The 61,701-nt window shown below is 38.3% G+C and overlaps 2 protein-coding genes across 2 annotated transcripts; one reads left to right on the forward strand and one right to left on the reverse strand.

The window, feature by feature from the left end:
• Window positions 1-27,815: 27,815 nt before the first annotated feature.
• Window positions 27,816-32,913, reverse strand: ddx39aa (DEAD (Asp-Glu-Ala-Asp) box polypeptide 39Aa). Its single transcript, XM_079462448.1, has 10 exons — window positions 32,796-32,913; window positions 31,527-31,739; window positions 31,294-31,421; window positions 30,554-30,830; window positions 30,115-30,233; window positions 29,851-29,982; window positions 29,642-29,751; window positions 29,304-29,448; window positions 28,834-28,981; window positions 27,816-28,700 (listed from the first exon to the last, which is right to left on the reverse strand). Exons 2-10 carry the CDS (start codon window positions 31,732-31,734, stop codon window positions 28,684-28,686), a joined length of 1,284 nt encoding a protein of 427 aa, XP_079318574.1. The 5' UTR covers window positions 31,735-31,739; window positions 32,796-32,913; the 3' UTR covers window positions 27,816-28,683.
• A 649-nt stretch (window positions 32,914-33,562) lies between these two features.
• Window positions 33,563-60,643, forward strand: evi5l (ecotropic viral integration site 5 like). Its single transcript, XM_079462450.1, has 20 exons — window positions 33,563-34,011; window positions 44,005-44,356; window positions 45,999-46,188; window positions 46,471-46,695; window positions 46,772-46,846; window positions 46,965-47,090; window positions 47,277-47,420; window positions 47,618-47,707; window positions 47,914-48,011; window positions 48,099-48,159; window positions 49,842-49,895; window positions 50,351-50,383; window positions 50,905-51,045; window positions 52,773-52,889; window positions 52,994-53,134; window positions 55,394-55,555; window positions 55,850-55,996; window positions 56,330-56,425; window positions 56,511-56,606; window positions 59,702-60,643. Exons 2-20 carry the CDS (start codon window positions 44,115-44,117, stop codon window positions 60,002-60,004), a joined length of 2,541 nt encoding a protein of 846 aa, XP_079318576.1. The 5' UTR covers window positions 33,563-34,011; window positions 44,005-44,114; the 3' UTR covers window positions 60,005-60,643.
• Window positions 60,644-61,701: the final 1,058 nt, after the last annotated feature.

Consider the following 61,701-nt stretch of genomic DNA (forward strand, 5'->3'; position numbering starts at 1 on the left):
CAGATAAGTTGTTTTATTAAAGAATTTTTGGTTAAGAGCTGTCTGCATCTGGGTTCTGTCCATGTGAATCATGACATTTTCTATGCATCATCAGGGATGGCTCTGTGGAAGCAACAACTCAGCTTATATTTAAAAACCAGACTGTGGTTCCTAGTGAAGCAGAAATTGAGGAAGCATTCACAGAATGTCTTGACACATCTATTGTCTTCTTAAATGTAATGCGATCCAGTATTCTTGCTTGTGAGTATAATATTCTGTCTTTATATAACTGTCTTTTATAACTGTATAAAAATATGCATTTTCTCTTGGAACTAACTGTTTAAACGAGTGCTCAAAAATATTAATGCTTAAATGTTTAACATATTGATAACAAGAACTATACAAATGCTATCTTCTAACTTGAAATCATATCCAAATATTAGATTTTCAACTTGTCACCACAACAACAACATACCTTCAAACCTCAGCACCTGATCAAACAACAACTGCTCTGGGAATAACTGCTGCTTCTGAGCTATCAACTGTAACTCAATTAATCAGAACAACTGGATTATTTAGTACTACAAAAGATGAGATAATGGGGTCAACAAGCAAAAACCCTCCTACAGAAATAAAAACTAAGAGTCCAATGACAATAAATCCACAAAGCAGTGTTGTAGTGCCAAAAACCTCAACAATTGCTCAGACAAGGACTGGTGAGCCATCAATATCTACAGCTAAAGAGACAACAATTTTTTATGAAACTGTAACAGATACTACAACTACAGCAACTACATTAAAGGAGTCCACTCTTTTCACTGAACCGGTAACAACTTCTGGGCCTGAAACAACCATATCACCAAAGTCTACAATACAATCAACAAGCAAGAGGAATCCTGCACAAACCTCGGAAAATCCAACAACAACACAAGAAAGTGGTACACATACACTGACCTCAGAAAAAATACTAACAACTGGTGAACCAGCAACACTCACATCTAAATTCAGAGAGACAACAATTTCAAATGAAACTGTAACAGATACTACACCTGCGACAACTACACCAAGTGAATCAACAAGCATAAGGAATCCTGCACATACATCTGAAAATCCAACAACAACCCAAGAAAGCAGTAAACATATATTGACCTCAGAAAAAATACTAACAACTGGTGAACCAGCAACACTGACATCTAAATTCAGAGAGACAACAATTTCAAATGAAACTGTAACAGATACTACACCTGCGACAACTACACCAAGTGAATCAACAACCATAAGGAATCCTGCACATACATCTGAAAATCCAACAACAACCCAAGAAAGTAATACACATATACTGACCTCAGAAAAAATACTAACAACTGGTGAACCAGCAACACTGACATCTAAATTCAGAGAGACAACAATTTCAAATGAATCTGTAACTGATACTACACCAGCGACAACTACACCAAGTGAATCAACAAGCATAAGGAATCCTGCACATACATCTGAAAATCCAACAACAACCCAAGAAAGCAGTACACATATATTGACCTCAGAAAAAATACTAACAACTGGTGAACCAGCAACACTGACATCTAAATTCAGAGAGACAACAATTTCAAATGAAACTGCAACAGATACTACACCTGCGACAACTACACCAAGTGAATCAACAAGCGTAAGGAATCCTGCACATACATCTGAAAATCCAACAACAACCCAAGAAAGTAATACACATATACTGACCTCAGAAAAAATACTAACAACTGGTGAACCAGCAACACTGACATCTAAATTCAGAGAGACAACAATTTCAAATGAATCTGTAACAGATACTACAACTGCGACAACTACACCAAGTGAGTCAACAAGCATGAGGAATCCTGCACATACATCTGAAAATCCAACAACAACCCAAGAAAGCAGTACACATATATTGACCTCAGAAAAAATACTTACAACTGGTGAACCAGCAACACTGACATCTAAATTCAGAGAGACAACAATTTCAAATGAATCTGTAACAGATACTACAACTGCGACAACTACACCAAGTGAGTCAACAAGCATGAGGAATCCTGCACATACATCTGAAAATCCAACAACAACCCAAGAAAGCAGTAAACATATATTAACCTCAGAAAAAATACTAACAACTGGTGAACCAGCAACACCCACATCTAAATTCAGAGAGACAACAATTTCAAATGAATCTGTAACTGATACTACACCAGCGACAACTACACCAAGTGAATCAACAAGCATAAGGAATCCTGCACATACATCTGAAAATCCAACAACAACCCAAGAAAGTAATACACATATACTGACCTCAGAAAAAATACTAACAACTGGTGAACCAGCAACACTGACATCTAAATTCAGAGAGACAACAATTTCAAATGAATCTGTAACTGATACTACACCAGCGACAACTAGACCAAGTGAATCAACAAGCATAAGGAATCCTGCACATACATCTGAAAATCCAACAACAACCCAAGAAAGCAGTACACATATATTGACCTCAGAAAAAATACTAACAACTGGTGAACCAGCAACACTGACATCTAAATTCAGAGAGACAACAATTTCAAATGAAACTGTAACAGATACTACACCTGCGACAACTACACCAAGTGAATCAACAAGCGTAAGGAATCCTGCACATACATCTGAAAATCCAACAACAACCCAAGAAAGTAATACACATATACTGACCTCAGAAAAAATACTAACAACTGGTGAACCAGCAACACTGACATCTAAATTCAGAGAGACAACAATTTCAAATGAATCTGTAACAGATACTACAACTGCGACAACTACACCAAGTGAGTCAACAAGCATGAGGAATCCTGCACATACATCTGAAAATCCAACAACAACCCAAGAAAGCAGTACACATATATTGACCTCAGAAAAAATACTAACAACTGGTGAACCAGCAACACTGACATCTAAATTCAGAGAGACAACAATTTCAAATGAATCTGTAACAGATACTACAACTACGACAACTACACCAAGTGAGTCAACAAGCATGAGGAATCCTGCACATACATCTGAAAATCCAACAACAACCCAAGAAAGCAGTAAACATATATTAACCTCAGAAAAAATACTAACAACTGGTGAACCAGCAACACTGACATCTAAATTCAGAGAGACAACAATTTCAAATGAATCTGTAACCGATACTACACCTGCGACAACTCCACCAAGTGAGTCAACAAGCATGAGGAATCCTGCACATACATCTGAAAATCCAACAACAACCCAAGAAAGCAGTACACATATACTGACCTCAGAAAAAATACTAACAACTGGTGAACCAGCAACACTCACATCTAAATTCAGAGAGACAACAATTTCAAATGAATCTGTAACAGATACTACACCTGTGACAACTACACCACGTGAGTCAACAAGCAAGAGGAATCCTCCACATTCATCTGAAAACCCGACAATGACCCAACAAACCACTACACTTTTTCTAACCTCAGAAAACAAACCAGTGACAGGTGAGACATCTACAACCATGACATATCTTACACGTACATCTGAAAACCCATCGACAATTCAACAAACCAAAACTCTCATACCAACCTCAGAAAAAATATCAAGAACTGGTGAACCATTGACAACAATTTCACCTGAAACAGTCAAAACCCCTGGATATGTAACAACCACCAAAGCTATATCAACAAGGCCATCAACAATGAAAGGACTCTCTCCAGATGTAACAACTGAAAGGCAAATAACAATTCAACAAAGTAGTGACCTGCTGCCAACAACCTCATCAACTGTTCAGACAAGGACTGGTGAGCTATCAACATCTACAGCTAAAGAGACAACAATTTTTAATGAAACTGTAACAGATACTACAACTACAGCAACTACATTAAAGGAGTCTACAACCCAACAAACAAGCTTGACAAATCCACCAAACACATCTGAAAAACCAACAGCAACCCAACGAAAAACTACACTTACACTAACAGAAAATATATCAACAACTCATGAGTATTCAACAGCCATGTCCACAACAACTAATGATATTGAAACTACTCTACCTCTGTCAACACGGAAAACTACAATCAAAAGCCTTTCTCCACATACGACAACTGAAAGTCCAAAAACAACAAGTCAAAAAAGCAGTGTAATGTTGCCAACAACCTCAGCAACTGCTCATACAATGACTGCACCAATGCTGTCAATGATGCAATCAACAATCAAGAGCTTTTCTCTAGATATCAGGACTGAGAGTGAAGTAACAACACATCAACAAAGCAGTGACCTGTTGCCAAAAACCTCATTAACAACCACAGTCAAGGAGTCCACTCTTTTCACTGAACCGGTAACAACTTCTGGGCCTGAAACAACTTTATCACCAAAGTCTACAATACAATCAACAAGCAAGAGGAATCCTGCAAAAACATCGGAAAATCACACAACAACACAAGAAAGTGGTACACATACACTGACCTCAGAAAAAATACTAACAACTGGTGAACCAGCAACACTCACATCTAAATTCAGAGAGACAACAATTTCAAATGAATCTGTAACAGATACTACACCTGCGACAACTACACCAAGTGAGTCAACAAGCAAGAGGAATCCTGCACATACATCTGAAAATCCAACAACAACCCAAGAAAGCAGTACACATATATTGACCTCAGAAAAAATACTAACAACTGGTGAACCAGCAACACCCAAATCTAAATTCAGAGAGACAACAATTTCAAATGAATCTGTAACAGATACTACAACTGTGACAACTACACCAAGTGAGTCAACAAGCATGAGGAATCCTGCACATACATCGGAAAATGCAACAACAACCCAAGAAAGCAGTACACATATACTGACCTCAGAAAAAATACTAACAACTGGTGAACCAGCAACACTGACATCTAAATTCAGAGAGACAACAATTTCAAATGAATCTGTAACAGATACTACAACTGCGACAACTACACCAAGTGAGTCAACAAGCATGAGGAATCCTGCACATACATCTGAAAATCCAACAACAACCCAAGAAAGCAGTACACTTTTTCTAACCTCAGAAAACAAACCAGTGACAGGTGAGACATCTACAACCATGACATATCTTACACGTACATCTGAAAACCCATCGACAATTCAACAAAAAAAAACTCTCATACCAACCTCAGAAAAAATATCAAGAACTGGTGAACCATTGACAACAATTTCACCTGAAACAGTCAAAACCCCTGGATATGTAACAACCACAAAAGCTATATCAACAAGGCCATCAACAATGAAAGGACTCTCTCCAGATGTAACAACTGAAAGGCAAATAACAATTCAACAAAGTAGTGACCTGCTGCCAACAACCTCATCAACTGTTCAGACAAGGACTGGTGAGCTATCAACATCTACAGCTAAAGAGACAACAAATTTTAATGAAACTGTAACAGATACTACAACTACAGCAACTACATTAAAGGAGTCTACAACCCAACAAACAAGCATGACAAATCCACCAAACACATCTGAAAAACCAACAGCAACCCAACGAAAAACTACACTTACACTAACAGAAAATATATCAACAACTCATGAGTATTCAACAGCCATGTCCACAACAACTAATGATATTGAAACTACTCTACCTCTGTCAACACGGAAAACTACAATCAAAAGCCTTTCTCCACATACGACAACTGAAAGTCCAAAAACAACAAATCAAAAAAGCAGTATTATGTTGCCAACAACCTCAGCAACTGCTCATACAATGACTGTACCAATGCTGTCAACGATGCAATCAACAATTAAGAGCTTTTCTCTAGATATCAGGACTGAGAGTGAAGTAACAACACATCAACAAAGCAGTGACCTGTTGCCAAAAACTTCATTAACAACCACAGTCAAGGAGTCCACTCTTTTCACTGAACCGGTAACAACTTCTGGGCCTGAAACAACCATATCACCAAAGTCTACAATACAATCAACAAGCAAGAGGAATCCTGCACAAACATCTGAAAACCCAACAACAACCCAAGAAAGTAATACACATATACTGACCTCAGAAAAAATACTAACAACTGGTGAACCAGCAACACTGACATCTAAATTCAGAGAGACAACAATTTCAAATGAATCTGTAACCGATACTACACCTGCGACAACTACACCAAGTGAGTCAACAAGCATGAGGAATCCTGCACATACATCTGAAAATCCAACAACAACCCAAGAAAGCAGTACACATATACTGACCTCAGAAAAAATGCTAACAACTGGTGAACCAGCAACACCCACATCTAAATTCAGAGAGACAACAATTTCAAATGAATCTGTAACAGATACTACACCTGTGACAACTACACCACGTGAGTCAACAAGCAAGAGGAATCCTCCACATTCATCTGAAAACCCGACAATGACCCAACAAACCACTACACTTTTACTAACCTCAGAAAACAAACAAATGACAGGTGAGACATCTGCAACCATGACATATCTTACACGTACATCTGAAAACCCATCGACAATTCAACAAACCAAAACTCTTATACCAACCTCAGAAAAAATATCAAGAACTGTTGAACCATCAACTCTTACATTGACAACAATTTCACCTGAAACAGTCAAAACCCCTGGATATGTAACAACCACACAAGCTATATCAACAAGGCCATCAACAATGAAAGGACTCTCTCCAGATGTAACAACTGAAAGGCAAATAACAATTCAACAAAGTAGTGACCTGCTGCCAACAACCTCATCAACTGTTCAGACAAGGAGTGGTGAGCTATCAACATCTACAGCTAAAGATACAACAATTTTTAATGAAACTGTAACAGATACTACAACTACAGCAACTACATTAAAGGAGTCTACAACCCAACAAACAAGCATGACAAATCCACCAAACACATCTGAAAAACCATTCTCAACCCAACGAAAAACTACACTTACACTAACAGAAAATATATCAACAACTCATGAGTATTCAACAACCATGTCCACAACAACTAATGATATTGAAACTACTCTACCTCTGTCAACACGGAAAACTACAATCAAAAGCCTTTCTCCACATACGACAACTGAAAGTCCAAAAACAACGAATCAAAAAAGCAGTGTTATGTTGCCAACAACCTCAGCAACTGCTCATACAATGACTGTACCAATGCTGTCAACGATGCAATCAACAATTAAGAGCTTTTCTCTAGATATCAGGACTGAGAGTGAAGTAACAACACATCAACAAAGCAGTGACCTGTTGCCAAAAACTTCATTAACAACCACAGTCAAGGAGTCCACTCTTTTCACTGAACCTGTAACAACTTCTGGGCCTGAAACAACCTTATCACCAAAGTCTACAATACAATCAACAAGCAAGAGGAATCCTGCACAAACATCTGAAAACCCAACAACAACCCAAGAAAGTAATACACATACACTGACCTCAGAAAAAATACTAACAACTGGTGAACCAGCAACACTGACATCTAAATTCAGAGAGACAACAATTTCAAATGAATCTGTAACCGATATTACACCTGCGACAACTACACCAAGTGAGTCAACAAGCATGAGGAATACTGCACATACATCTGAAAATCCAACAACAACCCAAGAAAGCAGTACACATATACTGACCTCAGAAAAAATGCTAACAACTGGTGAACCATCAACACTCACATCTAAATTCAGAGAGACAACAATTTCAAATGAATCTGTAACAGATACTACACCTGCGACAACTACACCAAGTGAGTCAACAAGCATGAGGAATCCTGCACATACATCTGAAAATCCAACAACAACCCAAGAAAGCATTACACATATACTGACCTCAGTAAAAATACTAACAACTGGTGAACCAGCAACACTCACATCTAAATTCAGAGAGACAACAATTTCAAATGAATCTGTAACAGATACTACACCTGTGACAACTACACCAAGTGAGTCAACAAGCAAGAGGAATCCTGCACATACATCTGAAAATCCAACAACAACCCAAGAAAGCAGTACACATATATTGACCTCAGAAAAAATACTAACAACTGGTGAACCAGCAACACTGACATCTAAATTCAGAGAGACAACAATTTCAAATGAATCTGTAACCGATACTACACCTGCGACAACTACACCAAGTGAGTCAACAAGCATGAGGAATCCTGCACATACATCTGAAAATCCAACAACAACCCAAGAAAGCAGTACACATATACTGACCTCAGAAAAAATGCTAACAACTGGTGAACCATCAACACTCACATCTAAATTCAGAGAGACAACAATTTCAAATGAATCTGTAACAGATACTACACCTGCGACAACTACACCAAGTGAGTCAACAAGCATGAGGAATCCTGCACATACATCTGAAAATCCAACAACAACCCAAGAAAGCAGTACACATATACTGACCTCAGAAAAAATGCTAACAACTGGTGAACCAGCAACACTCACATCTAAATTCAGAGAGACAACAATTTCAAATGAATCTGTAACAGATACTACACCTGCGACAACTACACCAAGTGAGTCAACAAGCATGAGGAATCCTGCACATACATCTGAAAATCCAACAACAACCCAAGAAAGCAGTACACATATACTGACCTCAGAAAAAATACTAACAACTGGTGAACCAGCAACACCCACATCTAAATTCAGAGAGACAACAATTTCAAATGAATCTGTAACAGATACTACACCTGCGACAACTACACCAAGTGAGTCAACAAGCATGAGGAATCCTGCACATACATCTGAAAATCCAACAACAACCCAAGAAAGCAGTACACATATACTGACCTCAGAAAAAATGCTAACAACTGGTGAACCAGCAACACTCACATCTAAATTCAGAGAGACAACAATTTCAAATGAATCTGTAACAGATACTACACCTGCGACAACTACACCAAGTGATTCAACAAGCATGAGGAATCCTGCACATACATCTGAAAATCCAACAACAACCCAAGAAAGCAGTACACATATACTGACCTCAGAAAAAATACTAACAACTGGTGAACCAGCAACACTCACATCTAAATTCAGAGAGACAACAATTTCAAATGAATCTGTAACAGATACTACACCTGTGACAACTACACCAAGTGAGTCAACAAGCAAGAGGAATCCTGCACATACATCTGAAAATCCAACAACAACCCAAGAAAGCAGTACACATATATTGACCTCAGAAAAAATACTAACAACTGGTGAACCAGCAACACTGACATCTAAATTCAGAGAGACAACAATTTCAAATGAATCTGTAACCGATACTACACCTGCGACAACTACACCAAGTGAGTCAACAAGCATGAGGAATCCTGCACATACATCTGAAAATCCAACAACAACCCAAGAAAGCAGTACACATATACTGACCTCAGAAAAAATGCTAACAACTGGTGAACCATCAACACTCACATCTAAATTCAGAGAGACAACAATTTCAAATGAATCTGTAACAGATACTACACCTGCGACAACTACACCAAGTGAGTCAACAAGCATGAGGAATCCTGCACATACATCTGAAAATCCAACAACAACCCAAGAAAGCAGTACACATATACTGACCTCAGAAAAAATGCTAACAACTGGTGAACCAGCAACACTCACATCTAAATTCAGAGAGACAACAATTTCAAATGAATCTGTAACAGATACTACACCTGCGACAACTACACCAAGTGAGTCAACAAGCATGAGGAATCCTGCACATACATCTGAAAATCCAACAACAACCCAAGAAAGCAGTACACATATACTGACCTCAGAAAAAATACTAACAACTGGTGAACCAGCAACACCCACATCTAAATTCAGAGAGACAACAATTTCAAATGAATCTGTAACAGATACTACACCTGCGACAACTACACCAAGTGAGTCAACAAGCATGAGGAATCCTGCACATACATCTGAAAATCCAACAACAACCCAAGAAAGCAGTACACATATACTGACCTCAGAAAAAATGCTAACAACTGGTGAACCAGCAACACTCACATCTAAATTCAGAGAGACAACAATTTCAAATGAATCTGTAACAGATACTACACCTGCGACAACTACACCAAGTGAGTCAACAAGCATGAGGAATCCTGCACATACATCTGAAAATCCAACAACAACCCAAGAAAGCAGTACACATATACTGACCTCAGAAAAAATACTAACAACTGGTGAACCAGCAACACTCACATCTAAATTCAGAGAGACAACAATTTCAAATGAATCTGTAACAGATACTACACCTGCGACAACTACACCAAGTGAGTCAACAAGCATGAGGAATCCTGCACATACATCTGAAAATCCAACAACAACCCAAGAAAGCAGTACACATATACTGACCTCAGAAAAAATGCTAACAACTGGTGAACCAGCAACACTCACATCTAAATTCAGAGAGACAACAATTTCAAATGAATCTGTAACAGATACTACACCTGCGACAACTACACCAAGTGAGTCAACAAGCATGAGGAATCCTGCACATACATCTGAAAATCCAACAATGACCCAAGAAAGCAGTACACATATACTGACCTCAGAAAAAATACTAACAACTGGTGAACCAGCAACACTCACATCTAAATTCAGAGAGACAACAATTTCAAATGAATCTGTAACAGATACTACACCTGTGACAACTACACCAAGTGAGTCAACAAGCAAGAGGAATCCTGCACATACATCTGAAAATCCAACAACAACCCAAGAAAGCAGTAACCATATACTGACCTCAGAAAAAATACTAACAACTGGTAAACCAGCAACACTCACATCTAAATTCAGAGAGACAACAATTTCAAATGAAACTGTAACAGATACTACACCTGCGACAACTACACCAAGTGAGTCAACAAGCATGAGGAATCCTGCACATACATCTGAAAATCCAACAACAACCCAAGAAAGCAGTACACATATACTGACCTCAGAAAAAATGCTAACAACTGGTGAACCATCAACACTCACATCTAAATTCAGAGAGACAACAATTTCAAATGAATCTGTAACAGATACTACACCTGCGACAACTACACCAAGTGAGTCAACAAGCATGAGGAATCCTGCACATACATCTGAAAATCCAACAACAACCCAAGAAAGCAGTACACATATACTGACCTCAGAAAAAATGCTAACAACTGGTGAACCAGCAACACTCACATCTAAATTCAGAGAGACAACAATTTCAAATGAATCTGTAACAGATACTACACCTGCGACAACTACACCAAGTGAGTCAACAAGCAAGAGGAATCCTGCACATACATCTGAAAATCCAACAACAACCCAAGAAAGCAGTACACATATACTGACCTCAGAAAAAATGCTAACAACTGGTGAACCATCAACACTCACATCTAAATTCAGAGAGACAACAATTTCAAATGAATCTGTAACAGATACTACACCTGCGACAACTACACCAAGTGAGTCAACAAGCATGAGGAATCCTGCACATACATCTGAAAATCCAACAACAACCCAAGAAAGCAGTACACATATACTGACCTCAGAAAAAATGCTAACAACTGGTGAACCAGCAACACTCACATCTAAATTCAGAGAGACAACAATTTCAAATGAATCTGTAACAGATACTACACCTGCGACAACTACACCAAGTGAGTCAACAAGCATGAGGAATCCTGCACATACATCTGAAAATCCAACAACAACCCAAGAAAGCAGTACACATATACTGACCTCAGAAAAAATACTAACAACTGGTGAACCAGCAACACTCACATCTAAATTCAGAGAGACAACAATTTCAAATGAATCTGTAACAGATACTACACCTGCGACAACTACACCAAGTGAGTCAACAAGCATGAGGAATCCTGCACATACATCTGAAAATCCAACAACAACCCAAGAAAGCAGTACACATATACTGACCTCAGAAAAAATGCTAACAACTGGTGAACCAGCAACACTCACATCTAAATTCAGAGAGACAACAATTTCAAATGAATCTGTAACAGATACTACACCTGCGACAACTACACCAAGTGAGTCAACAAGCATGAGGAATCCTGCACATACATCTGAAAATCCAACAATGACCCAAGAAAGCAGTACACATATACTGACCTCAGAAAAAATACTAACAACTGGTGAACCAGCAACACTCACATCTAAATTCAGAGAGACAACAATTTCAAATGAATCTGTAACAGATACTACACCTGTGACAACTACACCAAGTGAGTCAACAAGCAAGAGGAATCCTGCACATACATCTGAAAATCCAACAACAACCCAAGAAAGCAGTAACCATATACTGACCTCAGAAAAAATACTAACAACTGGTAAACCAGCAACACTCACATCTAAATTCAGAGAGACAACAATTTCAAATGAAACTGTAACAGATACTACACCTGCGACAACTACACCAAGTGAATCAACAAGCATGAGGAATCCTGCACATACATCTGAAAATCCAACAACAACCCAAGAAAGCAGTAAACATATATTGACCTCAGAAAAAATACTAACAACTGGTGAACCAGCAACACCCACATCTAAATTCAGAGAGACAACAATTTCAAATGAATCTGTGACCGATACTACACCTGCGACAACTACACCAAGTGAGTCAACAAGCAAGAGGAATCCTGCACAAACATCTGAAAATCCAACAACAACCCAAGAAAGCAGTACACATATACTGACCTCAGAAAAAATACTAACAACTGGTGAACCAGCAACACTCACATCTAAATTCAGAGAGACAACAATTTCAAATGATTCTTTAACTGATACTACACCTGCGACAACTACACCAAGTGAGTCAACAAGCATGAGGAATCCTCCACATTCATCTGAAAACCCGACAATGACCCAACAAACCACTACACTTTTTCTAACCTCAGAAAACAAACCAGTGACAGGTGAGACATCTACAACCATGACATATCTTACACGTACATCTGAAAACCCATCGACAATTCAACAAACCAAAACTCTCATACCAACCTCAGAAAAAATATCAAGAACTGGTGAACCATTGACAACAATTTCACCTGAAACAGTCAAAACTCCTGAATATGTCACAACCACCAAAGCTATATCAACAAGGCCATCAACAATGAAAGGACTCTCTCCAGATGTAACAACTGAAAGGCAAATAACAATTCAACAAAGTAGTGACCTGCTGCCAACAACCTCATCAACTGTTCAGACAAGGACTGGTGAGCTATCAACATCTACAGCTAAAGAGACAACAATTTTTAATGAAACTGTAACAGATACTACAACTACAGCAACCACATTAAAGGAGTCTACAACCCAACAAACAAGCATGACAAATCCACCAAACACATCTGAAAAACCAACAGCAACCCAACGAAAAACTACACTTACACTAACAGAAAATATATCAACAACTCATGAGTATTCAACAGCCATGTCCACAACAACTAATGATATTGAAACTACTCTACCTCTGTCAACACGGAAAACTACAATCAAAAGCCTTTCTCCACATACGACAACTGAAAGTCCAAAAACAACAAATCAAAAAAGCAGTGTAATGTTGCCAACAACCTCAGCAACTGCTCATACAATGACTGCACCGATGCTGTCAACGGTGCAATCAACAATCAAGAGCTTTTCTCTAGATATCAGGACTGAGAGTGAAGTAACAACACATCAACAAAGCAGCGACCTGTTGCCAAAAACCTCATTAACAACCACAGTCAAGGAGTCCACTCTTTTGACTGAACCGGTAACAACTTCTGGGCCTGAAACAACCATATCACCAAAGTCTACAATACAATCAACAAGCAAGAGGAATCCTGCACAAACATCTGAAAACCCAACAACAACCCAAGAAAGTAATACACATATACTGACCTCAGAAAAAATACTAACAACTGGTGAACCAGCAACACTGACATCTAAATTCAGAGAGACAACAATTTCAAATGAATCTGTTACAGATACTACACCTGCGACAACTACACCAAGTGAGTCAACAAGCATGAGGAATCCTGCACATACATCTGAAAATCCAACAACAACCCAAGAAAGTAATACACATATACTGACCTCAGAAAAAATACTAACAACTGGTGAACCAGCAACACCCACATCTAAATTCAGAGAGACAACAATTTCAAATGAATCTGTAACAGATACTACACCTGTGACAACTACACCAAGTGAGTCAACAAGCATGAGGAATCCTGCACATACATCTGAAAATCCAACAACAACCCAAGAAAGTAATACACATATACTGACCTCAGAAAAAATACTAACAACTGGTGAACCAGCAACACCCACATCTAAATTCAGAGAGACAACAATTTCAAATGAATCTGTAACAGATACTACACCTGTGACAACTACACCAAGTGAATCAACAAGCATGAGGAATCCTGCACATACATCTGAAAATCCAACAACAACCCAAGAAAGTAATACACATATACTGACCTCAGAAAAAATACTAACAACTGGTGAACCAGCAACACCCACATCTAAATTCAGAGAGACAACAATTTCAAATGAATCTGTAACAGATACTACACCTGTGACAACTACACCACGTGAGTCAACAAGCAAGAGGAATCCTCCACATTCATCTGAAAACCCGACAATGACCCAACAAACCACTACACTTTTTCTAACCTCAGAAAACAAACCAGTGACAGGTGAGACATCTACAACCATGACATATCTTACACGTACATCTGAAAACCCATCGACAATTCAACAAACCAAAACTCTCATACCAACCTCAGAAAAAATATCAAGAACTGGATTGACAACAATTTCACCTGAAACAGTCAAAACCCCTGGATATGTAACAACCACACAAGCTATATCAACAAGGCCATCAACAATGAAAGGACTCTCTCCAGATGTAACAACTGAAAGGCAAATAACAATTCAACAAAGTAGTGACCTGCTGCCAACAACCTCATCAACTGTTCAGACAAGGAGTGGTGAGCTATCAACATCTACAGCTAAAGATACAACAATTTTTAATGAAACTGTAACAGATACTACAACTACAGCAACTACATTAAAGGAGTCTACAACCCAACAAACAAGCATGACAAATCCACCAAACACATCTGAAAAACCATTCTCAACCCAACGAAAAACTACACTTACACTAACAGAAAATATATCAACAACTCATGAGTATTCAACAACCATGTCCACAACAACTAATGATATTGAAACTACTCTACCTCTGTCAACACGGAAAACTACAATCAAAAGCCTTTCTCCACATACGACAACTGAAAGTCCAAAAACAACGAATCAAAAAAGCAGTGTTATGTTGCCAACAACCTCAGCAACTGCTCATACAATGACTGTACCAATGCTGTCAACGATGCAATCAACAATTAAGAGCTTTTCTCTAGATATCAGGACTGAGAGTGAAGTAACAACACATCAACAAAGCAGTGACCTGTTGCCAAAAACTTCATTAACAACCACAGTCAAGGAGTCCACTCTTTTCACTGAACCTGTAACAACTTCTGGGCCTGAAACAACCATATCACCAAAGTCTACAATACAATCAACAAGCAAGAGGAATCCTGCACAAACATCTGAAAACCCAACAACAACCCAAGAAAGTAATACACATACACTGACCTCAGAAAAAATACTAACAACTGGTGAACCAGCAACACTGACATCTAAATTCAGAGAGACAACAATTTCAAATGAATCTGTAACCGATATTACACCTGCGACAACTACACCAAGTGAGTCAACAAGCATGAGGAATACTGCACATACATCTGAAAATCCAACAACAACCCAAGAAAGCAGTACACATATACTGACCTCAGAAAAAATGCTAACAACTGGTGAACCATCAACACTCACATCTAAATTCAGAGAGACAACAATTTCAAATGAATCTGTAACAGATACTACACCTGCGACAACTACACCAAGTGAGTCAACAAGCATGAGGAATCCTGCACATACATCTGAAAATCCAACAACAACCCAAGAAAGCATTACACATATACTGACCTCAGAAAAAATACTAACAACTGGTGAACCAGCAACACTCACATCTAAATTCAGAGAGACAACAATTTCAAATGAATCTGTAACAGATACTACACCTGTGACAACTACACCAAGTGAGTCAACAAGCAAGAGGAATCCTGCACATACATCTGAAAATCCAACAACAACCCAAGAAAGCAGTACACATATATTGACCTCAGAAAAAATACTAACAACTGGTGAACCAGCAACACTGACATCTAAATTCAGAGAGACAACAATTTCAAATGAATCTGTAACCGATACTACACCTGCGACAACTACACCAAGTGAGTCAACAAGCATGAGGAATCCTGCACATACATCTGAAAATCCAACAACAACCCAAGAAAGCAGTACACATATACTGACCTCAGAAAAAATGCTAACAACTGGTGAACCATCAACACTCACATCTAAATTCAGAGAGACAACAATTTCAAATGAATCTGTAACAGATACTACACCTGCGACAACTACACCAAGTGAGTCAACAAGCATGAGGAATCCTGCACATACATCTGAAAATCCAACAACAACCCAAGAAAGCAGTACACATATACTGACCTCAGAAAAAATGCTAACAACTGGTGAACCAGCAACACTCACATCTAAATTCAGAGAGACAACAATTTCAAATGAATCTGTAACAGATACTACACCTGCGACAACTACACCAAGTGAGTCAACAAGCATGAGGAATCCTGCACATACATCTGAAAATCCAACAACAACCCAAGAAAGCAGTACACATATACTGACCTCAGAAAAAATACTAACAACTGGTGAACCAGCAACACTCACATCTAAATTCAGAGAGACAACAATTTCAAATGAATCTGTAACAGATACTACACCTGCGACAACTACACCAAGTGAGTCAACAAGCATGAGGAATCCTGCACATACATCTGAAAATCCAACAACAACCCAAGAAAGCAGTACACATATACTGACCTCAGAAAAAATGCTAACAACTGGTGAACCAGCAACACTCACATCTAAATTCAGAGAGACAACAATTTCAAATGAATCTGTAACAGATACTACACCTGCGACAACTACACCAAGTGAGTCAACAAGCATGAGGAATCCTGCACATACATCTGAAAATCCAACAATGACCCAAGAAAGCAGTACACATATACTGACCTCAGAAAAAATACTAACAACTGGTGAACCAGCAACACTCACATCTAAATTCAGAGACACAACAATTTCAAATGAATCTGTAACAGATACTACACCTGTGACAACTACACCAAGTGAGTCAACAAGCAAGAGGAATCCTGCACATACATCTGAAAATCCAACAACAACCCAAGAAAGCAGTAACCATATACTGACCTCAGAAAAAATACTAACAACTGGTAAACCAGCAACACCCACATCTAAATTCAGAGAGACAACAATTTCAAATGAATCTGTAACCGATACTACACCTGCGACAACTACACCAAGTGAGTCAACAAGCAAGAGGAATCCTGCACAAACATCTGAAAATCCAACAACAACCCAAGAAAGCAGTACACATATACTGACCTCAGAAAAAATACTAACAACTGGTGAACCAGCAACACTCACATCTAAATTCAGAGAGACAACAATTTCAAATGATTCTTTAACTGATACTACACCTGCGACAACTACACCAAGTGAGTCAACAAGCATGAGGAATCCTCCACATTCATCTGAAAACCCGACAATGACCCAACAAACCACTACACTTTTTCTAACCTCAGAAAACAAACCAGTGACAGGTGAGACATCTACAACCATGACATATCTTACACGTACATCTGAAAACCCATCGACAATTCAACAAACCAAAACTCTCATACCAACCTCAGAAAAAATATCAAGAACTGGTGAACCATTGACAACAATTTCACCTGAAACAGTCAAAACTCCTGGATATGTCACAACCACCAAAGCTATATCAACAAGGCCATCAACAATGAAAGGACTCTCTCCAGATGTAACAACTGAAAGGCAAATAACAATTCAACAAAGTAGTGACCTGCTGCCAACAACCTCATCAACTGTTCAGACAAGGACTGGTGAGCTATCAACATCTACAGCTAAAGAGACAACAATTTTTAATGAAACTGTAACAGATACTACAACTACAGCAACTACATTAAAGGAGTCTACAACCCAACAAACAAGCATGACAAATCCACCAAACACATCTGAAAAACCAACAGCAACCCAACGAAAAACTACACTTACACTAACAGAAAATATATCAACAACTCATGAGTATTCAACAGCCATGTCCACAACAACTAATGATATTGAAACTACTCTACCTCTGTCAACACGGAAAACTACAATCAAAAGCCTTTCTCCACATACGACAACTGAAAGTCCAAAAACAACAAATCAAAAAAGCAGTGTAATGTTGCCAACAACATCAGCAACTGCTCATACAATGACTGCACCGATGCTGTCAACGGTGCAATCAACAATCAAGAGCTTTTCTCTAGATATCAGGACTGAGAGTGAAGTAACAACACATCAACAAAGCAGCGACCTGTTGCCAAAAACCTCATTAACAACCACAGTCAAGGAGTCCACTCTTTTGACTGAACCGGTAACAACTTCTGGGCCTGAAACAACCATATCACCAAAGTCTACAATACAATCAACAAGCAAGAGGAATCCTGCACAAACATCTGAAAATCCAACAACAACCCAAGAAAGCAGTACACATATACTGACCTCAGAAAAAATACTAACAACTGGTGAACCAGCAACACCCACATCTAAATTCAGAGAGACAACAATTTCAAATGAATCTGTAACCGATACTACACCTGCGACAACTACACCAAGTGAGTCAACAAGCATGAGGAATCCTCCACATTCATCTGAAAACCCGACAATGACCCAACAAACCACTACACTTTTTCTAACCTCAGAAAACAAACCAGTGACAGGAGAGACATCTACAACCATGACATATCTTACACGTACATCTGAAAACCCATCGACAATTCAACAAACCAAAACTCTCATACCAACCTCAGAAAAAATATCAAGAACTGGTGAACCATTGACAACAATTTCACCTGAAACAGTCAAAACTCCTGGATATTTAACAACCACCAAAGCTATATCAACAAGGCCATCAACAATGAAAGGACTCTCTCCAGATGTAACAACTGAAAGGCAAATAACAATTCAACAAAGTAGTGACCTGCTGCCAACAACCTCATCAACTGTTCAGACAAGGACTGGTGAGCTATCAACATCTACAGCTAAAGAGACAACAATTTTTAATGAAACTGTAACAGATACTACAACTACAGCAACTACATTAAAGGAGTCTACAACCCAACAAACAAGCATGACAAATCCACCAAACACATCTGAAAAACCAACAGCAACCCAACGAAAAACTACACTTACACTAACAGAAAATATATCAACAACTCATGAGTATTCAACAGCCATGTCCACAACAACTAATGATATTGAAACTACTCTACCTCTGTCAACACGGAAAACTACAATCAAAAGCCTTTCTCCACATACGACAACTGAAAGTCCAAAAACAACAAATCAAAAAAGCAGTGTAATGTTGCCAACAACCTCAGCAACTGCTCATACAATGACTGCACCGATGCTGTCAACGGTGCAATCAACAATCAAGAGCTTTTCTCTAGATATCAGGACTGAGAGTGAAGTAACAACACATCAACAAAGCAGCGACCAGTTGCCAAAAACCTCATTAACAACCACAGTCAAGGAGTCCACTCTTTTGACTGAACCGGTAACAACTTCTGGGCCTGAAACAACCATATCACCAAAGTCTACAATACAATCAACAAGCAAGAGGAATCCTGCACAAACATCTGAAAACCCAACAACAACCCAAGAAAGTAATACACATATACTGACCTCAGAAAAAATACTAACAACTGGTGAACCAGCAACACTGACATCTAAATTCAGAGAGACAACAATTTCAAATGAATCTGTAACAGATACTACACCTGCGACAACTACACCAAGTGAGTCAACAAGCATGAGGAATCCTGCACATACATCTGAAAATCCAACAACAACCCAAGAAAGTAATACACATATACTGACCTCAGAAAAAATACTAACAACTGGTGAACCAGCAACACCCACATCTAAATTCAGAGATACAACAATTTCAAATGAATCTGTAACAGATACTACACCGGTGACAACTACACCAAGTGAGTCAACAAGCATGAGGAATCCTGCACATACATCTGAAAATCCAACAACAACCCAAGAAAGTAATACACATATACTGACCTCAGAAAAAATACTAACAACTGGTGAACCAGCAACACCCACATCTAAATTCAGAGAGACAACAATTTCAAATGAATCTGTAACAGATACTACACCTGTGACAACTACACCAAGTGAATCAACAAGCATGAGGAATCCTGCACATACATCTGAAAATCCAACAACAACCCAAGAAAGTAATACACATATACTGACCTCAGAAAAAATACTAACAACTGGTGAACCAGCAACACCCACATCTAAATTCAGAGAGACAACAATTTCAAATGAATCTGTAACAGATACTACACCTGTGACAACTACACCAAGTGAGTCAACAAGCAAGAGGAATCCTCCACATTCATCTGAAAACCCGACAATGACCCAACAAACCACTACACTTTTTCTAACCTCAGAAAACAAACCAGTGACAGGTGAGACATCTACAACCATGACATATCTTACACGTACATCTGAAAACCTATCGACAATTCAACAAACCAAAACTCTCATACCAACCTCAGAAAAAATATCAAGAACTGGATTGACAACAATTTCACCTGAAACAGTCAAAACCCCTGGATATGTAACAACCACCAAAGCTATATCAACAAGGCCATCAACAATGAAAGGTCTCTCTCCAGATGTAACAACTGAAAGGCAAATAACAATTCAACAAAGTAGTGACCTGCTGCCAACAACCTCATCAACTGTTCAGACAAGGACTGGTGAGCTATCAACATCTACAGCTAAAGAGACAACAATTTTTAATGAAACTGTAACAGATACTACAACTACAGCAACTACATTAAAGGAGTCTACAACCCAACAAACAAGCATGACAAATCCACCAAACACATCTGAAAAACCAACAGCAACCCAACGAAAAACTACACTTACACTAACAGAAAATATATCAACAACTCATGAGTATTCAACAGCCATGTCCACAACAACTAATGAATTTGAAACTACTCTACCTCTGTCAACACGGAAAACTACAATCAAAAGCCTTTCTCCACATACGACAACTGAAAGTCCAAAAACAACAAATCAAAAAAGCAGTGTAATGTTGCCAACAACCTCAGCAACTGCTCATACAATGACTGCACCGATGCTGTCAACGATGCAATCAACAATCAAGAGCTTTTCTCTAGATATTAGGACTGAGAGTGAAGTAACAACACATCAACAAAGCAGTGACCTGTTGCCAAAAACCTCATTAACAACCACAGTCAATGAGTCCACTCTTTTGACTGAACCGGTAACAACTTCTGGGCCTGAAACAACCATATCACCAAAGTCTACAATACAATCAACAAGCAAGAGGAATCCTGCACATACATCTGAAAATCCAACAACAACCCAAGAAAGTAATACACATATACTGACCTCAGAAAAAATACTAACAACTGGTGAACCAGCAACACCCACATCTAAATTCAGAGAGACAACAATTTCAAATGAATCTGTAACAGATACTACACCTGCGACAACTACACCAAGTGAGTCAACAAGCATGAGGAATCCTGCACATACATCTGAAAATCCAACAACAACCCAAGAAAGCAGTACACATATACTGACCTCAGAAAAAATACTAACAACTGGTGAACCAGCAACGCTCACATCTAAATTCAGAGAGACAACAATTTCAAATGAATCTGTAACAGATACTACACCTGTGACAACTACACCAAGTGAGTCAACAAGCAAGAGGAATCCTCCACATTCATCTGAAAACCCGACAATGACCCAACAAACCACTACACTTTTTCTAACCTCAGAAAACAAACCAGTGACAGGTGAGACATCTACAACCATGACATATCTTACACATACATCTGAAAACCCATCGACAATTCAACAAACCACAACTTTCATACCAACCTCAGAAAAAATATCAAGAACCGGTGAACCATCAACTTTTACTTTGACAACAATTTCACCTGAAACCACACAAGCTATATCAACAAGGCCATCAACAATGAAAGGACTCTCTTCAGATGTTACAACTGAAAGTCAGACAACAACAAATACACAAAGCAGTGAACTGTTCCCAACAACCTCAGTGACTGCTCAGACAATGACTGGTGAGCCATCAACATCCACATTCAAAGAAACAACATTTTTTACTGAATCAGTAACATCTACTGGACCGGAAACAAGAACACTACCTAAGTCTACAACGCAGTTAACAAGCAAGAGGACCCCTGCACATACATCTGAAAATCCAACCACAACCCAACAAAGTAGCACACATATACTAACCTCGCAAAAAATACCAACATCTGGTGAACTATCAACACATATGTTGACAACTACTTCAACTGAAACAGTCAGAACCATCGTATCTGAAACTAGGCAATCAACAATGAAAAGCCTTTCTCCAGATATAACGACTGAAAGGCCAATAGTCACGAAACAACAAAGCAGTGTAACACAACCAACAACGATAAGGAATCATTCACATACATCTGAAAAACCAACAACAACCCAACACAGAACTACAATTGTTCAAACTTCAAAAAATAAACCAGCCACACCAACAACACTCATTCCAACCTCAAATTCTGTTACAATTTATGGATTTAAAAGAACTACACCAGTACTGTCAACAAGTCAATCAACAATCAAAAGCCTTTCTCCAGATGTTACAACTGAAAGTCAAATAACAACAAATCAACAAAGCAGTTACCTGTTTCCAACAACCACAGCATTCGCTCAAACTAGGACTGTTGAGCCATCAACATATACAGTGGAGACAACAAGAACTAAATGGAATTCAAAAACTACATATGCTCCATCAACAATATATTCAACAGGCAAAACAACTTCTGCAGATATGTCAAAGTATATGTCAACTAATCAACAAAGCAGTGTCATTTTGCCAACAACCTCAGCAACTGTTCAGACCAGGACTGGTGAGCCTTCAACTTATACAGTCAAGGAGACACCAATTTTCACTGAACCAATTAATGCTACTTCACCTGTGACTAGAGTTACAGCTTTTACACCTATAACTCCAATAACAGACACTACACCTGTAATAACCCTACCTAGGTCAACAAAACAATCAACAAGCATGAGGAATTCTGTTCACTCACCCAAAAATCCAACAACATCCCAACAAAAGACTACACTTTTAACGACCTCAGAAAAAAAAGCAACAATTGCTCAGACAAGGACTGGTGTGCTACCAACATCTACGGTCAAGGCAACAACAGTTTTCATTGAGTCAATTAATACTACTAGAGCCACAACACTTCCTGAGTCAACAACTCAACCATCAAGCCAATTGAATACTACACATAAACCATCCACTCCAGGCAATACACTTTTACCAACCTCAACAAATATTTCACAGACTGGTGAGCCACGAACATCAACACTCATGAAGACAAATTCACGTAAAGTAGTCACAACTAATGAATTTAAAACAACTACATCACGTCTGTCAACAAGGCTATCAACAATTTTAAATATAACGAATAAAAGTCAAATAACAACAACTGGTCTATCAATATCTACGCTCAAAGAGCAAAGAACTTCGACTAAACCATATACTAATACTAGACATACAACAACTAGACTTTCCAAGTCAACAACGCTACCAGTATCTAAAAATCCAACATCAAGCCACATCAACAGAACCGTAACCTCTGAAAACATACCAACAATAAATAGATCTGGAACAACTATACTAGCTGTGTCAAAAATACCATCAACAACAACAATAAGCAATTTTTCTCATACATCTATAGCTAAAACGTTAACAAGGATTGGAATTACAAAAAGTACTGAGGCTGATATAACAAAACAACCTACAAACACCAGTCTGTCAGCACCCACAAGAACTAAATCTTCAACTACACCAACAAATAAGCCAATAGCACATCAGACGTCACACTCACTGTCTGTCAAAACAACCAAGAGGAAAACAACAGGTACAGCTTTGAAAATTACAGCGAAAACAACAAGAAGGAGCACTTCAACCACCAAAGGAAAACAACTGACAACCAAAACTGTAAGAAAAACAACGACAAAAAAACCAACAACCTTAGCACCACTGAATCCACCCACAGCAGGAGAGGGATTTATTTTTGTAAGGTTTCGAATATTGCGGATATTCATTGAAGATTATTATGACAAAACATCTTCTGCTTACAAAATACTGGAAAGAAATGTAACAACTGAGGTAAATTTCGTCTTGTGCAAACTTTCGAAACATTTTAGATTTAAATAAAAAAGAAAATTGATATCCTTCCTGTTATATGCAAACAAAATAATTCGTCCTGTTTCTATCTTCTTGATGCTTGTTCAGCTTAACCGGGGCTACAAATATAAATACCCACAAACGTTTCTGAGATGCATCATCATCAGTGTTTGGTGAGAAAAAAATCATTACTATGTCATTACTTTAATTGTCATAACTGTAAATTTGTCGTACTATACTGTTAGAGTACCCTTTTTCTTACATACAGTATGTTTTTTTGATTTTTTAAAGTAATTTTATAACCGTTTCACACATTGAGGTCACTACAGTGCACACCTATAAAAACAAGATGAAAAAGATGTCAGTGCCGCGACGAGAAAACAACATATCTGTGTGTTTCTCCTCAGCACATTTCAGTTTGACTGTCAGTGTTCACATTGAGGGTAGAAAGACAGCCTATAGCTTTGTTACAGAGATTTGTACATTTAAGTGTAAAATGCAGTGTGCAGCTTCCCATTACCTAAACAACCACATCGGTTACAACCAAAGTATTACTGCAATAATGGGAATCGCTGGATTTGGGTTAATAACTGTCCAAAACATTTCAAGCTGAAGGTTAGTGGGGAATCATCAGCTACAAGTTAAAGTAGACCGTAGAACGCACAGTTATACACAACCGGCAAATTACTGTAAATAAATCTGACCAATGGAACGACAATGGTGCAATTGAATATGAGTGTGACTTTTTTGGCCACTCATATATTTCGCTACTCAATGTTGTATAAAAATACATGATTAATTAACATTATTAATTCACACATTTACATCTATGCATTTGGCAGACTTTTTCAACCAAAGCAACATACATTGCATTACACTAACCGTTATACATTTGTTTCTAAATATGTGCAATCCCCAGGGATCTAACCCATGAACTTGCTCTAACCACTGAGCCACAGGAAAGTAACAGCACCTTTCTATTTTATTTTTAGGCCTGGCTCTGTTGGTCTAACATCTCAGCTGATTTTCAAAAACCAGAGCGTTGTTCCAAACATAACAGATGTAAGGGAGTCCTTGAGAGAAACTGTTAATACATCCATTGTCTTTTTAGACATCGTGCCATCAAGTATTGTGGCTTGTGAGTATCAATTTTTATTTTAACACACACTACAATCTAAACACACGATTGATACAGATCGATTTTTGGACCATTTTATAAAATATTATAAAATTTAAAATATGTAAAATATTTGCTTCAAAAAGTACTTATGAATAATCACTTTTTTATACAAATATTAACTATGTAACCCATAATATGCTGAAAATATTCTTTATGCAGATCATCAATATCTCGTCACAACCACCATGGCTTCCAAATTCACAACACCACTGACAAGCAGCCAATCTTCGACAAAGGTTACATCTGGCACCGCAACGGAAAGGAGCAGACCCATTGATGTGGTCATTTTTCTTCTACCTATCACCCTCATCAATTTATTTTTGCTAGAACTAAAATTGTTGTAATTCTACCTATGCTAATATAATTTATCATAATATTTATTTTATAATCTTAATATTAAAATGTTAATGTTTATATATTACCCTTAATATATTATAAACGCAAATGTAACACATTAAATAAGAGATTCACAATAAATTCAGCAAACATGTCATCTTCAAGAATCTCCCAATTGTAGTTGTACGATTGACATTCATCTTTTTAAGGTGTTTTTTAAAAGAAAACTGTACAATGGAAAAAAACATTTGAAAAGCTTTCTTTAAATATAACAATTTAATTTATAATTGTCCAACTGACTCATAATTCAATCAAAGTGGCTTCATCTGTGTCTTTTTTTAAGTTTAGGTAAAAGACCTGTCTTTTTCGATAAAGCTTTTAACAACCCTTTCTTTTATTTTCATAGTGTGTTGTTATTTTCCGTTGCTATATTGGCTATATTCTTTTCTTTTTAGATTAAATTTGTCATTTGCCTTCTATGTTGTTTTCTCCCTTTGTTGTGTAGTGCTCAACTCCTGTTGTTGTTAAAAGTGCTATAATAAATTGTAATTAACATTATAATATTTAAAAATGAAAAAAAAGATTTTTGATGAGATTTGATGAAATCAAATTCTTCATGCATGAGATGTTAATCAATGTATTGTAAAATGTCTGTAAAATGATTTAATTAAACAGATGGTTCTGCACGCATCTAAGTAAATTAAGTATTATTATATTGCTAAACTACATTTTCTACATTTAAAGTTAATGTGGAGAACAAGGATTTAACATATGTATATGGTACAACATTTATTCATGTAAATTATAAATAAAAGGGGCATATTTCAGGGTATTTCGAGATCTTGATTGCATTTTAGTGGTACACTGTAACAAGAGTTGACTCATTGTTTTTACACATTTTAACTATATTGTTCACTGCTGTCACTCTACGATACCCTCTGATTGGTCAAGCTGACCCTTGTTGTGATTGGTCACCGGCTTAGAGAGTGTGGTCAATGTTTCGCCCCTTACCGTGTTTGCAAGTTCATTGTCTGTTGTGATTGGTCTCTAATACTGCTTCAACAATAACTGGTGAGCCACTGCCGTTTACATCATCGGCAAGATCACCATAGGAACACTGAACTTGTATGAAGTACAGGCTTAAGGTTGTCTGCAGAAACAAAGCTAAAAACCCAACAACAAAATATAAAATTACCCAGTGCGAATAAAACTCCACTACTATTCAAACAACTAATCTGGAGGCATCAGTGTCTACAATGAAAGGAACAACACATTCAACTGAACAAGTCATGACCACTAGGCTGCATAAAATAACTGAAAGTATTACATCACAATTAACATCCCTTCTGCAATTTAGAAACTTAGAAAATGTGAGTTTAACTGCATCAGTAAGATTCAAAACATCACTCAGTTTAATAATCAGAAAAACGGGGCTTGTGCGTCTTAAGGAATAATGCTCTGAATGTGTTACAGTTGGTACCTTTATCTCAAATGCTGTTGTCGTTGTACAATTATTATAAAATACATCAAATGCCAATTCCAAAAAACTGAGCCTTATCCAATAACATGTATGTTTTCTGAACATTCTATTGCTGGTTTTATAGATTAGTGTCACGTAGTTAAATTTTTTAATTAATTTGCTTGATTTACATATCGTTTTTTCTAGAAATCAAGCCTTGTAATGGCCTATGTAATGTAAATGGCCTATATTTATGTCTATCCGAGTTAGTTTGGGCTCCAAACATAACAGGCACAGAGCTTATTTGGTGTGAAATTGTATGTCCAATGCTTCTTTATATAGTGATCATATAATTAATCTTCCATTTACTATGTTGTCCTTTTTTGAAGATACTTCTTTTCCAACTTCTAACAATTCTAAGCCTCCAGCATAGTCCATTTCCACAGCCGGTTTCGCAGGTGAACAAGAATTCTGTATTTTTATACTATATAAAGTATACAAAAATACACCCCTTGCCTGTTTTTGCTGTTAAAACCAACACGTGCTGAATGGTATCAGTGATTTATTTTTGTGTGTCCTACTGCCACCTCTTGTGATGTTTTCCTAGTGATGCAGTCCTGCGCTCAGAGTGCATTCACAAAGTACAAAATAGAGAACATGAGTTCATTATGGTAGCTTGGTTAAAATAAACCTTTATATGTCCAAATATCAAAGTCAATTTCTCATAATCACTCAATTTCCAAAAACGATGTAGTATTACACATAAACGGTCTCATCCCCTCCAAACTCACCCACAATAAGTAGAGCCAGGAATGTTTCGTAACACAAACAGTAATGTTTTGAGGGTATCACATAGCAGTGTTTACAATCTTCTGTAAATAAACAAAAATGGCATACAGGTTTCTCACACAATAAAAAGGTCTTTCTACAAAGTTCACATAACCTTTAAATTACTTCAAATACAACTCCGAAAACGTATAGTATAAAATGTTTAATTCTCAAACCAACAAACAACCAGAATTAACAGAAGGACTCCCGCACAAATCCCCCGGAGCGATAAAATAGTTAGACAAATGGAGGATCTTATGAAAATAAAATTGGCGGTTTCTCTTCCACCGTCACAGAAACAACACTGAGACGCAGGCAGGGAGAGCTGGACAACATCCACTTCAGCATATATACGGCTCATCTGGACTGCTCAACTAGAGAAAGAGATACAAAGTAATTACAAATCGTACTGATAAATAAAAAAAAACCAGACTATTTGCATTTGAGAGAAACAAGTGAACTTCAACAAAAACAATTGAAAGAATGCTCATCATTTTTGGCACTTACTGTAAGTGGAGATGTCAATCTCCTCGGGCAACTCTGCTACGTTGACTTCAAAACGGTCCTGCACATCATTCAGGATCTTTGCGTCGGTTTCATCCGATACAAAGGTGACGGCCAAACCTTTTGTGCCAAATCTACCAGCACGGGCAACCTAAAGATGATAAAATAACCATTGTCATACAAATTACTGACAATTGGAAGAGGACTTGGTACAATTGTTATTTTGAAAACCAGTTGAACACTACTAGAATGTGATATACACAATATAACGTTAAAATGAAACTAAAACAACATGTCAGATTATTTACAAAGGTACAGGTGACTCAGAGTTACATGACAAGATTTAAACAACTTCATCTGCCCAAAAATGTAAGTGTTGCAGGGAATTAAAATGGTGTGCAAAAGTGTTTTCTGGTTCTTTGTTGGATGGTCATATGGCTATTCAATGTGAAGTAAAAGACTAGTATATTTACCCGATGCAGATATGTGTCAGAGTCCTCAGGCATGTCATAGTTGAAAACAATGTTAACACGCTCAATATCCATCCCACGACCAAACAGATTAGTAGCCACCAGGATCCTCCTTTGGAAATCTTTAAACTGTTGATACCGAGATAATCTGTGGGAGAGAGAATATGGTAAACAATAACTATTTTACTCTTGTGATAGTTAATTGATCCTACAAGTTTCCCCAAACACTTTCGCCCTCCATTGGTTGGACAAACTGCTTTGAGCATCACAATGGTAGGAAAGCAAATATTTTTTCATTCGCTCGTACGCATGGTCATGTGACAATGAAACCCATGTCTCACCTCTCTTCCTGAGCCATGCCTCGATGGATCGCAATGGCAGGGAAATTCTGTTCAACCAGCAGCTGAGATAGAGCCACACAACGGGCAACAGACTTCACGAAAATCACCACCTACAATATGCAAAAAAAGTTCAAGTTGTCGTGGTTTAGCATAAAAATCATCAAATTGCTGACTCCAGGTAGGCAATATAAACTGTGAAATGACATCACCTGGTTGAACTCAAGAACATCGAGTAGGTCAAACAGTTTGCGGTTCTTCTCGCTGTCCTTCAGTTTGACGTAGTATTGCTGAAGACCATGAAGGGTGAGTTTTGTCTCATCGTCAACAAAGACCTCCATTGGCTGAAAGAAAAAACAATCTGTAACTAGTAAATGCTGCCTGATGTGCATTGATATTGTATAGACAACTATCCAGAAAAACTGGTTAAATCAGTTTAACGTTTGAAGACAGAATGTAAAAGCAGGATTACTCACATCTTGCATGAACTTGCGACAAACCGGCCGGATCTCTTTGCTCAGCGTGGCGCTGAACATCATGCATTGCTTCTCATGAGGCGTCAGTCTGAAGATATCCTGAACATCTCGTCTCATATCTAACAAACAATCATGCACAGAATTTGATTTCTATCATATTTTGAATAACAATACTAATACTGTGCAAACACATTCTTTCAATCATAAGCTTTATGCTTAAATGGTTGAAAACCTGAATAACTAGAGTAACTTCAGTAATGTACCAACAATATTTACATTGTTACCCTTTTAAAATTGTCATCTTCAATAGCTTTAGTTATGTGCTAACAAACTATAATTACAGAAATGTGGCTAGGGATAGCTCCTATCTATTATAAAATACAGAACACAGTTATTATATAGGCCAATTTGAAGTCAGAACAAACAAAACAATACACACCCAGCTGCTCCAGCATCTTGTCACACTCATCCAAAACAAAGTGCTTGACGTTTTTGAGGTTAAGTGTCTTGTTGCGAATGAGGGCCAGGATCCTTCCTGGTGTTCCCACCACGATGTGAGGGCAGTTCTTCTTCAAAACATCTTCGTCGTTCTTTACGGACAAGCCGCCGAAAAACACAGCGCACTTAACAGTGGACATGTACTTTGAGAATCGCTCATACTCTTTACTGATCTGGAAGGCCAGCTCACGCGTGTGGCACATAACCAACACGGACACCTGATGAGAAAACAATCATGAAGTTACGAAGCTTGGTTAGTGTTCAAATGCCATCCTTAAAGTTTAGATCCCGAAAAAGATGAAAGTCTACCGATACATATCCTCACAAGTATAAAAGACCATTTTCATCTTTCTCAATGCTCACATACAACAGCACAGAGATGTTAGGACAACTGCTCTGGTACACAATATTTGGTAACACTTCAGTATTTGGTAATACTTCAGTATATACACCCCTAATCCTACCCAGTACCTAAACCTACAAACTACCTTTATAACCATTAATAAAGAGAAGAGTTTATTGGGGAAACGGTCATAATTAATGGTTTGTTAATAGCGAGAATTGCCCCCTATAATGAACTGTGAACCAATATTTTTATACATGCACAGTATTGTTGTTCAATATTTCATAAAATTGTGTTAGAGATTGTAAGATATCTAGGTTTTGGTTTGGAACACACACCTGCCCATCAACTGGCTCGATCTGTTGTAGTGTGGCGAGCACGAAAACAGCTGTTTTTCCCATTCCAGACTTTGCCTGGCATAGGATGTCCATACCCAAGATGGCTTGAGGAATGCACTCATGTTGGACTGAGGAAGATAAACAAAAAATATTCATTAAGGTGATTCACACCCACTTCAAATAATTGACCGGCTCTTTAAAACTTATAATGAACATTCGAAGTGAATCCTCACCCTCAGATGGATGTTCAAAACCACAGTCGACAATGGCGCGGAGAAGTTCTGGTTTTAGGAGGAAATCTCGGAACCCAGAGCTGTGAATGGAGACGTAGGAGCCCTTCACCTCCTTCTTACCGGCAGGCACGGCACTGTCTACGGCGGTCTGCGGCTCCTCATCCTCTTCGTAGTCCAAAAGCTCGTTGTCAACATCGTTTTCGGCCATGATTACTTTGGTTGAAAGAATAAAGAAACATAAAAAACAGGAATCTATACAATGTACAGAACACCAGTATTAAAATACTATAAACCAGGCCGATATATTATTGCCAATAAATTATAAATAACTTCCTTTGGTTAAACCACTTGAGGCTGCCAGCTACTTAGTTAAAATACAGTACAGTTCTGTCTTTGTCATGTTCATTCACTCACTGCTATTAGCAAAACATTGTTGATGTTATAGATACATTATGTAGATATTATTTATGAATGTGAAAATTATAGGGACAAAAGCATATTGTTTGAATCAGACTGCTTTCTGTCTTGAAACCTGTTAGACTTGTGGCTATTACGAACAATTTCTGGGTTGCTCTGGAAGCACATCTATAATTTGTTCATTAAATAAAAATGATACCAGAAAAGTGTAAAAGTTAAAGAATATCTAACTAGTGTAAAGTAGCATTGGTACATGATTTTCAGGTAAAAGAGAACTAACGTTGCCTTGTTTTCTGCAGTGAATGTTTTCAAATAAAGTAGTTGACCACTTTTTGCCTTTTTGTTTCGGTCTCCGTAAATGTTATATTAATATTTAGATACAGAAAATCGACCAACATATCTGTTATCGGCTTCCAATGTCAAAGAATTATCAGTTATTGGCCAAATTTTACACATCGGTGCATCCCTGCGAATCCTGTAGAGTAAAACCTGTCGCGAATGAGCCGATCGCTCAGCGTGTCTAAACAAAAGAGACGCCATTCATTGTATCAGCCAAACCTTCTGACTTAAACGAGAGCTTCAGAGTTTACAGCGTTTACAGTTGCATATACATTACACATGAAAACGAAATCACGCGATAAGCACGAATTTCGTTATCGTTTATAAATCGATTTCGTTATCTGGATTTGAGAGTGTCGTAGGCTGCGCTGCACGACCATAAACGCGACATCTCTACTACTGTCCATTTCTTCAAAACGTACTTGTAATAATTATTTTAATATATAACCTGTGTGACTAATCATGCGTCATAACAAAGCAATGCTAAAACAAACAAAATAAAAGACAGTTTACCTTTAGATGTTAGTGCTGAACGTCGCCACTTGCAAATCGTGTGGTTAGGCCCTAAAGTCTTTTAGCTCTTCCCGGATGTACAAACCGAGCGTTCCTATTGGTCGAATTCAAAGTCAATAACGCCGTAGACTGTGCGCATGCGTGCAGCTGCTACACGTCAATGTGCGTGGATGTTTTGTGGGCGGGCTTACAAGCATACATTTATGTGTCCACGCGAGGGCACCACATTAATATCGATTTGGCGCATCCTGTGGCAAAAGTGGGATATAAATGTTACGGTTTGATTTAAGCAAGATACCTTTAATAAGACAATTATAGAAAAAGCTTTTATTTAATTTGATGTTGTAAATATAATTGGAAAAGCGTTCATTAATAGTATAAACAGAATGTAACATAGGTGCATTGCCACTATTCTTGTTGTCCCAAACTTTTGGACCTCACTGTATATTTAAGAATTCAGTCAAATTTAGTCAGAGGGAATAAAGAATATTTTTTTAAGTGACATCATTTGGAAGTTCAACGCCTTATGCATGTTATAAATTACATTTATGTTATAATGTTACGATACCAGGTGTTTGCAAACTAAATACCACAGCAACACAACTATCTGTTTGATGATTATACTAAATATCTTTTTCATAACGTTGCCACATCACCTGCCCGCTGCCCCACTGTGGATGCGGTCAAGAAAAGTAATCTATTGGTGGAATAGGTTGTCACTCATTTTTCTAACGCCAGTGCTTTCTCCTATTGGTCGTGCGGTTGTCAATCGCGTGCGATCCTCTGACGTTGTAGCATCCAGGAAGCTTAATTAATTGAACGAGACATTAAGTAGAGCATCCAGCAGCTCTGGGTTATTTTCATCGGCAATTAACCGCAATAAAAAGGCATGTGATTATTTACGTCGATCTTAAATTTGATTAATCGTCTGTGAGGTGGGCGGGACCAGGGCGGTGTTTTCTCTTGTAGGCGTCGACTCCTGCTCTCCTTGAGGAAGCTCACCCTGACCAGTCAAATTTTCCTCTAAATGAGCATCCGCATCCGAGCGTCAATATGATGCCGTGTTTACTCGCCGGCTTACCGTAGTTCTCCAACGGCGTCGTACAAGAAAGGATTCTCGGCATCTGCCGTTTTCGTGCTCGATTGCCTGAGGCACGGCGAGCCCCGAGATCCGTGAACGCGCCGGAGCAGCTTCAGTAATGAGACCGAAATTCAGGTGGGCATTGCTCATTCATCTATGCATTATCCATCGGAGACGTCAGGGGTGACTGGTTTATTATTTGCGTCGATTTGATTAGGTCAGTGGTTCAGAATGTATATCGGGATGACATGACAGATAGGTGAGGAGGAGGAGGAGGAGGTGGTTGTGGTGTAGGACAAAGCTAGGGAAAATTCCGGCGCATCGCTCTTATGACGGGACCGACGGCAATGATGCTATTCTGTGCCAAAGAGGAAATTATCATCCGCACCCTTATATTTCACAAGAAAAGCCGACATACACCGCGATCCATGATGTAATTTAACTGAGACAAACGTGCACAACCCGACCACTGTCTATTAAACGATGCTCTTAACGTTATGCCGTTGCACAATCAAACCAATCGCATCGCTAAAACCCCGACAAGAATGTGTTACTCATTTATTGCACACCTAACGTTAAAGTGTAAATAAGTGGCTTCCCCTGCGCTGACATAAGGTGAATTTGCATTTAAGCCTACAGGATTTATTATAATATAGCGGTCTGCACACACATTAAACCAACTGCATTGACAATTCATCGACATAACATTCATAACGTCTTAAAAATAGCTTGTTATAGCTTGTTATTATTGTATATGTCGATACTCGAAGCTTACACACACGACTGCAATGGCTTCTAGGCATATCTCCTTATTGCCGTTTTGTCTGCGTTAAGCCCATGTGTATTTCTGAAATACAAATTATATTTCCGATCAGATATGTGCATTTTAGTTTGTATTGAATTGCGGTTTAATGAATTAATTGTTTGGCTGTAAGGGATCATTTGGGTGGTCTGATTACATGTGTTGTTAGGGAGGAGAGTTTGCTTCTTTGAGTCGGTATTTAATGATTAGTCTTTGCTTTTGGGTTATACCAACTGACACAAAACAACATGTGTGGGGATAGTGATGAGTCTGTTAAAGACAAAATGATGACATCGCAAGGTGAACCATTTTACCTGCTCGTGAAATAGAGCACTGTAAAAACATTACAGTGCATATAAGGTGCTGTGTAAATCTGTGTGACGTATTGTTTAAATGATGATTGTGCCAATGATGTAACAATGACCTCATCGTCACAGTTTCCATGTTGTGTTTCCATTGAAACAGAGGGAGTGTGAGCTATAGAGGTATCAGAGAATGTCATGAATTGCTTGACGGTCCAATTGTTCTGAAATAACATCATTGTGATTAATGTGAAAGGATGACATCGCAGAACACAAGTGATCAGGAATGATAGGTACCTGAGATTGGGAAACAAACTTTTGTTTCCATCTCTAAATATCCTATTTATGAAATAAGACGACCTACAGTTATTTTATTGCAGAAATCTAAATTTTCCTTAGTGAAATTGGGTGCCAGATTATAAAGAAGGTACGTTTTTGTTCTCTTTGACTCGTTGGACAGAAACAGTGCTGGATAGCAAATGTTTTAAGTTTTAATTCTGCATGCAGGAATTCAAGTTAAAAAAGTTTAGTCCTTGTGGATAACATTACCAGCCCCATTGAAAACGTTAAGCAAAAATGATTTAAAATGTTCATTTCTATTAAAAACATATATATTGACTATATTATGATTTCTTTGTCCATATAAGTTGGTTTATGTGGTAGAATTAACCCTCTACAATTTTTTTTTTGCACTAACGCGCAGTTTCCGCATTTTTGCTATACAAATAAGTGTATCTTGCAGTCCAGGGTGAAGTTCGTATTAACAGTACATTAATGCTGTGTTGGGGCATTCTGAAAATGGAAATTTTTATTGAAAGTAAGCTTTTATTGTTTCAGAGAGCTATCGTGCCACCAAATATCACCATAAACTGTATTATGTACTATATTATAGCGTCCACATCAACTGATGATAATGTTATGTTTTTTCTACGCTTGTACACTGATTTTCACATTTTAAATGTGTTAGTCCTTTCAATTTGATCAGGTTTAGTGTGAATTGGCCTTTCAATGTGTTATTGTTTATCAGCTGGATAAAACATTACTCTAAAGGTGATCCCAACCATATTGATTGTCTGTATTATAATAGTTGCGGTGTGGACGTAGCTATTCTCGTTGAATTTAGAATTGTTTGGTGAGATCTGTTGCTATAGTTTTTATAGTGATGGGTATTTCTGTGAACTGGCCTTTCGACAGATAGTGACTGACTTTATTGCAGAGCAGCTGTGGCTCGTCCGCCATCACAGTCATACAGGCTTGTTTGTGTTTATGTTGCCCCTTTGCTGCTGTTTGTTGGGTTTTTCTTTTTTTACTAATTTAGATTCACTGCAGCTGCTCTTGGTGACACAGCAGATGCTTTTTTCTTTCTCGGCTCTGTACATTTTTCATTAGCCTTATTTTATTAGCTATAACGCGTCGTAACATTTGTGTGTGTTATGAGGCATTTGTGCTTGTATTTCTCTGGATGCATTTCATGCTGCTCATGTTGGACTTTATATGTATACAGTGTATTTTCAGGTCTCATTTACATTCATGTCTCTAGTAGTTGATGCTGACTTGTAGTGTATTTGGAGTAAACACTTTAAGTCAGATAAGTCTCCTTATCTGCCCAAAAACACAAATACAATAGAACTTTAATAATTTCTAAATCCAGTCATAAGAGCAGAGTATGCTGGTAAACTCAATCTGCTGTTTAGTTTTAGTTAGTCAATGAAAATGATTCATGTTGTCCCAACACACATGGACTAAGTTATGTCTGTTTTGCCTATTTATGTCACTATTACACATTGAAATTGTGCTTGAACAAGAACATTGCCATTAAAACAAGTTATTTCTCTGATCATTTCTCTGGTATCTACTTGTTAAATAGTGATTGTTTTATTAGACATTATTACTATGTGCTGTTTAATTGCTGTCAAACTATAAAACTCCCTTTACAAACTTCAAGTAACGTTAGTAATGTAAAATTTATAAAGAAAAAAATTAATGAGATGTACCTTTTGTTCTATCATCATAAAAAATCGTATAGACTCACTTACAGTATATCGATATCGGCTAAAATGACTTTGTAAATATCGGCATATTGGATATCGGCCAAATTCTTTTCACAATTTCACAATTATTGACATTTATTTAGCATTATTTAAAGCCTAAAAGATATTAATTTTTCTGCCACTATCGCCCTGCCTAAAAGTAATTTGAAACCTTTACATTTTATATAGGAATCAAACCCATAACCTTTCTGCTGCAGTTTCTTCTGTTACGTGAACAGAAAATAAAGTTTACGATGTCTTTTTGGTATAGTAAACTTTGTATTGTTTTGATGTGTTGGTAACGTGCTATGTGTTAACTTTGAGCAAAAGTTAACATGGCCTCTTCCTGGCCAATGACTCTCTTAAAAGGGTCAAGAAATGATCTTGTTTGGGATTCCTATGCAGAATAATAGTTCAGGTGCTCATTATGAAGACTGATGATATAGACAGCCCTCATAATCATGTAAGGCCTCACTTTGTAAGCCAAATTATTAATGTACATCCAGTATAGTCACTTCTTGGTTGCATAAGCCATATAAAACCATGAAAGATTTTTGCTACAATAACAAAGATAAATGCAACAATTCTTTCTTCCTCTAAATATTTAATGATTTATCATTTTAGTCCTTAAGCAACTGACCACATGGAAACATTTGAATACTGTATAGTCCACCATGAATTATTGGATATACCATGTTAACGCCTCAGTCATGTTGTGTAGTGAGTCATTTGTTGTCTTTGTGTAGGGCAGTGGTAGAGAGGAGGGTGTGTTCTCATGCGTCTCTCCAAGCTCAATGGCCGGGGTATGTCACACAGAACAGAGAAACTCCATAATAAAGTCTAAACTATTGTGTGATGTTTGAGGTGTGGCCTCAAATGCACGACACAATTTGTTCTAAGATGCCTGTTTAGAACTGTGTGTGTTTTTCTATTTAGGTGTGTTTTTGCATGTTTGTACATGTTGCTTTTCTGATCCACGTAGCAATCACAAATACACAAAACAGTATAAAGGCCAAGACTGTTGTTGTATTGGGTGTTTTGGATAATCAAAAGAGATAAGTATCTGTTATTGTTAGGGGTGTAACGATACGCTCACGGTTCGATACGACACACGGTATTGTGTTCCCGATTGCAACTGTATCACAGTATTTGTAGACAAAAGTATGTATCTGACGTTCAAATTACATATTTTTCCCAAAATATAACAACTTTCAGTAACATTTGTTATGTTGTTAGACAACATAGAGTTGACAACATTCAAGATTTAATTGAACCATGTGTATGTAAACCAATACAAATTTAAATAATCTGTCACAAATAAAACGGAATTTTAAGCTAAAAATATAAAGTGTAAGCCTGATAATAAAATCAGGCCGATATATTATAGCCGATAAATGATAAACCACTTAAACTGCACACTGCTTACAGTTTAAATACAGTACAGTACTGTCTTTCTGTCATCATGATCATTCACTTACTGCTATTAGCAAAACATTGTTGATGTACAGTGGGGGAAATCATTATTTGATCCCCTGCTGATTTTGTAAGTTTGCCTGCTTACAAAGAAATGAAGGGTCTACAATTTTTATGGTAGGTTTATTTTAACTGATAGAAACCAAATATCAACACAAAGAAATCTGTGAAAAAAATTATATTCAAGCAGGGCTTGACATTAGGCATTGCCATGTGGTTGTCTTTGGACAAGTACATTAGTCATTCACTTGTCCGAGTACTTGATCATATTTTATATGAAGTGTAAAGTTTCGGATCCTGATTGGGATAAACGAATGAGACGATAAACGAATATCTATCCAAAATCAGCTTATAAAATAAATCAGTTTTCACCTGTAATAAACCGTCTACGCAGAAAACAGCGTTTAAATAGAAGTTTGAGACCCTGCCAGGTTTCTTGCGTGCAGTGATGTCACCAGCGATAGTCTGTTTAGTAATTAAAATGCAGCGGGAAAACGCTCAGAAGCTGTATTTGTATACCTCTTCTTATTTCCACAGAACCAGCATATGCAACAATAGATTTTCATTTGGACGTTTTTACATCAACTGTATGAGTTCGCAGCGCGAAATCGGAATAATGGGCAAAAAACTATCTCTGCCGAGCGGGTTTTGCTTACGCCTTTTTATTTCCCCTATAAAACAAAAAATAATAATTTTACGCGTTCACATGCCCTTACTTGTTATCACCGTATTAAGCATAATCGGAGTAAGACTGTGCATGTAAACGCACTCATTAAGTAGCCTGTTGCTGCTCAAATTACAATATATATTAACCAGTTGGTTTTTAGTAGTTTTACATACTTGTCATCCGATTTTAACTATAACTGTAGCTTTTATATTATCTTATGTTCCACAATGTTTATTGTACATACATCGTCTAAAACGTTACATTAAACGTTATATAGTAAACTGAAGTGCAAAATTATGTATGGATAGTCATTAATGACAATATATATCCATCATATTAATGCAACATTGTAGTTATTATTAAACATTCTATCTAAAAAAATATATGTAAATTAACATATATAACTATATAAAAAAGTTATATATATAAAAATCTTATAAATTTATCTTATTCCAAAATACGTGACCTTTTCCCTCATCTTCCAAGCATCCATTCAGTCTATTATTTTCTGTATTGTCTTGTATTCTGTCTCAGTTAACTAGACTTTACAAAACGATGGACCCATCTCATTATTATGAAAGTATTTAAACCATAATAAGACGTTTCATCTCATTATTATGAATACAATTTTAAAGTGCATTTCAAACTCACAATGAAGATCTTTCATATGCTTTACTGATGGAATTGCAATAGAATACTAATATATTTGTAACACTTTACTCATTGTTGGTTTCATGTTAATGCAGTGGTCCCCAAACTTTAGATCCAAGATGTATAATTTCTCAAGATCCTCCAGAAATACAGGGAAAACACACACATTTGTTACTTTTTAGTAGTTTTCTTATTATGAATTAACAAGTTTTATTGTAATTTTAAAATACATAATGGTAGGGCTGTATGATTATGTCGAAAAACGATATTAGTCCCCATGATATTGTTGATTGGATTTTACATTAAAGTATGTTTGAAACTACTTACACACTATAAACGCACTACTTGTGGTTCCCACTGTCAAAACAAGCATTATAAACGTGTAAACCATAACAAGTGTCATTGTTAGTCATTGGAGACATAATACATTTACTAATGCTAACAAACACATCATTTTAAAAAGTACAGGGGCGCCGAAAACAACTCAAGCCCAGGGGCCCCCATCCTACGAAGTCTGTCCCTGGTTACACCCCTAATTGATGTTCTCCTTCATCTGGTTACAGAGCTGGGAAATAATCTTTTGACAATGCTGATTTGCCTGACCAGTCTGTTCCCCCTGGGAAGATCACAGGACAGAATTATGTTTTCTCTTTATGCTGCTTTCGACATCACTGCTCACGTGATAGCCTGGAGCCAGGGGTGACATACATCCACCGTTAAAGTAATTCAGATGACTCCAAAACAAGCAAAACAATAGATTTGTGCGAAACCAAGCAATATTTTGGCATATTTAGCAAAACTGAGATGGAAAATCTAATTGTTAAATTCAAATATGATAGCAGATCATTAAATATCTCATTGGTTTTCAACTCGTGTCGAAACGCTTATATGACTATTTGTCACAAGACCCAATTTTTCTGTTAAGCTATTAATAACTTTATTTGATGAGCTATCCTTTTAAAATTCAGAGAACGAAAAATAACTCAAAATAGTATCAAATAAAAAATAGTCACTCATCTATTTCTCTATAGTAGTTCACTTTTAAATAAGCCCCACTTGACTTTCCATAGAAGAAATAAAATTTACTATACAAAGTCAATGGGGGATTATAATCAGTGTTTCCCCCTAGGTTCACGGCTTTGGGGGGGTGGGGTCTCTATATTTTTTAGCGGCGGAGGTCCAGACAATACTTTTTTAAATAAATAATGTTAAATCAATCACTCGAATGTTTCATCGCGCCATTTACTTGTACCGATAGCCACGGTCAATATGAAACATAGAAGGTCTGGTATCTGAGAAAATGTGTTGTAGGCCCTGGTCCTGAAGCGAAGTCCTAGTGGTCTTTTTTAATATTTAAAAACTGACAACAAAATGTAACAACTGAAATGAATGTATCGTGAGCAGGAGTACAAAGTTACTAACACCCTTTCCATAAGAACTGATTCTAAATATTCTTTCTAATTCAAACATGAAAACATGCTCTTAACATGCTGGTTATTCATGCTATTAATATCATAAATGCTATGTAGATACAAGACATTATGGTTTATAATCTGTCACAAACCTACAGTCTATAGCAAACAGTAAACTGACTGACAGCTAAAAATACTTTATTACTGCTGCATTTTCGTTTACTTAAGCGTTACAGAAAAGTGTCCATTTATTTACCGGCATTTATGTACCACTCGTGGTGTCTGCAGGTATTTTATATGCGATGTGTCTTTGGTGGGAGAAGCAGCGCTCACGAAGGGGAATGTGTTCAAATGAAGCGCGTTTGGCGCTAAATAAAAATATACAAAGATATAGCGGAAAAATATAATTCACATAAATGTACACGAGTGCGCATGATGTGTACATCTCAGTTATGTAGATGCGCTGTTCAATTTAAACCACAGAAATAGTCTGATTTATTTAATGGTTCATTATGTCTTGCGGTCCGGATGAAACGAAGGATAAACTGGGTTAAAACCTGTCATCCGGTGGTAACTGGACTGTTGCTTTGTCAGCGAATGTTGCCATTTTCACCAAGATAACGAACATAATGCAACTTCATTTATTCATTTGGCAGACGCTTTTATCCAAAGCGACTTACAAGTAGTAGGTTTAATAAGTTAGTAGGTTTAATAAGAGAACAAGGTATAGACATGTTATATAGGAAAGGTAACCTTAAATTACTTCTCTTGTGATCTGACGCTACATAAAGTTTTTTATTAACTTGACCTTCAAGGGGGCGGGAGGGGCGGGTGCCTCCCAAATGTAATGGTAGGTCTCAGGTTCACCTCACTTACCGTTTGGTTGACTAGCCTGTTAGTCACCTATTATGACTCGTTCCTACTTAAGTTCTTTGCCTCTCAGTGTACATCCACTTAATGTACCACAGATGTAGAAATGCATTTTAGACGTTTTCCAGACACGGGCATATGATGCAGACAAAAGTCATTTTTATAAAGATTTTGTTTTTCCATTTTGAAATTTCAATTCGTATGGTCTAGTAAGATTGTTTTTCCCTCATGCTTTTCTGAACTCATATGATGTTTTCACAAAACAAGTCATGAGCATTCATGCATTTCTGAGACTAGTAGGGATGTAACAATATTACCGATATCTTATTGTGTTATTGCAAAACATAATTGTCTCAAAAATAATCATGCTCACACGACTGTATGAAACGATGAAAAGAAGATGCTCATGGCACGTTACCAACGTTACTTGATCGTCATTCAAAATATTGCACTGAATATCGTACAGTGGACTTTATACCGAGGTGTTATTGTACAGTGATATTTTTATATTGTTATATCCCTGGAGTGTCAGTTTATTTTTCTTGGTATGTTCATGTGCCTGTAGATTGAGGTTTAAAGGTTTGGCCTGAAACACTGATGGGTTGCTTGATTGACACTGTGCTTGCTGCTACAATAACCACAATTGTGCCGCTCATCAGGAGGAGAGACGTACGGCAGACAGACAATGCTGTTATTGTCATCACTGACTAAGAGACGCAAAAATAAGATTTATGCCATTCTATGTTTTTCATTTTATCCTCAATTAACCAATTTCGGGTCTTTTTGATGGTCAGGAGACAATTTAGATGTATAGGTAGTTTAGTTTAACGTACCCCTGACAAATAAATAAAATGGGAAACAGGTTACAAATTACCATTTCTTATTTGAATAAAGGGTATTGTATATAAATAGCTCAAATAACATAGATGCTGATGCGTTATTATTCTCATCATTTCAACATTTCATTGCAGCGCACGCTACTTTTTTCATTGTATATGCGACGGTCTGAGAAATCGTGGCGAAATGTTCGCGAATAACTTTACAAAGAGATCACTGTTAGATTCGGGACATTTGTGTTTGATTGTGGCTGCAAAGCGTCGTCTGACTAGTGATGTGTGTGCGTGCATGTGTTCCAATCCCAGTCAAGGGATTGGCTTCTTGCGCTATAAATGGTTCTTTTGATTGGGCTGCTTCTGTGATGTGAATACTGCTATTGTCCTCTTTGTGTGTTTACTTTGTTTAACAAGGTTATATTTGTGGCTTTATTTTTAGCTGTGGGTTATTTTCTCTTTTATGGTGGCATGCATGATCGGTTGATGTGTGTTTCAGGGGTAGATGTCCATGGCATGTTTTTTGGCTTGTTTCTTGATGTCACATTTATTTACATGTGTTTTGTGTGTGTATCACCCATCTTGTTTTTCTTTCTATTATTTAAAGGTCAGTGGTTTTATTAATTTGCCTGTTTAAATACCCCCTCTAACATACATTGACGTGCATTAAGGGGTTAATCAGCAGCCATATGAACTCTGTGAGATAAAGACAAATACTTTATACATAATGCAGGCATTGCTGCTCTCTCGTATATAGGAGTGCTGCCTTCACTGTGGGTTAGCTGCTCTGTTTGTATGGTTTGTTGTAGAACACAGATAGATCTTGTTTTGTTGTTGTAACACACACATCACATCACATAAGTGTCGCGGTCATTCTTCATCTTCTGTTCATACAGCATCACGCACACAGACTTACATCAGTGATGTTTTTTTTAAACAAAGATTATATAAACCTTAAACCGGACCCTCACTGAAACCTGTTGACATTTTTAGCATGATTTGGGCAAACTCATTCAGAATACACAGAATTAAATATTCCATAATCTTCTTGAAAAATGCCTAGTCTGACAGTACGTCTCTCATGTCCACAGACTGTCCCGGGACTGATAAACACTCCCTCTTCAGGAAGGCCCGTTCACGTCCACAGCGTGACACCCCTGCAGCATCTCTCCACTTCCTGCATCCCGCTTGCTCGTCTGTCATGTCAAGCCCTAGCAGCAGTCCGGAGAGAGAGGGAGGCGTGGTAGCTTCTGTCCGGCTCGAGGATCTCTCATCACCTCCGGGGTTGGAAACCGACCCCCCATTTGTCGGCAGTCCGGTGCTCAGTCCAGACTCGAGTTCCCATGATGCTGCGCTCTCTGCGCCGGCAGCCTCCCCGGCTGATTCAGAAAACCTCAGTCCAGATGAGCTTGAGCTTCTGGCTAAACTGGAGGAGCAGAACAGGTAAAACTAGTGCATCATATACACAGAAGGTTTGACGAAGACATCAGAGGCAGACTGTCTGCAATGTCAAATCAGAATCAAAGTGCGCATGCATGTAGATGTGAAAAGGTTAAGATTTAGGAACGGGGTCTGCACCTGGTTTATTAGTCGATATGTGAGTGCTATAGTGTGAACCTCAAAGCCGCAGATCTGCACTTTCTGCAACAGCTATTAATGATTTGTGGTGGTTGTCTAGCAACCCCTGTAGCAGCAGTTGTCAATGAAACTTGACATACATTTGTATTTAAAGAAGGACCCGAGCCATGTCTGCAGACCATAATGTTATAATGGATGGGCTCTTTGTCCAGAGACTACCACACGGATCAACGTAGCCATAGCTACCACTCAAAGCTGCCAGTAAATTTCCTGTGAATCTTTCATGAAATATTGCAGCGTTTATTGAAAATAGTTTAAAATTTTCTTTTAAAAATGTGTCTTCCCCTTAAAATCTTTTGTTAAAATCTGAAAATGCACTTCCTTCCTGTAACAACTATCTATCTTGACACACATCTATAAAAAATCGTAAATAATTTGGCTATAAAAACAAATTTAGTTAAGCGAGTAATTTATGTTCGTTAGTTAACCGATAACTAAAAAATACTATTCGTCTTTAGCTAAATCACGGATGAATGCAAGAGTCGTAATCACCAAACTTATGATCATAAGAATTGAATAGCATTGTCTGCTTCTAAACGTAGATTAAACTTGAAATTGTTTTTATCAAAACTATCAACACGAAAATACACAGCGCTTCAATAAACTTGATCGCTTACTAACCTAATTACAAAGTAATAATAGCAAATTGCGCTATTAGGCCACCTAAAAACACCAAAGGAAATATCCTTTACCGTGAACAGCCCAATTTCGACAATCACGACTAAAGAAATGCACATAACACTACATTGCAGTATATTACCTCACATGTCTTTACAGGATCTTTGCGGGATATGTGAACGCACGGACAGATTCCAGAAAATCACCGGCAACTTTTGCAAAGGAAAATTACGAGCATCTGGAATATAGACCACTTCGTAAGATGTTAACACTGGTCCTGAAGCACTTCCGGTTTTATTGTCTTTTATTTGAGATCTTACATATATAATTACATATAAAAAATGCACATTTAACATTTTGATTTGGTTATAAATGTTCTGTTTGTTGTATTTTGTTCAAGCTGTTGTGCAGTTTAAAAAAACTGAAACTGGAAGTTCTTCTGCGTTGTATCAGCGTTGTTTACGTCATCCGAGGTGGTCTCTATAAAACATAAACACACTTGTAGTAATTTTTATTGGTTAAATAGTATAGTCCACGTATTTCAGGGACTGAATAAAAATATTAATTGAACAAAATGATTAAAAAATTAAAAAATATGTAAAATTAAAATGTTAAATAATGTAACAGTGCAATGACTTTGCTACATTGTTTATTACCATTGGTAACAGTTTTCCACCCATAAATCTGACTTTGCCTGGTTGTTCATGTGCTCGAGTCAATACATTATTGCTGACTCCACTTGAGAGCAGTGTATATTCAAGTACATGATGATGCTACAAATGAACCATCCTTTGAATACACAAACATGTGTGTATTTATTTGCATGCAGGCTTTTAGAGGCCGATTCGAAATCCATGCGCTCCATGAGTGGATCTCGGAGGAATAGTGGTTCCTCTTTGGTCTCGAGCTCATCTGCATCCTCCAACCTGTCCCATCTGGAGGAGGACACCTGGATCTTGTGGGGTCGCATTGTTAACGAGTGGGACGAGTGGAGGCGAAAGAAGGACAAACTTCTGAAGGTGATGGATTTTTTTTGTGGACCTCCCTCCCATTTTCATATTCTTATTCCTCTTTAAAATTGTTTTCATTATTATATTCATATAACACATTTACAATTGTATATAACATCAAAAATAAAAAGTATAATTAATAATTGCTAACAATAAATTGTCAGATTTAAATGGCTGAAGGCTCCAGAGTGGATTTAAACAAAACTGAAAGGGTTGTCTTTTGCTGCTTCACCCCTCATGTCTCTCTCTCTCTCTCTCTCTCTCTCTCTCTCTCTCTCTCTCTTTGTGCAGGAGCTAATAAGAAAAGGTATTCCTCATCATTTTCGAGCAATCGTTTGGCAGCTGTTATGCAACGCCACCGAAATGCCGGTGAAGAATCAGTATTCCGAACTCTTAAAGATGTCTTCTCCATGCGAGAAGCTCATACGCAGGGACATTGCCCGCACGTATCCCGAACACGACTTCTTCAAGGGCCAGGACAGCCTGGGACAGGAAGTTCTGTTTAATGTCATGAAGGTAAGACATTTAGAAATATAAACTTTACCAACAATTTACCGAAAGAGACATCTTAATATGCGTGCTTGTCCCGCAGGCGTATTCTCTCGTGGATCGAGAGGTCGGCTATTGTCAAGGCAGCGCCTTCATCGTTGGGTTGCTACTAATGCAGGTTTGCTTCATCTGCTTTGCGTTTATCCTGATGAACGAAAGACGGATGAGAAAGTAATGTAAAGAGATGTCATAAATAAACACTATTTGTTATTCAATGTGTGTTTGTGTGTGAATAGATGCCAGAGGAGGAGGCTTTCTGTGTGTTTGTCAGACTGATGCAGGAATACAGGCTTAGAGAGCTGTTCAAGCCCAGCATGGCTGAGCTGGGTCTCTGCATTTATCAATTTGAATACTTGCTACAGGTGAGCAAGAACCTGAAGTAAAAAAAAATAGCATTTGAAATTTTAGATTTATTTATATGTCTATATACCATGTTTGTCCACTAGGAGGCAGCAGATTTACAAAATGGAGACAAAGAGGACAAGAAGTTTTTATATAAATTGTCTTTGACCCGTAACTCATGTTTCTTCGTCTCTGTGATCGATCAGGAGCAGTTGCCCGAGCTGAACGTTCATTTCCGATCTCAGAGTTTCCACACATCTATGTACGCTTCATCCTGGTTTCTCACCCTCTTCCTCACTTTCTTGCCCCTGCCGATAGCCACACGTATATTTGACATCTTTATGTATGAGGTATGCACACATTGTGAATATGTCTGGTCTGCGGTCCACTTATGGGTGATCCCTTATCTATAATAATTGCATTTGAAGAATAGGAAGTCTGTAAATAAATAGTTGTGTGTTTGATTGTTGCTTATGGTTTGTAGGCTCTTTGTATAGATAGTGTGTATTTGTTAGTATGTGATACATTCTTCGTGTCGTTTTCTTAGGGTTTGGAGATTATATTTCGAGTTGGAATGGCGATACTGCAGTACAACCAGACAGACCTCATACAGTTAGACATGGAGGGAATGTCACAGGTTAGACTGGTCATGCACACATCTCAAGTCATCCCAGCTCAGGGTATACCATATTTCAAAATGTTCAATATAACTTCAATTCCCAAATCTTTCTGCTGCTCGAATTTTATTTAGAATTTTGCTGTTAAATAAAATAATTACAAATAGAAGCATTTTCATCAACTGTGTCAGAACTTTGGACTCTGATTCTGGATCTGCTCTCACAGCACTTTCAAAAGGTGATTCCCCACCAGTTCGATAGCTGCCCAGATAAACTCATCCTGCGGGCGTATCAGGTCAAATACAATCCCAAGAGAATGAAAAAGTAAGTCATACGCAAGTATTAAGGGATTTCTTATCAAAACCATGATAAGAGTTGTGATCTTGAATTGATTATTGTTTTCAATAACAGATTAGAAAAGGAGTACACAACAATCAAGAACAAAGAAATGGAGGAACAGATTGAGATTAAGGTTTGTAAATGGGTGTCAACAAAATCAACCTGATGTACTTATTTTGTTTAAAACATGTTTTTGTCACTGTCTCGGAAAACAATTATGCAATACATTTGATATCCGAGTGGCAGTTAATATTCCCCATTATAATTATTTTTGTATAATAGACTGGCTTATAGACTTCTTGGATGACGTAAATAACGTCCAGAAGAACTTCCTGTTTCAGTTGCACAAACGTTTGAAAATAAATACTGAATATTTGTTAACGACTCAAATATCTTTAAGATTTAATTATGTATGTAAGATACTAATAATAAATAAATGACATTTACATTTACGCATTCGGCAGACGCTTTTATCCAAAGCGACTTACATTGCATTATCCTATACATTTATGCATAGGTATCTGCAGTCCCCTGGGATCGAACCCACAACCTTTCGTTGTTAACACAATGCTCTTACCACTGATCTACAGGAAAGCTTTTATTATATTATAATTCACTTATTATAAAAACTTCTGTTGAATAAGTATTGCCCATAAGAATTAAAGGAATAGTTTACCTACAAAAGGTCCCCATTGACTTTCTATAGTAGGAATAAAATGAACTCACATGATGGTGAAGTCAATGGAGACCATTTTGGGGTGTACTATTCCGTTAAAGCAGTGGTCACCAACCTTTTTTTTTGAGCCCGTGATCGACGACCTCGGAATTGATGAAAGACAAGATCTACCACTCAAACAGTTGAAAATAAAAACAGCCCAGATTGAACCCCCAGCTTAATGCCTTTTATTTAACCTAAAATTGGGGCCTACCTGAAATTCTTTGTTCCACTTTCCAGATGCAACTAAGCAAACTCTTTCAGTGTGCCAAAATGAGGTGAAAAACACCAGTTCAAGGACTTGAATTCACACATGACAGCTTGACATTAAAACATGTGAATAAGAATTAGTTGAACAAGACCCTAATTACTTAGGTATTTCTTGTATAAAGATTTGTTTTTTATTATGCATTTCTTTGGAGTTTATTTGGTTGGTGGAAGTTGTAGGATTTTGAATGCACGAGGGCTGATAGTGTGCACCACATCCGCTCCGCCAACGAAACGGCGTGCATTTTGCCGCAATGCCGCCCTTTGAAATTGAACTGGACAATCACTACTGCCACGTACCGTGTGAATCCTCAATAAGTTAAATTTGCCGAAGACAGAGAGCCTTGACTCCAGATACGCGGCCAGTACGCAATGCGTGCATCATCCACACTCGCGGCACTTACTTGCGCATCCAGTGTCCAAGCACAGAAGTTGCTCAAACCAATACATTCTGTCATCATTTACTCACTCTTAGATGGCTCCAAACCATAAACACACAGAAAGAAATTTGGAAAAATGTCGGATCTCATCCACCATTTCCTGCCATAGTAGGGTAAATAAATACAATGGGAGTCAATGGGGGATGAGATTTGACAATCTTCCAGATATCTTCCTGTGTGTTCAGCAGAACAAATACAATTATACAGGTTTGGAACAAACTGAGGGTGAGTAAATGATGGCAGAATTTTCATTTGTGGGTGAACTATCCCTTTAATGCAAAGATACAGACAGATATTCAACTATATACCAGAATACTACATTTGCACCATCACACAGTGTACGTGCTATACGCCTACTGTCATTTGAACATTGGATATCTTTTGTTTGAACAGAGACTGCGTACAGAAAACAGACTACTAAAACAGAGGATCGAAGCACTGGAGAAAGTAAGAATGCAACACACACACATGAAAGTAAATACTGTAGCTTTGATAAGTGAATTCTATAGCAGATTTTAGAGAACATCCTGTAGATCCTGTAGACGGTCCTCTGTACTGCCCTTGTCTTTTTCTTGATGTTAAAGTTTTGAAATCTTCCCTTCTTTTTCTCTGCCCTCTTCTGTCGAAACTTCCCCACAATTTTCTCTGAAATCTCTTACTCTGTTTCACCACAAACACACCCTCGTGCTCTTATCACTTCAACACTTATTTCTTATGTTCAACTGTTACAATCCTTCCTCACTCAATCGTTCCTAATTGACTGTTTTGTTTCTTGAGGATTTTAATTTTCTCTTTTTGTTGCTTATCCATTGTTTCCCTCCCTTTACTTCGTAACTGTTTTCAACCCGTTCTCTCACCTTTCTGTGTCTGTTCTTTCCTACTTTTCTCCTGTGGTGTTGTAGGAGAGTGCTGCATTAGCAGACAGGTTGATTCAGGTACAGTAACTGTCAAACCAGCTGCACATTTATCCCTCCTTCTTCTTCCCATCATCTGTTCGCCCGCTTTCTCTCTTCGTCTGTCAACGATTTCTCCTGTAATCCCTCGATCTTCCTGGCTTTTTTTCTGCCTCCTTCTCACCTTCTAAAATGGGCTTGTTGCATGAAATATATGGTTACTTGTTTTCTCGTTTTCCATCACTGCCTTGACAGCACGTTTGTCTTTATGGCTGAAATTATGTCCCTGGGGTGTCCTAAATCATAGCTAACCCTGACAATACATCGGCTGTTGCAGCCTTGCATGTGGGACGTGGAAGCATAGGTGTGCATCAGGGTTCCATGTTAGGCCCAATTTTCATCGTCATTCATAAAAATCAGTGGGATTCTTAAAATAATCGGATTTCTTCCCTGGTTTCTCATCTCTATCATTGCATGTAGCCATTCTCATTACTTATTAATTTAAACCTAAAAAAAAACAGAATTTTCCAGGATTTCTTCTCACTCCATATTTCTTGTCTCAGGGTCAGGTGACACGAGCCCAGGAGGCAGAGGAGAACTATGTTATTAAACGTGAACTGGCCGTGGTTCGGCAGCAGTATGCGACCACCAGCGAGAGTTTGGAGAAGGCGCAGGACACCATACAGGAACTTCAGCAACACAAGGTAACAGCAACAGGGTGATTTGTTTTTTAATCGTAATCATATTCAAAAATCGAACAAGCTGCTACTTTCACAAAGTCAGTACTGGTGATAGACCTGTATATAAAAAACCCAAAACCATTTTAGTCGGCAACCAGTCAGGATTGGGCAATTCTTCTGAGACAACAGCTGATATGGCATTTCAAACCTGTGGCTTTGTTTCTTCTGCCGAGCACAAAAGAAGATCATCTGAAGAATGTTGGTAACCAAACAACACTTACCCCCATTGACTTTCATTGTATGGACAAAAAACACATACATTTCTCAAAATATCTTCTTTTGTGCTCCACTGACAAAACAGTTGTTGTTTTTAAACGATGAGGAAGAATAATGACAGAATTATTTTATTTTGGGGTGAACTATCCCTCAAAAGTGGATCAGCTTGGCTGGTGTTAGATAACTTGTTCTTTAAGAGATTTATATTTAGAACTTGTATTAAGAGATTATTTAAAATGATAAACTTAACATAACGCTTTTGCTTTTTTTGTATTTATGCTTATGCTCATTGTGTTCGCTTTACACATGTTCACAGACTTTTCTTGGTCAAAAGACTTACTTTCCCACTGAAAAAGTACCCTTAACTACACAAACTGGGTCATTGACAGGTCACAGGTTGTTTTCTGGAAGGTATGAAAATGACTACATGTTCTTCGGGTACAGTACCAAACTGACTGTTCTAACACATTATTCGATTTGAAAATCTTGTGTCAACAGTTAATAAGATAAGAACAGGCGCCACTCTCTTGACATGGGGTATTTTGGAGATTTTTTTTGTTTAGGTGTGAGATAACGGGGTGTGGTGTGTGTTCGTGCGAGTTGTGAACATGAAATGTTTCACACTTATCTTGTCACGGCTGATGTGCGCTACGGACAGACCACTGTCCCGTGATGATGTCAGCTAAACAAGCGTACACACCTCTGCGCCTTTGACTTTACATTTTTTTATTAAGGTGTGAAATTTTAGACCTCTTATTTTGACCTAAATGTAATCCATCTGGTTTATTTAGGACCTCGAAGTGGTTGACACAGTTTTAAGCAACTAAAGGTGTTCATTTCTGGATTCACACATACTCCAATGTGCCGTTTTAACTTAATAACCTGTATCAAACAAGCTGATCTGGATTATTAGCAGTACTTCATGTTGTTGTGTGTCTCACGTTTGTTTCCGGTGCGGCGCAGTCTATCCTGTCACATAAAAAAAGAAAGCGGTTTGACCTCTAGGTAGGTCCTTTACTTTCTAAAACACATTTCCAGTGCACTGATGACTCTAGAATGAGTGTCTTGAAACATCTGAGTAAAACGAGCATGACAATTTGACTGAAAAGACTGCATGGAGGTAAGACAAAAGGATGTCAAAGTCCGTGGGAACCAGCGTTCACACGAGTCTCCAGGCCAGCCCACAGCCCCCTCTGGTAGGCCACAGTATGTTCACACAGCAACAGCATACTCAGATCAACACCGCCGCTTTCAGTGATAAAGAACACCAAAATTAACAGAAACACATATTGAGGTGATACCATCCTAAATCTTGTTTTGTGAAGAGGTCGAAAGATCATGCTCTGCAGGGTCAATCTGTGAATCCAACGCACAAAACTGTGACAGACAGTTCCTATCCTACCCAAACTGTAAAACCCTTAAGACAAAATATACAAAAAAAAATGCTATGAAATCCATTTTCTGTCTGTTTGTAGTATACAGAGGAGTTCGTCAGCGGGCTGCAGACTCAGTTGGAACGGTCTCGTCTGCAGGAGGCAGAACTGCTCGGTGCCCTGAAAGAAATGCAAGACAAAGTGCTTGACCTGGAGAAGGTGTGTGTTTTAAAATCTTCGGGAAGTAATGTTGATAAGGCTGGAAGGCAATTGGGTTATAAATAGGAGATGAAGAATAACATTTGTTTTTCTGTGTGTTACAGATGAACAACTCTCTGCCAGATGAAATCAATGTAGCTCAGCTTCAGGAGGAGCTCAAGCTTGTGAAACTGAGAGAGCAGGAGACTCTACGCTCCTTCAAAGAGATGCAAGAGGCCGTTACTGATCTCAACCACTGTTGGCAGGTGCGTCAACACAACTCCACTGAACTCAACACAACACCACTGAACACTGCACAATCCCACTGAACTCTACACAACACCACTGAACTTCACACAACACCACTGAACTCTACACAACACCACTGAACTTCACACAATCCCACTGAACTCTACACAACACCACTGAACACTGCACAATCCCACTGAACTCAACACAACACCACTGAACACTGCACAATCCCACTGAACTCAACACAACACCACTGAACACTGCACAATCCCACTGAACTCAACACAACACCACTGAACACTGCACAATCCCACTGAACTCTATACAACACCACTGAACTCAACACAACACCACTGAACTCTACACAACACCACTGAACTCTACACAACACCACTGAACACTGCACAATCCCACTGAACTCAACACAACACCACTGAACACTGCACAATCCCACTGAACTCAACACAACACCACTGAACACTGCACAATCCCACTGAACTCAACACAACACCACTGAACACTGCACAATCCCACTGAACTCAACACAACACCACTGAACACTGCACAATCCCACTGAACTCAACACAACACCACTGAACACTGCACAATCCCACTGAACTCAACACAACACCACTGAACACTGCACAATCCCACTGAACTCAACACAACACCACTGAACACTGCACAATCCCACTGAACTCAACACAACACCACTGAACACTGCACAATCCCACTGAACTCTATACAACACCACTGAACTCAACACAACACCACTGAACACTGCACAATCCCACTGAACTCAACACAACACCACTGAACACTGCACAATCCCACTGAACTCAACACAATCCCACTGAACTCAACACAACACCACTGAACACTGCACAACACCACTGAACACTGCACAATCCCACGGAACTCAACACAACATCACTGAACACTGCACAATCCCACTGAACTCAACACAACACCACTGAACACTGCACAATCCCACTGAACACTGCACAACACCACTGAACACTGCACAACACCACTGAACACTGCTCAATCCCACTGAACTCTATACAACACCACTGAACACTGCACAACACCACTGAACACTGCACAATCCCACTGAACTCTATACAACACCACTGAACTCTGCTCAATCCCACTGAACTCAACACAACACCACTGAACACTGCACAATCCCACTGAACTCTATACAACACCACTGAACACTGCACAATCCCACTGAACTCTATACAACACCACTGAACACTGCACAACACCACTGAACTCAACACAACACCACTGAACACTGCACAACACCACTGAACTCTACACAATCCCACTGAACTCTACACAACACCACTGAACTCTACACAACACCACTGAACTCAACACAACACCACTGAACACTGCACAACACCACTGAACTCTACACAACACCACTGAACACTGCACAATCCCACTGAACTCTACACAACACCACTGAACTCTACACAACACCACTGAACACTGCACAACACCACTGAACTCAACACAACACCACTGAACACTGCACAATACCACTGAACTCTACACAACACCACTGAACTCTGCTCAATCCCACTGAACTCAACACAACACCACTGAACACTGCACAATCCCACTGAACTCTATACAACACCACTGAACACTGCACAATCCCACTGAACTCTATACAACACCACTGAACACTGCACAACACCACTGAACTCAACACAACACCACTGAACACTGCACAACACCACTGAACACTGCACAACACCACTGAACACTGCACAATCCCACTGAACTCTACACAACACCACTGAACACTGCACAATCCCACTGAACTCTACACAACACCACTGAACTCTACACAACACCACTGAACACCGCACAACCCCACTGAACTTCACACAACACCACTGAACACTGCACAATCCCACTGAACTCTACACAACACCACTGAACTCTACACAACACCACTGAACACCGCACAACCCCACTGAACTCTACACAACACCACTGAACACCGCACAACCCCACTGAACTCTACACAACACCACTGAACACTGCACAATCCCACTGAACTCTACACAACACCACTGAACTCTACACAACACCACTGAACACCGCACAACCCCACTGAACTCTACACAACACCACTGAAATTCACACAATCCCCCTGAACTCAACACAAACTCTGATGAACTCTAAACTTGCTCAATGTACTCTACACAAGATCTTCTAAACTCTTCTTAACCTTACTGAACTCACTATCCCAGCATCACACATCTCGTGGAGGAGGAGGTCACTGGAAGGAATCTCCGAAGAAGAATGCGTTGAATGAGCTGCAGGACAAACTGATGAGCTTGAGGCTGCGTGAGGCTCAGACTCAGGCTGAACTCAGAGAGGTCAAACTTAAAAGCCTACAGCTTGAGAGCCAGGTAAGAAATACAATGCCAATACAATTTATACATTGTAACAAATATCCTAACTGAGAGACCCACAATAACACAGACATGGTGATGTGTGATTAATGATACGTGCTGTGTATTACCATTACCTCAAACAAATAAACTCGGTAGTAATGTGTGGTTATGACCAAATTATTATCTTGAACAGTACATGCTTGCGTTATATATTTGCTTTATATATTGCTTTAAGAAATTTGTTGAAAAGCACAGTTTAGTAATCTAGACACACTGTTAAACCTTTGATGTTTATTTCTGTTTTTACAGAACCAGATCAATAGTAAAGCAGTCAGTAGACATGAGCAGGAGAGCGCCGCCCTGCAGGAGAGGCTGCAGAATGCACTTTCCTACAACAAAACACTACAAGGTCAAATGAATGAAATGAAGAGAAAGCAGGCAGAGTCTGACTGCAAGGTACAGAACATTCACTCACAACGTTACATTTTAATATTGAAGATAAATAAGTATAAGTAATATTCAAAGAGTTAAAGAGTAAATCGACATACTGGCTGTCAATATATACGATTAAATATATTCTTTTGGATTTTGTTTTGCTTCTCTTCATATACTATTATTTATTGTACTTGTTGTTTTGGGAATTTAATCAGTACAAATCTATAAATTTATTGTGTTATGTTTGTTGCATAAAACATTTATTGTTTCAAGTCATAATCTTTTAATAGGTTTCATGATAATTTAATAGTTGACATTTAACCTAAACTGTTGATAAAAACGTCTCTCTGTTAGAGCAAAGAAGAGGTGATGGCCGTGCGGCTGAGAGAAGCTGACAGTATGGCGGCGATGGCCGAACTCCGACAGAAGATTGCAGAGCTTGAAATACAGGTGAGAAAAGTGTTAGTGAGTCTGCGCTTTACAGGGTCGTGTGTATTTTTCTCATGTGTTAGCATGTCTTTTTTTGGGCCGGCAGAAGGAGGAAGGGCTGATCCAGGGCCAGCTGAACCACTCGGACTCTAGACAGTATATAACTCAACTGAGACAGCAGATCTCTGAACTCAAGAACGAGGTGAGCGTCACAAACACACACTGAGGGTGGGTCGCACTGACAAGGATTAGGTTTACATCTAATCATTCTGTTGCACCAAACTGTAAACCTGTTTTTGTAAGAGCATTGCGTTAACAACGCAAGGTTGTGGGTTCGATCCCAGGGGACTGCAGATACCTATGTAAAATGTATAGGATAATGCTATGTAAGTTGTTTTGGATAAAACCGTCTGCCAAATGCCAAAATGTAAATGTAAACCTTGTCTAGAAATAATCAGGTTTATATTTAAGATATCATTTGATCCAGGTTTTAATTTTACAGTAAACCTAGATTAACTTTCATTCTGTTGCTCCATTATTTAAAACTCTGATTTATCTGTCAGCTACTGAGGGGGTTTAAATAATAAAAAACACATATCCATAATAAAATACGCGGGAAAATGATCAGAAACAGATACATTTTATATTTAGTCATTGAGTAGACGCTTTTATCCAAAGTGACTTCAGGGAGTAATACAGCGATGTGTCATACAAGAGCAATAATGCAATAGGTGCTCATACCAACTTACTAGTTTCCATGACGCTTACATAATTTTAGAGAAGCGTAAAGTTCAAGATTTGAGATTTCTTATCCAGTACTTACAAGCACAGCTGTGATTAAACGGAAAAGGCCCACATCCTAAGAAGAGTAGTTATTTTAGCGGCACCAGTGACCAGGGACACCGTGGTATTGGTATTGTGGCGCCCCGTCTAAATTGTGGTCCGGTCTGGTCCCGAACAGGCACACCTCAGCAAACAGCCCCAGAAACACAATATTCGACTACAGTGGCCTTTCCTTCTTGTGATTCCCATACTGCACTCTTCTCTCTTATGTCTGTTCCAGTCGAGGATAATGATTCGGCTCAACTGTCATATTTGTACGTCGTCATAACCCACAAGGCTTGTTAAATGTGTTTATGAATGATCAGATTGATCAAGGAATTATTCAGAAAGAGGTTTAAAATAGCACAATTACGTTACTTTTACATGCACAAGCTGTTTATTTCCTTTTAATATGACAGTGCAACACTGTTGCTGTTTAGTTACACCGGCAAATCCATCATGGCGGCCAAAATGAATCGCATATGACGACTTAAATACAAGTTAAAGCTTTTAACCAGGATTTGTTCATCTCTGTTTAAAATTAAGTGGTGAAATTTATTTTGGATGGTTTGAACACCCTAGTATGCAAGTGCTATCTTCCTCAATCTTTGAGTCTGCATGGCAGTCTGTGATGTAATGAGATGAAAAACAAACCATGTGTTACCAAATTATTTTCGGTAAAACGTGCTTTGTACATTTCCAAACGACTACATAAACCCAGCATTCCATAGAAATAAAGAAAGATGTTTCCCCATCATTTTATAAGCAAATCTGAAAGGGTTAACGGACCGCTTCAGTTTAAAAGTGGTATTGCAGTGCACTTTATTAACATTTGGGACCCTCCCTAACCGCAGCCAAAACCACACGAAAATCATTTTCCCCGATTCCCCCCCCCCCCACCCCATATGCACTAACACACACTGACGGCTTTGATGGTTGGATGCTGTGGCGTATACCCACGCACCCAGTCACTGCTCCGTCTCACGCACCTCATCTGATGATCTTGCTCATTTGTAGAGAAGCCTTTCGTGACAGGGGGTGTGAGAGTGTGTTGACATTTGATTTCTTCTGTATTTCTCTCTCTCCCTTTCACCTCTCTGTTTGCGTATCAAGCTCTCGTTTTCTCCCTCTTTTCGTTTAGATTTTTCTCCTCACGATCGATTTCTGAGCCTGTGTTTACATACAAACGTGAAGCGTATTTGCCCCAGTTTCAGGGTTACTGTAATCACTGAGCTGTACTGTGGGCACTTTCAAAGGACCGATTTTACATCAGCGCGTTACGTGTGATGGTATTCTGACCCTGAATCAGGTCACCGATCTGTAGTGCGATCTGTTTTTAATCGCTGAAAAAGGAAGCAAAGTATAATGATAATCGCAAATATAATGAGCGAAGTTTCATTTCCTGTCTATGATTGATGGAACAAATGGATAATTCTTATGTTGTGCTTGTTGGGATGCTCAAACATACAGAACAATGTTTTGATAGCATAACATTGGTTGAATATTTTGGGGGGGCGTACTTAAAAGTCTTCTAGTTGTTTCTTCGTGTTGGGTTAAAAAATTTCACACTTGATTATTTATATTTCGTAAAGGGTGTCTCATTGCAACAGGCTGTTGAAATTTATTTTTTCAAGGTGCCTGCCGTCAACGTGCACTTAAAAAATCTCGGTGATGTCCTAATTCGGAAGTGCTGTGCACTGACTTTTGCTCTGTGGTTTGGCTGAAACGAGATCAACCAGACAGAGGAAGTGAGAGGTGGGGCCTGTGTAGATTGTTGTCTCAGGAAGCTTTTCCATTGGTTAACCACAGCCCCTCCCACACTCGCAAATTGCTAAAGCACTTAATGGGAAACCCATGACGTTCCAGATCTGAGATTTTAGCATAATACCTGTTTTAGGCGCTCTCACGAATGTCAGAACACGCAAACACACTGGCTTGTGCTCACTGACTCAAAAGGGAATATCTGAAATGAGAGCAAAAATTTGTGGTCCATTGCTGTCACGCAAGAAAATCCACTGTTCACGTACAGATGCACATACAGACCTAGACATACAAATGTGTAAAAAGTGCTGCAGACATGTTAAAATTATAAAAGAAATGGAGCTAAATATGAGACGGATAGATATCCTATCGAGTCATAATTATTTTCTTTATATATTATTTATTTTTGTTTATTATCTTTGATAAATGTATTGTTATTAGTAGAAATCACATTATTGTTACTATTATGACTTTTAAAAGTTTTAATTATTATTATTAAATTTTTTTTTTTATTGACAGTAAAGTACACATACGATACACACACCCAAAAAACAGCTATGCCAAACAAGCAGACAGACAAAAATGTGTAATATCTAACTATAATGAAATTATCACAATCAAAATGTTTGTTTTGTAGTTCAGTGGTGGATGGGCTGCTTTCAACCAAGCTGTACTTATTGAAACCTTCTCAACCCCTTCTCTTTAACATTTTAGATCAGGCAGCTGCGTGGACAGCCCTCCAAGTTCCAGAATACTGGCGTTTTCCAGGACCTGTGTTTGGCCAGCCCAGCGTCCGCGGAGGGCGATTATCCCAGCTCGGATGAGGACCCTCTTCATGGCCATTTGCCTGTGAGTGCCCTGTACCCACACCACTCGTCGCCCCGTTTGGACAGTCAGGGTAGCACGGACAGCGACGGTGAGGAACGGAATCAACTCGAGAATTCCTGCCAAGACCCTCTTGCCAACCAGCAGCAGCTTTACCCGGGCATGGTGTGCGCCGAAGGACTGGAAGATTGAGATTCACTGAATGGGTGGGCAAGAAGACGTGAATGCATTGAAAGAGACGAGAATAGACCGCATAGCAGAGCACTCATGCATTGCGTGCGAGAGAGAGACAGATACATTTACCCAAATTCTGTCAGAGGTACGGCAGGAAACCGATGCATAGCGCCACATACTACACACTCACTCATCTCATTCTCTCTTTCTTTTGTCATTTAGTGACCACGTGTACATCTTAAATTATTTACCCCTACAAAACATCCGATTCCACATGCACATGCATGAACAGGGTCCACAACATATCTTTTAGTGTGTTTGTGTGCAGGTGGGTAATATTTTTCGGTGAAAAATACGTTTAGGTCCCAAATGTTTTTTTTTTATATTCTTTTCTTGTTTCTCTTTTGAAACTGCACTTTTCACAACTCAGATTTTCTTTCTCATTTGTATTATATTATGTTACTCTTGGTAAACCTAGAGGTTAAAATCTCTTCTTGGCTTGAAGTTCTTAGAAGACTCGACTCAATGTTTGTGTCTTTGATTTCCATTGCACGTGTCACTTTGCCCCATCAGACATGTTCTTGCAGTTCAACCTGGACATGTTTTATGTTGCAGTTCCTTATAAAGTTACCAGCAAGCTGGTTTCATTTACTAACCGAACCCAAACTCAGTTTTTACTAGAATCTGACGAGTGTTCATTTTTGACCCTGTTAGGGGATTTACCAGAATGAAAATTTGTGTTTACATAATATATGTCTGTCGATTGTGCATATTTATTTTGTATTTATAAACACACACATACATGTATATATTTTGCGAATATTTCCATGGATGGATTCATATTTATATATCATTTTAATTATATATAAAAATGTATACATTTTTTTAAATATATAAATGTATATGTTTGTAAATACAAAGTTAATATGCAGTACACAGACTTATGTAAACACAAACTTTTATTCTGGATGCGAGGTTCAACTCTGACCTCTCACAGTGCCAGAACGTTTATTATTTGTATTTATTTATATATTATGAAAATATCTGAAAACATGGTGGCCTTGAAACTACCTCTGATTTAACACTCACTTAAACCCTGTGACACTACTAACTTCTCCAATAACACACAGCCGTCTTGCTTGAAGTGAGAAGGGGCGCGGGAGATAGCAGGACGCAGTTTCAGATACCCCTGTTTTTATTTCCAACATTGTGTCGATGGCTCTGGATTTCATAGCATCTCTCTCTTTGTCTATCGAGTCTACAGAAGAAAGCAAGAGATACGGTGCATCTCTCAGCCTGGACGTTCTGTTTACATTTTTTCTTATGTGCACTTTTGTTTTTGTCAAACTCAACCGACACTATTATCACTTTATCGAGAGGCGATGGCTGAAGAGAACATTGAAAGACAAGCAAGGACAAAATGAACAAACTCTTATTATATTAGGTAATAGGGATGTTAATAGTTACATACATAGATAAATATTACAGTAGCTCATTCATGTATCTGTGTGTGTGTATTTTATACAAAACAACAGCGAGCAACCTTTTGGACGGCGAAAGTTGCAGAAGAACACTTTCATGTCCACATTGCCAAATGTTTTTTTCTTTTTGTTATTTATGTGTTGGTTGTCTATGTGTTCGAACAAAGTGTAGACAGTGGCCAAAATATGTATTTTAGTTTTGTCATTCCTGTGCCAATCCTGACAGAACAGCAC

This window comes from Barbatula barbatula (genome assembly GCF_947034865.1).
Source record: "Barbatula barbatula genome assembly, chromosome: 8".
In the NCBI taxonomy this organism is placed as follows: Eukaryota; Metazoa; Chordata; class Actinopteri; order Cypriniformes; family Nemacheilidae; genus Barbatula; species Barbatula barbatula.

Bases quoted from the DNA above. Each gene is read 5' to 3' on its own strand.
- ddx39aa (XM_079462448.1), bottom strand. From the start codon at position 31,734: ATGGCCGAAAACGATGTTGACAACGAGCTTTTGGACTACGAAGAGGAT. The intron at 31,422-31,526 runs GTGAGGATTCAC...TATCTTCCTCAG, and splicing joins TTTTGAACATCCATCTGAGG to TCCAACATGAGTGCATTCCT. The intron at 29,752-29,850 runs GTGATGTCATTT...TGCATATTGTAG, and splicing joins ATGTTCTTGAGTTCAACCAG to GTGGTGATTTTCGTGAAGTC.
- evi5l (XM_079462450.1), top strand. From the start codon at position 44,115: ATGTCAAGCCCTAGCAGCAGTCCGGAGAGAGAGGGAGGCGTGGTAGCT. The intron at 48,012-48,098 runs GTAAGTCATACG...TTTCAATAACAG, and splicing joins AATCCCAAGAGAATGAAAAA to ATTAGAAAAGGAGTACACAA. The intron at 56,607-59,701 runs GTGAGCGTCACA...TTAACATTTTAG, and splicing joins TCTCTGAACTCAAGAACGAG to ATCAGGCAGCTGCGTGGACA.